Source organism: Populus nigra, chromosome 4, assembly GCF_951802175.1.
Source record: "Populus nigra chromosome 4, ddPopNigr1.1, whole genome shotgun sequence".
In the NCBI taxonomy this organism is placed as follows: Eukaryota; Viridiplantae; Streptophyta; class Magnoliopsida; order Malpighiales; family Salicaceae; genus Populus; species Populus nigra.
Window position 1 is genome coordinate 16,556,343 of NC_084855.1, and position 72,089 is coordinate 16,628,431.

The window sequence follows — 72,089 nt, forward strand, 5'->3', positions numbered from 1 at the left end:
CTTTCCTCCGTCGGTTACCGTTGCATAGCTCCCGATCTTCGTGGCTACGGAGATACCGACGCTCCCAGATCAGTGAGTGAGTACACCGGGTTACACCTCGTGGGCGACTTGATTGGACTTCTTGACTCGCTGGGGATTGATATGGTTTTTTTGGTGGGCCATGACTGGGGGGCCATGATTGCTTGGTATTTTTGCACTTTTAGACCTGATAGAGTGAAGGCTTTGATCAACACTAGCGTCCCGTTCTTGCCCAGGAATCCGCAAGGAAATCTTTTGCAGTGGTTTAGAGCTCTGTTTGGAGACGATTACTATTTCCTCAGGTTTCAGGTTCTTTTCTTCTCTTCTCTATTTTGTAATTGGAAAATATTGTGTTTCTAATATTAATGTTCATGAGACAGTCATTACAATAGTGTTCATTCTCTATTTCGTCCCGGTGCTTTTAGCAGCTTTCATCTAAGAAATATGATAGGAAAAGGAGAGGAGGGCGGTGGGAGTCATCTTATTTTGTTTCCATCCTGCATATTTTCCTTCGGCAGTCTAACCCCTTTTTTTATGATCTAGGAGTAGCGACCAGTTAGCAATATCTTTGAGGAAGAAAATTATATCTTGATTTTCTTTCTCATTTATAAACACTTAAATTTGTTTGCAGATTTATTGAGACATTAGGCTTTCAGAAACAGGGATCGAAACACATGAGTTAAAGGATAATTTGCAGATGCTATAATGGAATTAGTACTCATCCAGAAAGAATTCTTAAAAAAAGAATTTGGTTAGATTTTATTAAAAACTAAGTGAAAGAAAATCTCGTTTTAAAATTAGGTCTTCAACATCTTAAAACTCTTCCTAGTTCGATCCTTGAGTCTTTTAGTATTATAATCTAACCCTTTGAGCTTGGCATTCCCCGCATGGATTATGATATTAAAATGATGTCTTTCGAACTAAACCTTTAACTGTGTTAACTCTTTAAGACTATAACTAAATTAATGTAATATGAAGCTTTAAACATTGATTTATTAATGTTCAAACCGGAAAAGATACACCCATTTATCTAATTTGTTCTTTGAGAATTCACCAAATTTGAGCACTATGTTGTTGGTCTTGTGCTTCTTCTTTGTTTTCTCGAATATATACAAAATTTATCCACATTTTTGTTTTTATTTGAAGCGGCACCACATTTATATGTTTATACAGGTGAAGTTCATGCTTTACTATAATCTTAACCCAGTATTATAAGCTAGCCCTTTAATTCTTCAGTAATTTCTTGGGTTAGTTGTCTAACAACATGCACTAGTACTCAATTTTCTCATTCTATGTGATGGTTTTCGTTATAAAATGTTTATGTTTTTTTTTTTCCATACACTATTTGCTTACATGATATAGGAACCTGGCGAAGCTGAAGATGACTTTGCGCAAGTTGATACTAAAAGGCTGATGATTAAATTTTTTACGAATTTCGGTCCAAAGACACCTCTTTTGCCTAAAGGAGTAGGAATCAAGGCGTTCCCAGATCCTCCAAGTCTACCCTCTTGGCTGTCAGAAGAAGATATAAATTATTATGCTGAGAAATTTAACCTTACTGGTTTCACTGGAGGACTGAATTATTATCGAGCCACCGCCATGTATGCCTTATTCAACTTATTAATTAATTTTACCTGAAATTTGGCTAGTGTGAGGACTTTGAACACCATTACTTTTTTTAATTTGTTTCCTCTTGCAGTACCTGGGAGCTAATGGCGCCTTGGACAGGGTCACCAATCACAGTTCCAGTTAAGTTTATTGTTGGCGATCTGGACCTTCTCTACAATATTCCAGGTCTCAAGGACCATATACACAATGGTGGCTTCAAAAAAGATGTACCCCTTTTGGAAGAGGTGGTTGTAATGGAAGGAGTGGCTCATTTTCTCCAACAAGAAAAGCCAGAGGAGGTCAGCAAACACATTTATGACTTCGTTAAGAAGTTCTGATTCCGTATCTGTTTTGATGGAAATAAACAGTGTTGTCTGCTTCAGCTGACTTGCTTTTGTATCCTTTGAAAGCAATTGTGCTCTGCCGAATATGTTTCTTGTTCTAGTTTCCTTGTAATAAATGAATAAATAAAAAACAATGAGACAAATTGGTTGATTGATGAACCATTTATTGTCGATTATTTATGATCTTAAAAACAAGAGTTTTTTTTTAACATAGAAAAAAAAACTTTAATAAAATAACATAGTTAAAAAAAATATTTGATAAACTAGTACACTTAAATGATTAATAGATATGGGTTATCTGGGACTTATTTTGAATTAAAAACTAACATTTTTTTCTCTCTTCTTTCCTCCTCTCTCTTTCCTCCACTTCTCCCCTCTCACTACTAGTCAAGATCTTTCTCTTTACCACCAAAAACACTCCTAAGAGTCCTAAAACACTCTTCTCTCTCTAAAAGACTCATCTTTCTCTCTCTAGCAAAACTCGCAGTAACGAAGCTTTCTCTATCCATCAGCTATGAGTGTTGGATTTTTCGGCCAAACTAGCCACTACCGGTCACCCTCACGACTAGTATTTCACTCCTAGAGGTATATTAAATACTTTCCGTCATTTAATTTAATATAATTTATGTTCAATTAGTGTTAATTTGATTTTATTAAATGTTAGGGTTTGATTTAGAGATTAGGTTAATTAGATGTAATTGAAGTTGTAAATTAGATATTAAATATAAATTATGTGTTTGAAATGTTAGTGTTGATTTAGGTTAAATTATGGATTATATTAATTAGATATATTTTTAGTTGATAGTTTGATTATTTTGTTATTATTGATTGTGAATTAAAAAGATTATGTAATTAAATAGTTAGTGTTGATTTAGGTTAAATTATGAATTATATCAAATTTTGTATAAAATAATAATACTAGCTATGAAATACAAGAATTCATTTGATAATTTTGTTATGGTACTAGAATTTGATGAATATAGATGTTCGTCGATTAATTTGATGAATGTAAGTGTTCGCCGATCAATTTATGTTTTGTTGATAATTGATAGACTTTATTTAATCCCAAAATATTAATAAAATATAATTGTATTTGGTTGTGTTGTTTGACAAAATATCTAATAATTTATGAATATTATGCTTTCATGGTGGTATAATTGTCAATACCGACAATGATATCACTTATAATGGAGGAAGCCTACATGGATATTATAGAATCGACCTCTAGTCAGACGAGATTGAGAGATTGTTAGATATAATTACATATTATTATATATTATGATAATTGTGGATAGATGTGTAGTTAGTTTATTTTTTAATAAAATGTTATGTTGTTTTAAATGTCGATGTACACTTATTATTTGTGATTTAATATATTGTGTTGCTTATGTAAATTGTGTTTTAATGGTGGAAAATTGTTTATTTGTGATTGTGCGAATTGCTATTTTTTTCTTCTTTAGGGAGTTGATGGTAGAATAGACTGTCCTTGGACGTCTTTATTAGATAAGTCATAGAATCCATCAACAAAACGCGAGTCGCAAATGGTGTCTGCAACAATTAAGTAACATATTATACAATATACTAAAAGGGATCAGTGTCATTGTTACTGTTTACCTAGACACAAAGCACTGTGGATTGGAGTAGTGTGATGGTATACCAGCCCTTGCCACAGAGAGTTGTAAGGGCAACAAGGGAAGGGTGGGGTTGTCTTTTTATTGGAATGCATTTGGCATTGAAATGATGGTTGATGAGAAAATGGTCAGCTCAAGTTTTGGTGGGGCTGGGGGCCCTGGGATGCGAACACCTAAAGATAGGGCTACGGGTGGCTTGCCCTGGGCGTGAGCAAAACTCGCGCCTCACGTAGAGATACGTGGTGTTTGGGCTACCCTGCCTATGCGCAGGTCAGACCTGCGCGCACACGTGGCGCTGGGGCTGGCTTGCCTTAGACGCTAACCAGACCCGCGCACCATGTAATGTTGGGTCTGCCCAAGGCTCATGAATCCAGCGTCAGGACCCAATTCTCTTAGGTCCTACGTCTAAACCCAAGACTCTTCTCTTTGGGTCCGGATATGGACTAACTCCTTTGGATCCAGACGTGGACCCAACCTGCAATCCTCTTAGGTCCGGACACGAACCCATTCCCTCAATCCTCTTGGATCTAGACATAGACCTATCCCCATCCCCATCCACCTTGGGTCCGGACTCAAACCCACTCTCATTCCTCTTGGGTTGGGACACAGACCCAAACCCCAACCTGGTTGGGCCTGGACAGGGACCCAACCCATCCCCCAACCCCTTTAGGGTTAAACTTTACATCATGCAGTAAAAATGTTAAATTTTATTTTCAAATCAACAAAATCTATTACATATTTCAATCATAGAATAGTTGTTTTTTAAAATATGTTTTTAGCCGTTTGGTTAGGGGCTTTTATTTTTCGTCTTTTCAAAAAGAATCAACAAGGTGCTAAGACTTTGTTACTATTAAAAGAAAAAAACATTAATTTGATTTCAAACATAAAATTACAAACTATAAAAGCTTAGAAAAAAAATTTAAATCCACGCTTTTTAAACACAAATATTTTTTTAATATCATTTTAAAAAAATATTATTATTTATTTTTAAAATATTTATAACACAAATAATTTATATTTATATTAATACCTTCAATTATAATAAAAATAATAGTATTTATAGCATAAATACTAATAATAATTTTAATTGTATCCTTCAAATCAACTTTATGGTTTTTCTTTGGTAATAATAATATTTTATTTTAAATTTATTAATGATAATAATAATAAAAAAATTAATAATTTATATTTTTATCCTTCTAATGGGTCCTACGCAGGACCTAGGTTTAATGGGTCCTGCGCAAGACTCAAATACCCAGGTCTAATGAGTCTTGTGTCGGACCCAATGATAATGGGTCTTGTCTAAGAACCCAATTCGCGTGGATCCTCGTCAGGGCCCAAACAATTTATGTTATAAATATTTTTTGGTTTTTTAATATAATAATTTGTGTTAAAAATATTATTATTTCTCTTATAATTCAAAGTGTTTATATCAAAAATATTATTATTTATGTTATAAATATTATTATTTTTATTATAACTCAAAGTATTAATATAAAAATATTATTATTTATGTTATAAACGTTCTTTAAATTTTTAATATAATAATTTGTGTTATAAATATTATTATTTTTATTATAATAAATAATATTCTAATAAAAATATTATTATTTGTATTATTAATATTATTAGTTTTATTATAATTAATATTATTAATAACATAATTAATAAATTTTAAAAAAATATATTTTTTATATTATAAATTTTTGTAATATTATTTTATGAAAATAAAAAATAAACCCACCATGTAACACGGGAACCTAACTAGTGATATCTGTAACTTGTGTGTCATAATATCATTTGCAACTTTCTTGAATATGATAAATTCATAATTATTTTCCTGTTAATGTTACTTTACAAATTAATTTTTTTAAATGTACCTGAACACGGTAAAAAAAACAATGCATCGTGTAAAGTATGAAAAATTAGTTTTGAATTTTATGAAAATGGAAGTGATGGGTACATTAATTACATTGATTTGCAAGGTTGATTACATAATAATTTAAGAAATTTAATGGGTGTTGATGAAAAAGAATCAACATGACTCCCAAGCTTATGATACTCAAAAATCATCGCACCCAACGAAGATGGTGTAGTGGCAAGGCCAATGGATTGATTTTTTATTTATAACTTGTACATAATATATATTTATAATCCATTCTTCCGTTTTGATATTTATTGTACATTTTAAGTTTCTTTTTTGTTTAGTTTTAGTACTGAATGGCAGTGGGGCTGTCATCATACTAAGAGTATGTTTGGTATTGTGATAGCTGTTATGGTTGTGGTTTAAAAAAAGTTGTTTTATAAAATGTACTTTTAGTTGAAGTTGATTTGAAAAAATAGGTGTTTGGTTAAAAACTATAATTAAAATTGAGGTTAAAAAAAATGTAATTTAATATGTTAGGTTAAGAATGCTTTTGAAATTGAGGTTATAAAATAATTTAAAAATATATATATTAATATTGATGATTTTAAATTTAAATATTGTAGAATTAACTACTTTTATTACATCATGAAATAAATAATACTTTATATAAAATATTTTTTATTATTCCATTAAACTATTTATAATTCCATTAAATACAAAATTCAGCCGATAAGAACTACAGTTTTTATAATTTTGCGAACGAGTAAAAAAATTAGATAAAATATTATCATGTATAAAATTGATATTACAATGCAAGTGAATTTAATTCACTCTATACTAGTTTTTTTAAAAAAAAAAACTGTTAAAAAATTAACACACTTAAAAAAAAAACTAAACTGTTCACGTGAACAGTGCAATTCACTCGTGAACCATGGGTTAAAACTTGTAAAAAAACAGTATTTTATTGCTTCCAAAAAATCATGGTCTTGCAGCATATAAATGGTGGGACCTATGTGTTTTGATTGTTTAATAATCTGTAACCAAACGACTATTTCATGTGTTTTTAAAAAAACATGAACACTAACGCGTAGCCAAACAGGCTCTAAAAAAACATCTTGGAGCGACAACTTCTTTTGATAGGAACTAGGTCAAGATTCACATGGTAAAGTAGTAATGAACTCACAAGGTTAATTAAAAAAAACTAATAATAATAGTGATGATATTGGAGATGAAGTCCCGTAAAAGGGACTCTGCTGTCTGATTTATCCTAGAAATTCACCCAACATGACCAGACTAAAGTAAGAAGTTGTATCTTTTTCCCTAATTAAGGAGACCATTCTTCCGCCCATGGAAACAGTTAGATGAACCCATAGCTCCTTAAAGTCTTAATTCCAGGTTCAAGGACACGGGAAATGGGTGCCCATGAGACAATTCATGTTGGGGCATCTTTAAGGCTTTAAGGCTTAAAAACTTCAAAAAGCAAGATATGACAATCTTTCTAATATGGATGGGACTTGGAAGTTCGATCTGCACCAAGCACATAGCTTTGGTGTTGCCATAATTTCCAAAACCCCATTAATGGGATGAAAAAAGTCATGCGGGCCTAGCACATGCATGGAATTATTGTTATATGGAAAAAATATGGAGCCTGTTCAATATATCTTTCAAACCTCAGACAGAAAAGTTGGTTGGTTCCTATTAATTTCACGTGTCAATACTTGATCTACATTTTCTCTCTAGTCAACCATGAAATTCACGTACCCTAGCTTTTCTTCTACTCCACCATGTCAATGGCATTATCCTCTCCCACTAAGAAATCCATTCAACCATAGAGCAACCCTCTTTATAGGCTGTCAAAAATCCTTGAGAGCATGACACACTGTCGAAGGTCATGACTTTGGCTGTCAAAAAACCCATGAGTTGGTTTGATCATTTTAATTCACTCACATCTTGGACCCCATGGAGCCTTGCATGAGATTCAAATTTCTCGCCTGGTTCTGTCTACTCACATTAATTCAAATGCTTGAAATCATTATGATATATAAATCTCCATTGATAAGCCACTTTTGCATTATTCTGCCCCTTCTGTCGGGACATGCAATGATTTAGGGACAAAAAGATGGACCAACAAAACAGAATATCATTTTTCATGGAGGGTTTGATGGTACATACTTCGCATACCATGTGGGAACAGCTCATGGGTTTTTTTTATATATAGTTTGCTCTCCTACTTGTTACAGCAAATTTAAGAATTTATTTATGAAGAGGAAAACGTATTATCTCGATTGAGGAAGTGAAATCCACTGAATATGACAAGAAGCTTGCTATAAGGGCTTGCTGCATACATATTTGCCTTTCTTTCTTCAGTGTATGGAATGAGACTAGCTACGTAACTTGCGCTCTACCACGAGTTAAATATTTTTAGCTTTTATAAAAAAAAATATATATGCAGTTTTTTTCAAAGCATTTTTGTAGTTCAAAAAATATAATAAATCAAAAAATTTATGCATACATGTAATCAAATAAACTAAGAGTTATATACGCTAATAAATAAATAAATAATCATTAATGACACCTAAAAACAAAACTTGAAAAACCGAGGAACAAATGTAGATCAAGATATTAGGAAATTAAACTGATTAAATAAAATAAAAAGAAAAAAAATAACATGTAAAGCTACACATATTAAAAATATCATCTAAAAATAAATATTTTTTATTTTAAAAAACATAGTTTTTCTATATAAAAGATAAACTATGTTGGTATTAGAGCAAGGAATAACATGTCAGACCTAGGCACCTTGGGTCTGACAGTCATATCAGCAATAGACGAAGCGTTGCCTGCCGACACAGATGATGTGTCACCTGTTTTGCCTAGATTCTAACCACTATGGTTGCCGAAAAATCAGGGCCCGTACTCTTTTGACCCTAAAACCTATTTCGCAACCTGTTTTTCACCCAAAACACCCTAAAAACCATGACAAACCCATTCATGACCTAAAAAACAAAAACAAAAACACCCCAAAAATCAAACGCAATCCGAGCTCATATTTGTTTTTTCACAAAATTTTAAGGTACAAAAACACCTAATTTGAACTCTCCGCATCAAATGAAATAATTTGACACAAAAATCTTTCATTTTGGTGGCCTAAATTGGTGCCAACGGCAAGTTTCTTTCTCTATTGTCGGAATCCGACAACCCATCTCTCTGTTCTCTCTTAACGAGGGACCAAAAAATAACAAAAATAAACCTCTGTACCAAAATAGAATTGGAACAATTTTGAGGGAGTGCAATTGTATAATATGTGTGATTGTTTAAGTTGGAGGACCTAAGTGAATGTTTGCAAAATTTATGGTACGTCACCTATATTTGACGTGTTTTTCATTTCGGTCCCCCTTCTTCCAATTCCACCCTTTCATAAGAATTTGAAATCAATTGCTCCTTAAATAGGGACTTGTTTGTCTAAAAACAAAGTTTGAGGACCAAACTAAAAAAAAAATTGCACAGTGAAAAATGTTCAATGAAAATCCCACGCATTTTAGTATACAAGTAATAAATAAGGTACACGGAGAGAAGGATTCACCATATTTGTCGTGATTGTGAAAGTGCATTTTTTTTATACAATATGGACCTAGAGAGTTTTTACTATAAACAATTCTGAAACTTGAATTTGTGGGGTGGCTAATTGGCATAGAGAAATGGTGATTTTGGGTTTTTATAGACCTATCATACTAGTCTATAAATACATCTATTAGGTCATTCAAGAAATTTTTTTTGTGCAGATCCCCTTCTAGTTATAATAAACTCATAACTGCCTGTTTAGAATCATCCATTATCTTAGGCCCGATAACATCATGTATGCATAGATGACTAAGATATAGCTCTTGAGCTTTGCCTCATCAAAACCACTTTGAAACGCAAGTTTTATCCGCCTAAAAGTCTCTAGCCTTTTATTCATGCTATGCTTTTTATTCATGTCATGCATTTTATTCAGCATTGAAATAGCCAATTCATTTAATTCATCACTTATTTTATATTGTCAATGTTGCTTACTGTAACGTAAGCTCATATTTTGTGTTACGATAAACAAAAAGCATGCGCGACCAAGCTTTACCCATGTAAAGTGAAAGTAGAATTTGTTAAACACATCCTAATCTAACCATTACAACTCCTAGCACTTCAAACACTTTATCATTGGAAAAGACATCCTAATATCATCAAGTTTATCATTGGAAAAGACACTAGTGCATTAAGAAAGTATTTTGAAGAAATAAATATTGTTATTGCCTTGATGTTTATAGATGTTATATAACATCAAAACCACAAATAGAACCTTTGATGTATTGGTTGCTTTTTGAGTAGATCATCACGTGTTTATTGGGGAAGAATAGATGAAGACTATGATCAACTCTAGCTCCTATCAATCCAACAACTTCATGTGACAAGGAGAGGAAGCTTTAAAGTGAAATTTATGATAGAACCTAATTGATTTCAAAGTTAGTGGCGTTGCTTTCAAGCTTAATGATAGCCTGAAATAAAATCAAAGATGGAAGGCATCCATCCTATATTTAAAATGACCAAGTGAAAAAGAACACTTATTGTTGTAGAGTAGGCATTGCCAGCTGATGCAAGGTCCATCTCCTCTAATTCCTTTTTAGAAGATACAATCGAAAAGGTTGTCTCCTGAAGTGCTAGATTCCAACTCTTTATGTTTACGAGCACTTTTGATTATTGTCCCTTTTGTTTTAGCAATCACTTTAGAAGTCTTAGTTGCATCATCATCAATTTAGATAGCTCGTGGCGTCATTCAATTTCATCCTAGTAAAGTTGGTGCCTTGGAGTAGGTTTCCATTGTGTCACACTCTTATAAGATCTCTTTTGTCTTTTTAGGATCAGATCTCAATCTTGATTATGAGTTATGTGACCACGTGATCACGAGGTTTGCATTAGTTGGTATTAGAGCAAGGTTTCAAGAACATGTCATATCCTTCTGAATTTTTCACTTTCCTAGTGTTTGTTAAGTTTTTTTTTAGTGTTTTCCTCAATCATCTTCTTCTTCTTTGTGTCTGCAACATACTAGTAAATATATATATATATATATATATATATATATTGTTACTATCCATAAATATATTAGTAGCATGAAACACTGAATTCTCTTTCCAAATACAAGTTATAGGCCAATAATTTAACTCTTGACTTAGTTGACCAAGGAGCTGAATGAGGAAGTGGACTCAATTAAGCAACATAATAGTGGGGCTGATCCCTGAAGAAGTGATGTTCGAAGGGATAGGATGATAGAACTAATTTTGATGAATTTGTTGATGATAACACAGATGTGGGTGATGATGACTATGAGTTTGCATATATGGGCACAGAAAACAGGTTTGGGCTGAATAGAGCAAGAAGGAATCTAAGTTTTGGATATGGTGGAGTTTTTGGTTAGAGAGAGAATTCCCGAGATTTTGGGCATCGTGAGGATTTAGGTGTAAAGTTAGGTACCATTAAGTTGAAAATACTTGTTTTCTAAGGGAAGAATGATCCAAATGCATATCTAAAGTGTGAAAAGAAGGTTTATTGGATCTTTGACTATTATTGCTACACAAAACATAGAAAGGTAAGACTTGTTGCCATTAAGTTTACATATTGTGCACTAATATGGTGGGATCGGCTTGTTTTGAGTAGGAGGAATAATGATGAAAGGCCTATTAAGTCATAAGATGACATGAAGGCTATAATGAGAAAATGATTTGTTCCTAACTTTTATTATAGAGAGCTCTTTTAGAAATTGTAGAGTTTACATCAAGGTTCGAAAAGTGTGATAAATTACCACAAGGAGATGGAGATTGCAATTATCAAGGCTAATATGGTTGAAGATAGGGAATCTACTATGGTAGGTTTTTTAATGGGCTGAATAAAGAGATAGCTAATGTTGTTGAGTTACAACATTATATGAAAGTATAAGACATGGTTCATATGGCTATGAAAGTGGAGAAACGACTCAGAAGGAAAGGACATGTTCAACTAGCATTCCATTCGAGTTCTTCATCATCTTAGAAGTTGAATTTGAGGAAAAAAAAAGGCTACCTAACCAAAACCTTTTGTCCTTACCAAATCCGAACTACCTAAAGCTAAGGTTAAAGCCTTTACAGGTTTCAAAGGTAAATATGACACTCAACCTGAATGTACTCGTGATTTTAAACATTTTATGTGTTAGGGGCTTGGGCATTACATTTTAGAGTGTCCAAACAAGAAGATAATGGTGACGGGAGGCAATGGTGATGTGGAATTCGAGAGTGACATATTAAATTGTAAAGACATGCAACCATTGAAGGATTGTACTAAGGATGAATTGGCATTACATGTTGAGATGTCCTTGGTTATAAGGTGCACACTTTAGGTTCAAGTCAAGGAAGATGATAGTTATCAACAAAGAAAAAACATCTTTCATACACAATGTTATATACAAAACAAGGTGTATAGTTTAATTATAGATAGTGGAAGTTGTACTAATATGGCTAGTACTACCCTTATTAGTAAATTGAATTTATATATTATTAAGCATACTAGACCTTATAGATTGCAATGACTAAATGATAATGGTGAAATAAAAGTAACTAAACAAGTTGTGGTTTTATTTTTTAGTGGGAAATATATTGATGAAATTTTGTGTGATGTGGTAGGGCTAGGGGTATTTAATGACAGATTAGTTTCTAAGATCATTAGACAACATTGTTGGCTATAAATAAGTCTTATATCAAACTTGTATTGTTTTCTTTTCTTCTCACAACAGCATAGGAAATTAACTTATAAATTTTATTTTTATTATCTCAACTATAGCCAAAGGCTTGTTTAAGCTTAATTAATACTTTGTTTTCACCTAGAATCCAAGACTTGTTTAGATTAGGGTTTGGACTTACTAGCAAAGATTTTGGATCAGTTTTTGTAAGTGGATCAATATAGTCCACAAAGGTAAATCTATTATGGTTAATTTCTCAAAACTATTTAAACACGTGTAAGTTTAAATTCCAGGACCTTTGATGAATAATACTTTTGAATTTTTCAGTTTAATGTGTGAGAGAGATTCTTGCATTCTTTGGTTCTTGAACGAACTAAATCTGACTTATCAAAGATTAATTGGCTTCGTGGCATCATTCGACTTTATTCCAATAGTACTGGTTTCTTAGAGCAAGTTGTCATTGTGTCACACTCCTATCAGATCTCTTTTGATTTTTTTATATCAGATCTCAATCTTGATTGTGGATCGCGTGATCACGAGTTTACGCCCCTTAAAATTTTAAAATTAAATCCTCCTAATTTTTTATATAATAAGAGCTTTTTAACAAAGTGGTTTCCCATATATGTTTTTTTCCCGTTTAATATACATTGAAATATTTTATATGAGATAAAAAAAATAATTAAACCATTTATTTTTTCTTATCTAGATAATATGCACTAAAATATATACATATACATACATGTACTAATTGAAATCATTCTATAAATGATTCATTTACAATTTTAACTCAAATAATTTTTTTTATCAATAACTAGATCTAAAATAACAATTATTGCATTAAAAACTTGACATGTCTTCTTATTTATTAGAATTGATAACTCGATGAATTATATAAAATATATTATAATAATAAATTTAATTAGAGTTTATACAAGTAAACCCTTAACATGAATTAATTTAGTTTCAGGTACAAATATTTTTTTTTAACATTCATAAATGTGATCATCTAATAAAACATCCTAGCTTCCTAACTTCTGAACATAGGAAGCTTGTCTATGAATCATTGATCTTATAACTCAATTCAAATTATAGAAAACTTTATTATTGAACTATAGAAAATGACTTGGGTTAGGTGTGTTGGAAATTTATTTAAATAATATGGTTAATTAGAGTTCACTTTTAAAGTTAAAACTTTATTGAAATTTAATCTTCAACATATGTTCTTTAATATAAAATATTAACATGATTAAAATAAATTGTGAGTAAATGATAAATTAATTTTAAAGAACCTTTAGTTGACATGTTTTGGTGAAATCCAAAACTCTTTAAAGAACTCTATCCTATATTGGAAAGATACAAAACTTTCCTAATGTTTATAAAGTGGGTGGCTGAAAAGTTAAAATTATATCTAAAAAGCATTCAAACTTTTAAAAGGAAGAGATCATAGGTAAAGTAAGTTATGAGCTCAAACTCACACGTGCGCGTGCTTAGGCCTGAGCCTGGGTTTGGGTTTATTATAAAATAATATTTTGGACCACAAAATAATATTTTTTTGCCAACTAAAATTTGGACTTCGGCTAGCCCGTTGTTTGTTCAATCTAGCTCATAAATGTTAACAATCTCTTCCTTGCAAATCTAATCAATTTTTTCAGCTATAAAAATACAGATTTATAACCACTATGTTCAGATTAATTCTTAATTTATGGTAGTTAATCAAAATTTGATAATGTAGAAAATAATTATGATTATTACTAGAATTTATTATTTAACTTTTTAACTTCCAAAAAACATTATAAAAAAGGGGTCAGTGAAGGAAGAGTTTAATACAATATTTTTTCCAAATTTTTACATTCTTTCTCTCCTCATTTTTTATATTTTTTCTTATTATTTTTATGCTTTGATTTTCCTCTAAAAAACCTAAAGGTTAGGTTCACTTTGTTGAGAGATAATTGAGTCCATTTATTTCAGTTCAAAGACTTTAGTTTAAAAGTGAATTAAATCAAGATGATGTTGTTGGAATCTTGGGATGTATATTGCAAATATCCTAGTTACACAAGTGATGACCAATAAAACCTTAAAAATAAATTATTCATCTCTAACAACAACAAAAAATTTATTACTTTAAAGTGTTTTAAAATGTAAATATCATTCTTCGTTTTAATTTAAGCATAGTTAATTTTATTATTAGTATGCATGCTAGAATTTTGATTTTATATCAATTGCAAGTTTGAATATATGTTTAGTATGCATGTTAATATTCTTTTATTATATTTGTATTGAAACCATGTTTGTCTTGAGTTTTATTTTTACATGTTTACAAATTTAGAATTGTATGCACTTTAGGATTTCCTTGAATGATTATTATTTTTTTATATTTTGTATTCTCTTGTTATAATAAACTAAACATCTTTTCTCATTAGTCTAATATATTTACAAACTTTGTAAATTAAGGTGGCCTTTAAACTTTATGTCTAGACTCCACCATTGTATGGAATTAAAATTAATTATTAATTAGGGTGAATTATTGAGTTTTAATAAAATAATTTTTTATTTTAAAATCATATAAAGTATTAATATTTTAAGGAAAAATCATATTGACCCTCCTAATATTTAAATGCTATAACATTTTTTATACCGAGTCAAGTGTGTGCGAACTTAGTCCAAATCAAATTCCAAAGATATTATAAAAACATAATTATAATTAATTTAATGTTCAAAGTGTCTTATAAATAAAATATTACATAAAGACAACTTCTTTTGAAGCATTTTATTTGCAAATACATGAACAAAATATATTACAAGTCCTCACCTTTCTCTTGAATATTGTTCATATTCTTTTTAAACAAATTTGTAGCAAATCAATAGCATAAACACCTTCATCAAGATTTAATGTAAATGAGCCATTTATATCAAATTATAAAAAATATAAATTAATAAACCAAAAAATCCCGAAAAGTTAAGGTCTAGAAACTCAATTTGAGTTTCTGCCGAAATGATTAATATATAGAACATGAAATGAAGTAAACATAGGTATAATCATGATTCAAACTTGGATTACAAAAGTGGGTTGTGTTCAATGCTCTTAAATAAGGGAACTAACCACAAGTTGATGATTGTTTAAAAAATAACATAGTTGAAAAAAGAATTGGCAAAATAGCACAATTTGCACTCATCACGATTGGAAAACAAGATATTTATAGCATATCACTATTTAGAATAGCGATATCTAAAAAAATTATTAAATGGGGAAGGAGAGAGGAGAGAGAAAAAGAAAAAAAACTCGAAAACACATCGAAGCTCCAATTACAACACCATTAGTACCATCAAAAAAATCTCGAAAAGATAAATTCAATGACACCCAAAAAGATCATTAATGGTGACCAGAATAGGTCAGACTTGCTGCAAAAAATAAGTGAGCCACCTGCCACACTAAAATTTAATATTAAATGTTTTTATATTTATATCCAAAAAATATAACTAACCATACAAATTTTTTTTTTTTTGTAATTAGAGTTGGTGTTATCCACTTTTAACCTCATAAAAAATCATGAAAAGAAAAAAATACAAAAGAAATTTAAAAATATAAAAGGATATACATGAAAAAAAAACATAGAAGATTGCCCAAGTTGGTGGTGAAGGATCAAAATAAAAAGTGAAAAAGTTAGAGGACCCAAATATATAAGATCAAAAAAATTGGTAACCCAATTCTAATTGACAAAGGGTCTCATTGGTAAAAATATTTTTATTTGGGGTAAAGAAATACAATTTTGGATATGTAAGGACTCAATGAGAATTTTTGAATTCTTAATTAATCTTATTAAAGACTTGATTGTAAGGAAAATCAGTTTTTTAGTTCATTTGGGTGTTAATTGGAATAACTTAAAGTCTAAGGACTTAATTGGTTTTTTATGAGGTTTAATTGGATGAATAAAGGATTTAATTGTTAGAATGTTGAAGTTTTATGGGCAATTAAGGACTTGATTAAAAAATCCAAAACTAAGGACTAAATTGAAAAAGGAACGTGATTGTTGAGGCTGAAATTGACCAAATTAAGGGCAAAATTGAAGAAAGTTAAAAATTTGATGGTTAATTAAAGGTTCAAGTGCACAAATTGAAAACCAACGACCAAGATGAAAATGGCGCTGAACTTTGGGGATGATGATTAAGTTTGACATATGTGAAATTGCATGAAAGTAAGAGTTTGGGAAACAATTACGGGTGCAATTAAAAGCAATTGGAAAAACAAAAACTAAAGTGAAATTTGTGAAATCCCAAGTTAAAAACCCTACTTTCTAAAGTGTAGCCTATACAATGCATCATTCGGCCACTATTTAGCTTCTTCTTTGATAGTTTTGGTTGATCAAGTACGCATCTTTAGGCAAATGAATGTGGTGTCTCTAACCACCTCTAAAACTATAACCACCATCATTCAATTAAGAAATACCCCCTCTATAAATATCAGTTATTTCCATCAAACATTTACATCATATTTTCTTTAATGAACTCAACAACATCTTGTCATTGATCAACTATCAATGTATTTTCAAATTCTTAGCTAATCGAGTTGGCACCTTCAAATGAATGAATGTGAAGCTACAAACCTCCAAATTGAGCAAGAATAGATCCAATCAAAAGGTATGCTTATCTTATACCAAGTTCAAGTCGTCTTTGACGATGTTTACATTAGAGTTGCTCCAGCGATGCCTTGAAATTGGTTTACTCAGTCAGCCTTGATTGAGATATCCATTTGTGCAAAAGCATTCAACTTTCTCATGAATTCACACCTAAAAATTCCCAGAGGATTCTTATCAAGGGTCATAAATTTTTATCCAAAATCAAAAGGTGAGGGATGCATGCCTTTGTCTTTAAGAAAAAAAAACCACCTAGGTAAATTTGTTACAAAATCACCATCCCAAAACCATTAAAGGACAAAGGTTCCAGCTATTATCATTTGTCCAAAACCCTCTCATTTTGATCAAAGGGTTAAACTTTGATCAATTTATGTTTAAATCCATCAAGAACCCTGGCAAAACCCTATAAAAACCCCTTGAAAAATAAAGAAAAGGCAGATAGAGGAAAAATATGGAGAAACATATTATAAGAAGATCCTGGTGTGAAGATTCAAGAATCTAACATAAAAGATCTAACAAGCTTTAGAATCAAAAGATAGTGAAAGGAAAAGAAGAAAAGAAACAGTTATAGTCACTAAGCTCAGAGAAGGAAAGAAACAGTTATAGTCACTAAGCTCAGAGAAGGAAAGATCTTGATGTGAAAACAACAGTCCATAGTCACCAAGCTCAGAGAATGTACAACCATGTAAAAGTTAAAGGATGGAATCCATGTGGTCTACCTATTCATGTTTTCTTAATGTTTAAGCCTACTTTGATGTTGTTAAAACTTATCTTGTATTTTTTTTCGTTTGATTTTGGTGTTGGATTAATTTGATATTTTTCAATAGAGTTTGTTTTGTTTTTGTTCTTGTTTTAAGCATGTTTTAGATTGATCAAGCTTTTGTTATGATAGTTTGTTTTAATTTTGATCAATAATGTGTTAGAAAGACTTGCACTAAAGGCATGATTCTTGGTTTCGATGCTTGTCTAATTTTGTGGTTTTAACTTAATAACATGTTAACGATGTATTTGAGGTATTTTGATTGGTGTTTAAATCTGTTTTGTAATAAAATAGTAAGTTGTTTTTGTTTATGGGTTAATGCTTTTAAAAGCATGTTGATCAATTTGATGTATTTTAGTGCAAGTTCATAGTTTATACATGTATGTTTTAACATATAGATGTTAAAAATATCAAGTTTTGCACCCAAATAGTATGATATGTTTGCTATTTAGCTTTGATAGTTTTGAACTTTAGAATTTCATGCATGTTATTAATGATTTGACATTATTTGTTAGTTTTTTGGATTCAACTATGCTTAGTATTGGTAATATAGCTTGTGGGGGGACCAAAAACAACATATTTCAAAAGCCTAAAAGGCTAGTTCTGGGTTTAATATTAAGTTGTAAATTTTTTAGTTGATGGGTTCAGTTTCTTCATGTTCTTGGAAAGAACATTGTCTTAGTTATATGATTTGGACCAGCTTTGTTCCAATTCCTAAACCATTCAGTCAACTTGATTAGTAGATAATCTAGAGTTTATTTGCATCAATAATAAGTTTCTAAAGGTTTTAATCCTAGCGTTTCAATTTTGAACTGAAACCTATTTTGATAAAATCGTGTTGATTCTTTGATAACTGAAGTGAATGAATGCTAGATTATGAATCCTTGCATAACTTCAAATAAAACCCTACATTTGATTGCATAAAAACTTGTCTAGATTGAGATTTGTGTTTGTTGGGTTCTTGATGAATGTTCTTCATATTCTTCACGATTTGAGTGTTTGATTTGTTTTTTTGTAAAATATTTTTATGTTTTGTGTTAATTTTAAACTTTGATTTTATTTCAATTTAAACCTTTATTTTGGTTTAGTTTTTAGGTCAAACCTTGGTTTTTGGTTCGGTTCATGATTGAACTAGTGTCTTTGGGTCGACTTGTTTGGTTTTCTTTTGGGTTAAGTACTTAAGGCTTTGTTTGTTTGGATAATTTTTTGTAAAAATTTTTTTTGGTCTAAGAGGGTGTTTGGCAAATACACATTTAAGTCTATTTTGGCAATTTTCTAGGGAAATAAAATAAGATTTTGCTAAACATGGTCTTATAGAATAAATAATCAAAAAATAAAATCAAAAATCAAAAAATGATTTTTACTTGTTGCATGCGGTCTAATCCTTACAAAGAATTGAGTTTTATTTATAAAATGGAGAGAAAAATATTTTAGCATTATTTTAGAAAAAAAATTTGTTGCATTTTTTTTTGGAATTTAAAACAAGTGTGTAAAATTCTTTAAAGATTTGACAAATATTTCAATAACCCTAAAAAATTTAATTCCTGAAAATTAATTGTCATCATTCTGATATAAATGTTGGACCTACCAGTAGGTTAGTATTTAAATACCAAGAGTTGACTAAAACATTCTCAGTATTATTTTGGATATTCACCAGTTTTAATTGGAAATATTTTTCATTACAATATACGAATTGTGGAAAAACACTTTCGCCTTCCAGGATAGGTTCCTTGTCAGGGCACCTACATGAATTCTTCCTATAAGAATTTACCTAGGCATACGAGCCCATAATAAATTCAAAATGTTATATTTATTCATGAGTGTAAATCTTTGTTCTGAGTTATAGACGAACCACCAGTTAGGAATCCATCAACATCTTTAAACCTTATCCATACTACACAATATAGCTTACCATAGGTAAGATGTACTAGAGATGCTATTATATTCCTAAATCACAACCAGTCACTTACCCTGAAATTTCAGATAAGACTAGTCTACTCGGGTCTTCCAAATTTATTTATTTTAAAAAAATAGTCACATGATATTAGTCATTGATAAAATAATTATTTCAAAAAAAATTAAAAATATAATTAAAATTTTAAAAACTTCAGTTTTTATTCAATTTTTATTTCTTTTGAATTAATTTTAAATTTTAATAATTAGAAAACAATATCTTAATAACATTTTAATTAATTAAAATCCATAAGCCAATCTCAATAATTAGAAAACAATATCTTAATAACATTTTAATTAAGTAAAAAAATTCATAAGCTAATCTCAATCTACTTTCTTATGAGCATATCTAACTAAAGATGTTATTTAGAAAAGTCAAATTGATAATATTGCTTTTTGAATATTGTAAATATATATAAAAAATTATGTTTATGTGCACTTCAATGATAAAAAAAAACAATTTATAAGAGGTAATTGTATTTTAATATATTTGATATATAAGTATTTTAATAACCTAATATAACCTGGTTGATTTGACGAGTATAAAAACAACCTAACGATTCTCAATCAACCCGTATTAAATGATGAAATTGAAAAAAATCAATAAAAAAATAACCCGATTCAACTTAAATGAACTCGTTAAATCCATGATACTGATCATGAGACTATAATAATCTTATAAAAAATAAAAAAAAATAAAGAAAAAATAAAGAAAAAAAAAACTAGTGAAAAAATATTATTACAATAAATAATATTTTTATAAGACATGTAGGAATAATTTTTTTTTAAAAAAGTAAAATAATATTTTATTTAGCACTCCTTGTAACATGTAAAATAAACGTAGAAGAGCGAAAATAATATTTGTTTTTTTTTTTAGCTCTTAATTAAGCGTATGCATTGGATATGCTCTGATGCTCGCCTCTTTTTGTCCCCTCTCTCCCACCGTAGTCTTCAATTCCGAAAAATAAAATAAAATAAAAGCTAACACCATCACTGACCCAACACTACCACGAAAACAAAATCAAAAGCTAAAAGAGAGGATGGATAAGATAGAGCACCAAACTGTAGCGACAAATGGCATAAACATGCACATAGCATCAATTGGTACAGGCCCAGTAATCCTATTCCTCCATGGCTTCCCTGAGCTCTGGTACTCATGGAGACACCAGCTCCTTTCTCTCTCCTCCCTTGGATACCGTTGCATAGCCCCTGACCTTCGTGGTTACGGTGATACTGACGCGCCGAAGAATGCTAGAGAGTACACAATATTCCACATCGTGGGCGACCTTGTAGGGTTGATAGACTCTCTGGGCATTGATAAGGTATTTTTGGTGGGCCATGATTGGGGGGCAACGGTGGCTTGGTATTTTTGCTTGTTGAGGCCTGACAGAATTAAGGCCTTGGTCAACATGAGTGTTGTGTTTCAACCCAGGAATCCACACAAGAGTTCTGTTCAGATAAGCAGAGAATTATTTGGTGATGATTTTTATATCTGCAGGTTTCAGGTTTGTGAATATTTTTTTAAAATATATTTGATTTTTTTTCCCAGCTTGGAAGCTTCTTCTCTATGGTTTTATTATGTTATTTTGGCTGGTATTCAATTCTTTTTTCTTTTTATTTTTATTAATGGCTTTGGTGTTAAAGGTTAATCTGGTATTTATTCAATTATATTTTTATTCTTGTTTGGTGGTTTGTTGATAACAAATGTTACACATATGTTTCATGTAATTGGGTTAGAATAGAATCGCTTTATTGATTTGATAGTTTTTAAAGTGGGAGTTTTGAGCTGTAGTGTCATTAACTGGATTCATATTTGGAATATTATGGTTGTACCTAACTTTAGCAGTCGTTAGATTCTTATCATGCCCTTAATGCTATTGCTGTCCTTGGATTCTGGTCTTTAAAGTTGAGTTCTATGTAGTAAAGCAACTCAGTGACCCAGCACAGAGTGAAAAGTAGAGTGGAAAGCTAGTGTCATCTTGACCCTCATGTGAGAAAAAGAAATTTGGACTCTAAGCATATGGTTTCAGACCTCACATTTATAATCCTGCTGACCACCCATGCTAGGTTGCTAAACGGTTTTAATATCTAGACTAGAAGAGGTGTGGCAAAAACTGTCATTTTCTTAGTTCAGTAGTCATTTTCCGAGTTTGAAGTTTCTGACATGGTTAAAGGATCCAATGCATGTTATTGCATATAATTGTGAAAATATCTGTGTATCAGACTTCACTAGAATTGCATTTGCAAATTCAAACACGTTACACATTTCATACTCCGGAGTTGTCTGAAATAAGGATTTCTCTTACCCCATTTCTTGCTCTTTGAAAATTTAAGTGCTAAAAGTTTTATAAAGGCTTTACTGAGAATTATCTTGGACATATAGCCTTCTGGAGCACTACTCTTATCATGATATAGTATACATCACCTGATATTCAGTTGTCTTCTTTAGTTGCTGTTCATGGTTCTGTCTTCTGATTTAACCATCAGAAAAGTTGCAAAAATTGTGATGCAGGAACCTGGAGAGGTTGAAGAAGACTTCGCTCAAATGGATACTGCAAGTATAATTACAAGATTTCTGACCTCTCGTGATCCAAAGCCGCCTTGTATACCTAAAGAAGTAGGATTCAGAGGTATACCTGACAATCCAAATTTGCCTTCTTGGCTGTCGGAAAAAGACATCAACTATTATGCTGGGAAATTCAATCAGACAGGCTTCACTGGAGGATTGAACTACTATCGATGCTTGGACCTGTATGTCTACTTATTCTTTTTATTGACTTTTATACAAATATATGTGAAACAACTCTATGACATTAAGATTCTTGTGCATTCTCATTGTAATTAGACACTTCGCTTGATGCAGGATTAATCTTCCATGTCTTTGTTTGGTGCACAAATCGATTTCACCTCTAATTCAATAACTTTGTTAGTCTCAGCAGAGCAATCAATTTCTTTCACTGTTTCTACTTGCATGTTTTGAACAATTTTTTGTGTTGGCATAGACTTTTGCATTCTGGATTAAGTGACGAGGTTTAAACTGCTGAAGGCATCATAAGTTGCAACTTCATTTCTTGAAGGAATTGATTTCCTCGATTCAATTTTTGTTGCTTGTTGCAGAAACTGGGAGCTGATGGCAGCTTGGACTGGGTTACAAATTAAAGTACCCGTTAAGTTTATCGTGGGTGATGTGGACCTTACCTATCATATTCCTGGAGTTAAAGAATACATAAGCAAAGGTGGCTTGAAAAAATATGTTCCCTTCTTGCAAGAAGTAGTTGTAATGGAAGGAGTAGCTCACTTTCTCAACCAAGAAAAGCCAGAGGAAGTTAGCGAACATATATACGATTTCATCAAGAAGTTTTAATCAGCAGTGATATCTCATGCATGCTTCTTTCAAGTTCTTAATCTGCAAGGCTTGATTGTTTGCTTTGACTGGACGTCATGCTCAACTCGACGGGGTGGCCTTAAAGTTAGCACATAGGTTGTACAAAATAAATAAGCTGACAGTGAATTAAACCACCGGTTCCTGATGAGTTACTGTATCCCATAACAGGATTATTATACTCTTGGACTTTTCTGTCTCTTTTTCATCTCATCTAGAAATAATTTCACGCATTACACATTGGTAAGACGGCCGCAAGCATAGGGTCGTCGGGTGATTGAGGGTCATCATAACCAGAAAATTAATTTTTGCTGACACAAGTATTGTGCTCGTGCGAGATTTTCTGTGTTCTTCCGGTTTTAGCTTCTAGTCGTATTGCTAGCAGTAAATTAACATTAAGCATTTTACTATAGCAATGGTGAAATGTGAAGTTCTTTTTTATTTTGGTCCTCAAGTTTTAAGGAATTTTGTTTTAGATTTTTTTTAATTTTATCCTTCAATATTAAGTTTACCAGGTATTGGATTTTATAAAAAAAATTATTTGCTTTTTATGGAGTTGTTATGTTCTCATGATCTGAATCACAAGTTTTGCGAGTTAGTAAGGTTGATTTTTTTTTAATTGATTTTTTTTTAATTTCATCATTTAATATTAATTTGATTGAGAATTGAACTTTATATATATATTTTTTAATTTTCTATAAAGTTATTTCAATCTCTTAGTATTGGTTATGAGTTTCACGAGTTAGTCATGTTTACTCAAGTTATTGAATGTCATGCTCAACTCGACGGGGTGGCCTTAAAGTTAGCACATAGGTTGTACCAAATAAATAAGCTAACAATGAATTAAACCATCAATTCCCGAGTTAGTCATGTTTACACAATTTATTAAATGTCATGCTCAACTCGGCAGGGTGGCCTTAAAGTTAGCACATAGGCTGTACCAAATAAATAAGCTAACAATGAATTAAACCATCAATTCCTGATGAGTAACAATTCCTGATGAGTTACTGTATCCCATAATAGAATTATTATACTTTTAGAATGTTCTGTCTTTTTTTTATTATAATATAAATTAAAAGGCATCAGTTTTTTACTATACCAAAGAATATTATACACTTTCTCACAATTCACCATGGATTCAAGCAGTGTATTTTTTTTCACTTTAGTCCTTAAACTTTTATTTTACGTGATTTGGACTTTAAAAGTCTAAATTAGCCTATATTTTTTTAGGAGGGAAGATTGAATTGAAAGTTAAGGGATTGAAGTGAAAATCTTGAGTAATATGGGGGGCAAGTTGAAAGTTTCATTGAAATATTTATTTTAATCCCTTGATTTTTTTTAGGTATCAGGTGACTAGTCCCTTAAATTTCAAGACAATAAATTTTAGTACCAAACTTTATTTTCCTTTTTTTTTAGTCCTTTTATGTTGGGAGGAGAGAGAAAGTGATCGTTGAGAAGATTTTGGCTACCAAAACGGTTAATTTTTGTGTCAAAAGGTTTCATATGATAAGGGGGGTTACGTTTAGGTGTTTTTTTTTCCTTTGAAAACATCTAAAATAACATATCTAAGATCAGGAAGAATTTTTTTCGAGTGGATTTTGGGTTTTAGGGCAATTTATTAGCTTTTTGGTGGCTATGGATTGATTTAACAAGGTTTCTAGGGTGTTTTGTTGGTATTTTGGATCAAAAATTAGTTGAAAATGGGATTTTAGGTGAAAAAACAAAGGACCTTGTTTTTCCAACCATCATAGTGGCCAAATTCTGGGTTGGAGTAGGTAACGTGTTAGTTTTTGGGCTCGGTGTTGGGCTTGGCTAACCAGGCCCATAAGAGCCTAGCCTGATTCTTTTTTTATATTTTTTTCAGTTTAAAAAAAAATAATGTATTATTTGTGTATATTTTTTCAAACAAATTTTTGTTTATGTTTTAATTAGATTGTGATTATTTTTAAATGATATTGGGTGTATTTAGTTTTTAGAGAGGTAGGTATGATTCATCTATAGTTTTTTTTTAATTTTATATAGATTAATTTTTTTTTAATATTGATTTTTTTATAAGATTTTTTATATGTGCAGTCTTGCATTGTCTTTTTTTTTTTAATTATTGTTCAATAAATTTGATGTGTTTATGTACAACATTGCATTGTTTTTTATAATTATTGTTCAATAAATTTTATGTATATGTCAGTTTATATTATAAATTTTATGTGTTTTTCTATTATAAATTTATTTTGATAGAGGAATTTATTAAACATGACCAGGTAAATTAACCGTGTTGCAATGTTAGGTAAATTACCTTGCATTGTCTATTATAAGTTTTTTGATTTACATCTAAGAGATTTTTTGATGTGTGTGTGTGTGTGTGTGTATTATACAGAATCTAGTGGAGAAAACTATTTGGCCAATGCTTGCCCAAAAAAATTTAAAGGCTTTAGGTGCTTTTAGGTTGCTTTCTCTTGGGGGGGGGGGGACTTTACCTTCTAAGACGAGTGTTTGAGGTATGTATCATATTCCTTTTATACATTGAGTCCACGCATATATGGATATATAAAATGTTTTTGAAGACACTTAACTAAGTTATTCAAGTCCTTGCAATAACAAGAAGTTGACAAGTGTTTGTTACTTTTACTTGCTAATTTTACAAAAGGTATTGTAAATTCAAGACAGTTTAAGTAACATTCTCTTTTTTTTTTATCATGCCACCTTTTGTTTTGAATTTCTCAAACAATACCTATGTTAGATTGATGTCCCTTTACATTTTACAATTTAATTCTTATATAAAATTCAAGACAGTTTAAGTAAGTTTTTTTCATGTTACTTATCTGATGCTTAAAATTCAAATCATATACCTTTTAATGTTACTAGCTCTTAATAGTATACTTAAAAAACATTTTTTTTCTTTCAATTATCTCACAATTAACAGCAGCACGTGTTTCTAAAAATAACTCACGGCAACACGTGAGCAACCGATTTAGTCTCATCTAGAAATAGTTTCACGTATTATACATAGGTAAGACGGACAACAAGCATAGGGTCTTCGAGTGATTGAGGGCCATCATAACTAGAAAATTAATTTTGGCAGACATTAGAATTGTGCTTGTGCAAGACTTTCTAAGTTCTTCCGGTTTTAGCTTCTGTTCGTATTACTAACAGTAAATTAACATTAACCATTTTACTATAGCAATGGTGAAATGTGAAGTTCTTTTTTATTTTGGTCCTTAAATTTTAAGGATTTTATTATTTTTAATTTTTATTTAATTTTATCCTTTAACATTAAATTTTTTAGGTATTAGATTTATAATTTTTTTTGATTTACTTTCTATGGAGTTATCACAGTCTCATGACTCGGGTCGTGACTTTTAACGGCTAGTCATGTTGACTCGGGTTATTTTTTGTCCTTTTTTAATTAATTTTTTTCTCAACTCCTTCCTTCAACATTTAATTGATTGTGAATTAAGCTTTATAATTGTTTTTTATTTGCTTTTTATAGAGTTATCATGTTCTCATAATACGGGTCATGAGTTTTGTGAGATAACCAGGTTGACTTGTTTTTTTAATTGATTTTATTTTTTATTTCATCATTCAATATTGGTTTGATTGAGAATTGGACTTTATAATTTTATTTATTTATTTTCTATAGAGTTATTTCAGTTTCCTAACCTGGGTCGCGAATTTCACGGGTTATGTAAACCCTCGGTTATAATTTTTCTGGGTATTTAAAAGATGAGAAATTTAACCAATAGTAAAATGGCTTAAATTAAATTAAAGAAAACTAATCAAGATAAAAATAGTGAAATTAATGAAATGAAAAGTGAATATAGTACTAAATCATTGAAAAGAAAAACATTTGTGAGGACAAAATAAATACGTAAGATCAAGAGAGGTCAATATTCAAATAACAGAAGGTTGGGAGTTTACGTATAAATGATAAAAAAGGATGGGGATAAATGTGCAATTAACAAGATGTTAGAACTATAAATATCATTCTATTTTCTCTCTTGGAGGGACTGGCAAGAGTAAGAGAGAGTTTAGAGAGAGGCTGGAGAGAAGATATATTGATGGTAAATCAACCGACAGCTATAACTCCACCTCCACTGTTGGATCAGCACGATATTTGGGTATGTTGTTCTCATCCATGTCGTGTACATTTTCACCGTAGGGATTTTCTATATCAATCCCCGTTTGAGAGATATCGAGGGAGGAAAATATTTGGGAAAATACACTTATGGACAGTCTTCTTTGCTATCTGTTTTCTCCTTCTGCCACCGTTGGATTAGGCTATAACTTGGATATGTTGTTCTTCCTGACTTTTTCTAGATTTTGAACGGTGGAGATCTGAAACAAACATTTGGTATAGAAGTTGTGTATTTCGCACAGTAGGTCTGCAAGTTTGAGGTCAGTTCGGTTAAACCCATATTTCTGGAAATTTCACCATTTGATGAAGTTAATATTTGGATATGTTATACTCATAATAATGCATTATAACTTGATAGTATAGATTGTTTGGAATATTATTCATTTGTTATTTATGGTTTATAGGAACTGTGTCAAGGATTATGTTTAGAAGAATATTGTTCGGAAAGTTTGTAAAATCGGCAAGAATGTTTTATTTTGACGTTAAGAGGGAAGATTGAAATAAATAAGATAAATTGGCTCTTATAAAGATATTTTTTTTACAGTCATAAACGATATGTGATATGACCAGGGGATTAAGATTATAGAGAAAAAGTTAAATTGTGGATGTTGTGTGTAAATGGAAAGGTTGATAAATCTGGACAAATTCATCTCCTAACTTTTGGAGAGAATTCGAGTAGAAGAATGAGAGAATTAAGATCAAGTGGATGTTGTCTGTCAACCGAGATTGGGTCTTGACAGACCCTGTGGGGTAGTGTTTTTTTATGAGCAATTTTAACTACCTCAAAGGCAGAACTGGGTTATCCAATAGCTCTGATACCAACTTTAATAGCCCGGCTTTTACAGGTTAGCTGTGTATACTTAAGTTATTTTTTGTTGTGTTTTAAATATATTTTTTTTCAACTTTATCCTTCAACATTTAATTAATTGAAAATTGTATTATATGAGGTTATCCTGGTCTCATGCCCTGAGTCATGAGTTTGTTCGGTTGACTCGGGTGTTTTTTTTTAATTTCATCCTTCAACATTATCCTGGTCTCATGATCCAAGTTTGGTAGATTAACTCATGACTCAACTCATTCTTTTAGTTGAATTTTGTTTTCAATGTTATCATTCAACATTGAGTTGATTGAGAATTGAGTTTAATATTTTTTTTATTTGCCTTCAATAGGGTTAGTAGGGTCTCATGATCTGGGTAATAGATTTAACAGATTAACTTGAATTGATCAGAACTGATTTAATATATTGTCGTTTTAATATTTAAAAAAAGATATTGCTTTGATTTTTTTTAATCAAACTATATTTTTATTAGTCGTCTGGGTTGTCTTTGAACCTGCCAAGTCAACCAAGTCATATTAGGTTAATCTCATGTAGTTTAAATATTTTTCTACTATAAAACACTTTAACTACACCTGAATATTTTTTTTTACATTAAAATAATTGATCCAACCCATAGCATAGCGCGAAAAATAATCCAATCAATTGCTATTATAGAGAGCTCTACTTGTCAAAGATAGGAGTTTTTCTCTTTGTTACGCCTATGTCTTTATAATTTTAAGTGTCTTATTCAAGATTTAGGGATCAACATTACAAAATATACTAAAATGTATAGGTATTTAACTATAGCAATTTGTTCTCAAACTTTTTTTTTTCAATTACCAAGTTAATGATCATTTTTTTTATAATTTGTTAAAGAAGGAAAATTAAAAAAAAAAGGGTGAAAGTGTAAAACAAGGAGAAATCACATGAACAATCTCAAATTCACACAAAACAATACTTTTTAGTTCACCTACTTTTCTTTTTTCTCCATTTCAGTCCCTTTATTTTTTAGAATTTTACTTTGATTCAAAAGTCCATTTATTCATCTTTTAGGCCCTATATTTGAGAGATGAGAGAGAAACTTGTTGAAAAACAACAAAGGAGAAAGAAATTTATTAATTGGCCAAATTCCAACTACTAAAAATTATGATCTTGGCATCAATGAGTTTCTATTCTTAGAAAGAGTTCGAAAAAGATGGTTTTTTCTTTAAATATACCAGAAAAAGTAGATCGAAATCCATTTAATTGTGTTTTATTCATTTGATTTTCACTTTTATGGTGATTTTGGGGTGTTATAGGGTTGGTAAGTATTATTTTTTCAAGGTTTATATTGTGTTTTGAAGGTGTTTTCAAGTAAAAATGAGCTGAAAATTGAGTTTTTAATGTCCAAAAACTTGGATCCGGTTTTTCGATCACTAAAGGTGCCTATAAAATAGACTTGTTGGCCTACTTTAAAAAACAAGAAAAGAAAAAGGAGTGGATGACCTGAGATAAATACTCTAGCTGCGATCCTAAGTTTTTTGGTTAAGGCCAAGCACATGGGCTTGGCCCATCAGCGCGTTGCCTCTTCTTCCTTTTTTGTTTTAACCTTTTCCATTCCATTAATTGTTTCTTTTAAATTATATTTTTTTAAATAGTGATTAATTTTTAATATTTTTTTAGTTACATGATATTTCAAAAAAAATAGTATGATTGGGCTTGAATTGTTTTCCTCTTATATTTTATATGAATTAGCTATATTTGTTATTAACAACAACTAGCTACTAAGATAAAATGAATAAAAAAAAAATTAAATAAAAAAAGATAGTTGGTGAAAAACATTTGCAAGTGCATATATCTTTTATTTCAGCTATAAAGATTAGCTTCCCGCTTTAATATTTAATTAATATTAATAACTATTTTTATTTATCAGCTCATATATCTCTTTATTAATTCTATAAAGCATAAATAACATCTTTTTATTTTTTTAATTAAAAAATTATTATACATGAAAACATATTCATAAAGTAATTATTTTATCCTTTTTATGTTTTGATCTTGATGTCATCCACTTCCATTCAACAAAAGAAGTTTCATTAAGGCGTTTTCAGACCTTCATCTTACTGTAAAAGTAAATCGAGGTTGTGAGAGACTTTATTTCCGATTTGATTTTGTATTTTTGGACCAATTTAGGATGTTATGAATTGAGAAATTGATTTATTAACATTATAAGGATGTTTATTAAGTGTTGTTAGGTAAAAATAAATTGAAATATAGATTTTTGAGTCCAAAAAAATCAAGCTTGATTTTTCAACCATCGAAATAGTTGTAAAAAATTAGGAAAGTAGTCGATGATTATTACTCATATATTTTTTAATACACATATGACATGATAATGAAAACATTATTTTTTTAATTTTCTTTTACAATTATGATAATTCACAAATATTAATCAATTTATAATAAACTAATTTCCAAAAAAGGAATTGCATTAATAGGATAAAAGATGTTGTACATTAATAGGTAAATATGTTTTGATGAATTATAATATATTAAAACATGATCATAATGTAATTATTTTTTGTTCTTTTTACATCCAAATCTTTATGTTAACAAATTTCATATTATGAGAGGAGTTTTATTGAAGTGTTTTTAGAAATTCATTTTACCAAAGAAAATAAATTGAGGTTGAAAGATTTTTTTTTTCCTATTTGATTTTGTGTTTATGGATTAATTTAGAGGTGTTTTGAATTGAAAAATTAATTTATTGATATTATAAGGGTGTTTATTAGATTTTTTAGATAAAAATAAGTTGAAAGATGGATTTTTTGGTCCAAAAAACTCAAATTCGATTTTCAATCACTGTAACGGTGGGTGAAAAATAAGAAAACAGACAATGAGTATTATTCATATATTTTTTATAATACATATGCAACATAATAATAAAAGCATTATTTTTTTTAAATTTGCTTTTATAATTATGATTAGGGAAAATTACATCAAGTCTCCTATAGTTTAGTCATATTTTTCACTTTGCCTACATGATTTTTAAAATTATACTTTATATCTTATAGTTTATAGGTTGTATAGAACTTTACATTCGCACAAAAAAATGACCAAAAGTTGAAGTTATTTACAAAATTGCCATTTTGTTTTAACTAATAACTAAAAAAAACTGTGCTATGTTAAAATAAAGAAATTTCCACTCTTCTTTTCTTTGCCAAACATAAAACCTTAGCCGCTAACCTCTACTATACTTGTCGGAATCTGGCCACCCAAACCTAAAAATAAATTGGATTATAAAATCAATTTACATATCTAAATTTAAATCTCTTGAATTCTTAACACTTTTTTAATCCACAATTAAAAGACAATTAGGTCCTCTAAGATGTAGCTGACACTTCTTAAATTTCTTAAAGAAACAATATAGAGAGAGTGTAATTCAAAATTTGTAAAACTATTAGACTAGTGAGTAATGATGTTTTAGTTTATCATAATAATGCATGCCAAACATAAAAATATTTTCAAGAAAAGCCTAGAGTTCATATAAGTTTAAATCTATAAGCATGCAACTCATGACAAAAATGCATTCAACAAAACATAATAATAAAGAGCTAGTATGCAAATTAAGCATATATCCAAACTTACAATCGATATTAATTCAAAGCCTTAGCATGCATACTAATAATAAAAATATTTATACTTAAAAAAAAAAAGAGTACTACCTTATTGAAGCGCTTTAAAGTAATGAGACTTTTGTTGTTATCAATGATGAATCATTTATTCTTAAGGCTTTTCTTTAAATATTTTCAAGAAAAGCCTAGAGTTCATATAAGTTTAAATCTATAAGCATGCAACTCATGACAAACATGCATTCAACAAAACATAATAATAAAGAGTTAGTATGCAAATTAAGCATATATCCAAACTTACAATCGATATTAATTCAAAGCCTTAGCATGCATACTAATAATAACAATATTTATGCTTAAAAAAAAGAGTACTACCTTATTGAAGCACTTAAGAATAAATATTTTCATTGAATGATTCATAGGGTCTTTATAGCCCATAAGTCTTGTTCTTTTGTGGAGAAGAGGGACTAGAGTGTTATATTACCCTGATAACATTAATGAGAGAAAAATTATCATTGATACATGCATTAAAAATAGATAAATATCCCTTACACATCATTAATACAGGATAAGTGGCATGTCCTTTTAAAAACTTTTACACACCTAAAGGTGTATAGAGATGAATAGCATTGACATTAACATTTTATGTTAAGGGTGATGAGGGAAAGAAAAAAAAAATAGAGTCATACAGCTTAATAATAGGACTAAATAGATCATTAGTTGTACATCTATCTGGGCTTGGTGAGATGTTGGTCTAACAGTTCGTCAGACCTACATGTACTTGGGTTCAGCGCATAGCTGAGCCTAGGAATTGTTAGGTCCAACTGCTCATCAGACCTACATGTACGTGAGTTCAGCGCGTAGTCTGAGTTCAGGGATTGTTGGGTCTGACAACTCATCAGACCCACATATACGTGAGCTCGGCACGTGGCTGATCTATGAGATTGTTGGATCCAACAATTTACCAAAATCACATGTACATGGGTTTAGAACATAGTTGACCCTAGAGATTGTTAGGTCTGCCAATTCATCAGACCTATATATATATATAGGTTCAATACATAGATGAGCCCATAAAGATTGGGTCATTATCCTATATTTAAGCATGGATTTTAAGTAAAACAACATGTATAAAACATATTGATACCTCAACTAGTCTTGTAAATGAATTGGTGAGTTTTGTCTACCAATGTATTGTTTAACATTTTCTAGTTCCACTAGTTCCCTTAAATCATTTTCAAATCTTGCTAGAAGTAGACAAATAGGTGAATAGTTTCATTAATCTCACTCTAATGTAATCAATCATTTGAAATCAATTATGTACTTTCAATCTTTTCAATTCAGGGATGTTTCATTGAACAAATTACTTTAAAGTAAATATATTCTTTCATGGATTTTGAAAGTGAATATTACGTGTTATCATACGATTTTTGAAAATTAAAAAAAAAAAACTCTAAAATTGATTTTCATTAGTTATAGAATCCTAATTGAGAAGGGAAGGTAGAGAGAGAAAAGAAAAAGATTGGAAAAGAGATTGACTTCATATTTTTGTATTTGTTTTATATTATATATAAGAATAAATTTATCTTTTTATATAATTTTAATTTTTAAATTAACCAATTATGTAAATTGTAGTTTTCTAAACTATAGAGATAAAATGAAGAAATAATCAAACTACAAGAGGCTTGATGTAATTTTCTTTTATGATAATTCACCAATATTAATTAATTTAGGATAAACTAATTGCCATATAAAGGAATTGCATTAATATATATATATATCACTCAACTTTCCAATTTAATCATAACATTTATTTGCTAATATCTATTTGCATGTATAATTTTATTTGCATATATAATTTTTAATTTATTTTATTTTATTTTAAACACATGCATCAATTTTTCAACTCATAATAAAAAAATTTCCTGAAGCTAAAAATCAAGATGATGATTCTCATGTTTTTTTATTTTTTTTTTTGAAAAATAACTTTTAATCCAACTCCCAGCACAGTGCAAGCTGGCTTGTATCTTCTATTTCTTCTGAAGGTACATCTTTTCTTTTAACGAAGAGCAAATCTTCTATTTAAGTTTTCGTGGTCACTTTACAAATTCCCCCCAGTGAACTCAAATTGTAATACACTATTAGATCGTGTATGTACATGAAACTTGTGCTTGTGGTAGATTATCTTCAAGAACAATGCTCATCTAGTTTTAGCTTTTAGCAAAAACTTCGCAGTGTCCAAGTGCCATCCAAGATCATAGATCTGTAAGGCCTTGTTCGTTAAGAGCAAACTACAATTACGAAATCATAATTCTTGCATTTAACAGAACTCCATTTTTGTACCAATATCAACTCCTTAGGTTTGCATTCAATAAGCCATCCAAAATGAAAAGAATCATCTCAACAACCTACACCACATACAGACATCAGGCACGGTAACATTGCTGAAATTCAGAAGTAAACCATTAATTACCAGTTGACAAACAAAATCATTTGCTTAGATCAAAATATTGAAAAGAAACTGAAACCTTTTTAACTTTCTAAAGACAATGTAATTGTTCAACATGAGAAGACAAGGAAAAAAAGAGATAAAACAACCAATTGCATATTGCCTTATAGATGCACCACCTTGGATTTGGAAGGCTGATCTGTATTTTCTGCATGAGGTACAGCATTCAAACCCTAAATCCCTTGCTATTCCTTTTACCCCTAGCCTTCTCAAATTTCCTTCCCTTTGACCGTATGTAGGGCTTGGTGTGGCTGTGTGGCACACCAGGAGCTGGTCCAAAGTGTTTCACAGCCTCACGTGCATTCTTGGGACCTCTGAGAAGAACCTGTAAATTGGCCCATGATGCTTAATTCCTCAGAGTGACAAGGCTCCAAGCAAATCAAATTCTTGTTAAACCAAAAAGGAATGGACAAAATCATTTGCACATGCTAAATAGAAACATGGAGTTTAAATTGATCATTGGTATCTTAAATAATATACCTAGTTAAATAATGCATACCATGGAAGGCATTGAAAACTAGGAGTCTAGGAAAGTGGAAACTATATACATGTTTCAAAAGAAAGCTCAAGATTAATAAGCATATCTTATCATGTTCCTTCCACTGTTCTTGCATCATCTTATATCATCCTAAGAAAAAATAGAGGCAAGAGGAGTAAAAGTGCAACCAGAGCTTAATGCTCAAATAAAAGAGAACCATCTGCACTGTGAACACAGATAGAGGAAATGGCATCTCTAGGAATTGAACCATCCACAACTATATGGTTGGTAAATGAGGTGGAAGGCAATCTTGTAACCTACATGGTGGATCTAGGAAATCCACCAACAAAAGTACTTACATAACCTGCAAACAAACTTAATTCAAAACCCACCAGCAATGCCAGGCTCATAATCCAAACATCAAAGCATCACAGGACAATCCAAGTTCATCCCAAAATTTAGAAGGATTAATTTGGTGGTTAGTTGTAGGGAACTGACAACGTTTACTTCCATAAAGGTGATACATTACAAGAGAGGCGTATTTCAAACTTATAGAATATTGAATCTCTTGAAAGCAGCAAATGCTTCTTTACACATACATCTATCAAGGATGTATTTTATCTAGTAAATCACAATTCATGTTTGGGATAAACTCCCCACTTCTAACACTACTTGGCTATATCACCCCTTGTCAAATTACAATAAACAGTACAAGAAGCATCTTAGATAAGCCAAACCTTTAGCTTAGTCTTCAATCACAATACTGGTTTCAAATAACATGTCAATAATAATCAAGCTAGACAATGATGGCGCTAATGAATAAAACTAGGGGACCCTCAGGCTTTAAGGAAAACTCTGCATTGGAACTTCGTATGAGCAGTTTTTAACTCTACAACCTAATTTATGTTCACAATTAAATGCCAACAACATGTTCAAATTACCACTTTTTTAGCTACCATATTTGTGAATAAAGACAACCCAAACTGCAATTCTGAATGCAGCCCATTACATAATTGACAAAAGGGAAAAAAGCAGGCATACCGTGTTCTGACCAAGAGGAGCACGAAGAGCAAGTTGGTCAAAAGTCAAGCATTCTCCACCTGCCTTCTCAATCCTAGCACGAGCAGTTTCGGTGAACCTCAAGGCAGTAACCTTGAGAGCAGGGACCTCATAAACCCTAATATCATCAGTTATAGTCCCAACAACAACGGCAATCTTGTCTTTCTGATTGACAAAACCAATAGTATCATTATTGGTATATACAGAGAGATATATGTATATACAGAGAAAAAAAGATGCCCAAAAACCAGAAAGATGTATGTATATAAGAGAGATGGACCTTGCCCTTCATGAAAGTGATCAAACGAGAGAGAGAAAGAGGAGGCTTGTTGATCTTGCTCATGAAGAGTCTCTTCAGTATCACCGCATTGAACTTGCTGCCTGTCCTCCTCACCAAAAACCGGTACAACTGTTCACAGATACACCCACTTATTTATCATCATTATATATATAAGAGAAACAGAAAGAAAAACATTGAGGGAAAGAGAGATTAAAACCCTACCTTGACGAGGAGCTTGAGGTAGATATCATCGGACTTTGGAGCTGTTCTCTTAGTCTTCTTACTCTTTCCACCGGCCTTCAAATCAATACCCTGCAATTACGTACATACAATGGAGTGTGTAAGAGAAGATAAGGTTCTTAGCATTTTTTTTCCATCTTTGTTGCCGGTGAAGGAGATAGGCAGATAGATACCATTGTTGTTGTGCTGTTGCTGCTCGACTGCTGGGGTAGAGGCAAATCAAGCGTCCTTGAAAGGGAAGAGAAAGAGAGAGAGAGGGAGGCTAGGGTTTTAAGACCCTTCGGTAAAAACACACGTTTGGGCCGGGCTCTTTTGTTCATCAAATTCATTCCACGTGGTCAACGGCGTCGTTTCCCGAAGTTTATTGTTTGACAAAATGACCCTGGAAAGTGGAAACATAATGTCGTTTAACACGTGGCAGATTAAACGACAAAAATCCTTGTGAATTCAGACTTTTAGAGATGATAGGAGAGAAGATTCTTCTCATCTTTCTTTCCTTCCGCTTATACGGTCCGGAACTTGCTTCAGCAGAGAGCAGAGCAGAGCAGAAGAGTGAAGATGGAGAGCAGTAACAGAGCGAAGAGAAAAGCATTGATGGTAGTTGGAGCTGATGGAGCGGCCATTATGTCACGTACTGCAACTAAAGTATATGGCAGGAGACATATAGCAAGAGATGATACAGACTGAGGCATTTTGAAATTATGATTGTTGCTGGAATACAAAACACAATGCTTTGTAGGATTTCACCTAGACATTAAAAACACACCGTTTAACTCTTTTTAGTGTTGTTAAGGAAGACGTGTAATAGTGCTAGCTACTCTTGTAATTCTAGGGCAATCAAATACTTTATGAATATATTAGTTGTAATAGAATAAGTAAAGCAAAGAGAAAAAAAAAATATAATGAGGATACGAAGGGGGGGAGAGAGAGAGAGAGACATTCGGGTGAATTTTCTTCTTCTTTTTCTTTCTTTTTCTTGTTCTATTCTTGTTGCCTAATTTTATCAGCTATGTGTTGAAAAAAACAGTTTCTCATTATTTAATTGTTGGAAACATTTCTATTTCAATTATAACAAATGATATCAGTGCAGACCTTTTTTAAATTAGAAACATGGCACTAGACATAATAATAACTGAGATTAAAAGGCTAGAAGATTTCATTAACTCTGACTAAAAAGAAAGTCAACTAAAAATATGATCAACTAATAACACTCATGAAGAAACAAGGCTAAAAGTTGGATCATACCACTAATAATTATGGAGCTCAGATTGCAGACATAAAGAATATGATTAGTAGCCTTACACAACAAATAGAGTTTGTCATGCAAAGGTTCCCTCAAGTCTCAAGGGAATCCAGTCATGTGAGAGATAAACAAGCATCTCACTAGAATGAGTTGGCCTTCAAAACTAAATATACTAATGAAGGGAGACTAGCTGTTTATAATGTACATAAACCCAAACATCTTTTTCTAGTGTTTGAAGGGGAATATGTGTATAGATCGTTGTATATATGCAACCAGTATTTTGAGATCAAGGACATTGATGATTCAGAGAAACTAAAATTTGCCTCTTATTACTAAAACGATATAACCTTTTATTGACACCAGAATTTTATAAAAAGCCTAGGTAATCAGAAGGTGAGTTGAGAGGAGTATGTAGAAGCTCTTTGCTATAAATTTGAAGGGGGGGAACCCTATGGAGGAATTGATAGATTTGAAACAAGTGGGAGATTTAGAGAGTTATATTTATGACTTTGATATTTTATGGAATAAAGCTGGCATTGGGGAGAGACAAGCCTTAGTCATCTTCGTAGGGGATCTTGAAATGGAAATAAAAAACACCATGAAAATGTTTGAACCTAAAGATCTTAGACAAGCCTATAATCTTGCTAGATTGCAAGCAAATACCTTCTCACACCATTCAACCTAAAAGCATTTAACAATCAAACTCTACCAAAAATAACTTTACAATAGTAACCAACTTACCCAAAACAATCCCTTTCAATTGGCCCAATAACACTACTGAAAACTCATTCAACAAGAACCCCATTAAACTTACTAAATCTATTAAAAATCAGGAATTTAAAGAACATAGGCTAAAGGAATTATGCTTTTGGAGTAATGAGAAATTCATACCTGGTCATAAATGCAAGAATAAAAAGTTGTATTCTATGAGTATTCTAAAAGAGGAGGAAGAGGCTGTAGGAGAGGAGATTCAAGAAGAAGGGTGTCCTATTGAAGAAGTCATACCTCTTATTTCATTGAATGCTTTAGAAGGAATTGTGGGGTTCCACACTATGAAGGTCACTAGAAAGATAGAAAAACAAACCCTTCATAAAGTAGACTCTAGGAGTACTCACAACTTCCTCATCTCCTTTCTAGCTCTTAGGCTACAATGTGAGTTAACTGCCATAAATCCCATAACTATACAAGTCGTAAATGAGGGGAAAATGGTATGCAAGTTAGTCTGTAAGGGCCTCAAATGGAAAATACAGGGGGTGGGCTTCGAAGCAAATGTTTTCATAATAGATTTAAGTAATTATGACATAGTGCTAGGCATCTAGTGATTATCTATACTAGAGGATGTTTTATACAACTACAAGCATCTTTAGATGTCGTTTGATTGACAAGGCCAGAGAGTATTGCTTAGGGGGGAGAATCCAATCAAATTTTAAGCTATTAAACTTGAGCAACTAAAATATTTATTGGGAAAGCATAAGCATATGGCAGAATTCCATTTATACAGTTTAAGAATCCTGGAAGAGGATGACCATTCTCTTAGTTCTCTGACAATTAAACTACCTTCTTATCACAGTAGTGATACCACATTAACATCCTTGTTAGAGAATTACCGGGATATATTTAAAGAGCCTCAAGGACTTCCCTTTTAGGGGTCATGATCATGTTATTCCTTTAAAGAAAGGGAGCTAAACAGTAAATTTGCGACCCTACAGGTACTTAGGGTTGCAGAAGGATGTTTTAGAAAAACAAAATGGTAGAAAAAATGTTGGGAACAAGAATTATAAGGCTTAACAATAATCCTTTTGCCTCTCTAGTAGTGCTGGTTAAGAAAAAATATTATACTTGGAGGTTATGTGTGGATTATAAGGCCTTGAACAAACTCACCATCAAGGACAAATATCATATTCCTGTGGTAAAAGAGTTACTAGAGGAATTAGTTGGATTAACTATTTTTTCAAAAATTAATCTTATATCTAGATATCACCATATTAGAATGGTTTTTAAAGAGGAATTCAAAATAGCTTCAAAACACACAATGGCCACTATGAGTTCTTGATCATGTCATTTAGGCTAACCACTGCCCCAGTTACTTTTTAAAGTTTGATGAATGAGGTTTTTAGAGAACACTTCAAGAAATTCATCCTAGTGTTATTTGATGACATTTTGGTGCTCATCAAGACATTTACAAATCATTATGAACACTTAAATACAAATTTTAAATTGTTGAGAGCATATAAGTTGGTTGCTAAGGCAAGTAAATATAGATTTTGCAGCAAACAAGTAGAATACTTAGGTCACATTATATCTTAATATGGATTTGCTACCGACCCCAACAAAATCAAAGCTATACTCAATTGGCCACTACCTAGGAACCTGAGGCAAATTAGGGGATTTTGAGGGCTCACAAGCTACTATAAAAGATTTGTTAAAGGGTACGGTTCGATTTGTAAACTTTTGACACAACTATTGAAAAATGATGTTTTCGTGTGGGATCATGAAGCTACCAAAGCATTCAACTTGCTTAAAGAATTGATGACTAAGCTTTCAGTCTTATCTCTACTAGACTAGAATAAATTGTTCATTGTAAAGACAGATGTGTTCATGATGAGGGTGGGAGCAGTACTTATACAGGATGGATATTTTATTACCTATATCAGCAAATCTCTAGGCTCTAAATAGCAAGCAATGTCTATTTATATATATAAAAATGTTGGTTATCATGCATGCAGTCACCAAGTAGAAGCATTACTTGTAGGGAAAACATTTTAAAATTCACACAAATCACGTGAGTCTTAAATATCTTTTGGATCAAAAAATAATTACTCTTATGTAACATTAGTGGTTAGTTAAATTGATAAGGTATGATTATGAGATAGAATATAGGAGGGGAAAGGAAAATACAATAGCAAATGCCCTCTCAAGAACTTCTAGTTAGGAACTCTACACAATAGTTGTCTCCTCAGTCTCTTTTAATATCACGGATGAGATTAAAAGGTCTTAGGAAAAAGATTCATATATATAAACCATCATTCAAGACCTACAAGCTACTATAAGGTTATACCCTCAATACACATGGGTCAATAGACATCTGAATAGGAAGGGTAAGATTGTTATAAGACATGATTTAGAACTACAAGTCAGGTTAATTTCATCATATCATAGCTCAACTATGGGAGGACATTCAGGAATTATAGCTACTGCGAAGAGAGTGAGGGAGTTTGTTCTATTAAAAAGGGCGATAGAAGCACATTCCTCAGTTTGTTAAAGAATGCACTATTTGCCAGAAGAACAAACAAGAAAACATGGTCACTCTTGAGCTACTATAAGCCCTTCTCATTCCCTATACTCCCTTCATTGATATTAGCATGAATTTTGTAGAAGGGCTACTTAAATTTGAAAGGAAAGATGTTATTATGGTAGTAGTAGATCACTTCAAAAAATACACTCACTTCATAAGCCTAAACCACATGTATTTAGCCCCTATTATTGCTAAGTTATTCATGGACAATTTGTACAAACTATATGGCCTCCCAATATCAATAGTTAATGACAAGTATCCAGTGTTTTTTAGAAAATTTTAGAAGGAAATGTTCAATATTCAAGGGGTTAATTTGCTCTACTCATTTGCTTACCACTCTCAAACCAATGGTCAACCAAAGATAGTTAATAAATGCGTTGAAAACTATCTCAGATGTATGACTGAGGACAACCCAAACTAGTGAGAAAAATGGCTATCATTGGTAGAATGGTGGCATAATACAAACTTTCATTCTTCTACCCAGCTGACACCTTATAAAGTATTGTATGGGTTTCCTCTTCCTATACATATTCACTATTTTCCTAAAGACTCTATAATAGAATCAATTTATGATGTGCTGACAAGAAGGGAAGAGATTATTAAACAAATCAAGATCTATTTTTGAACTGCACAAAACAGGATGGCTCAACTTGTCAATAAAAAGAGAAGTGAAATGAGTTTTTCTATCAGGGACTCTGTATATATTAAGCTACAACAATATAAATAATAATTATTGGTTCATAGATCAGCACAAAAATTATTAGCTAAGTTTTTTAGACCTTACTTGTTGATAAACAAGATCGAAAATATGGAATACAAGCTGGAACTCCTACCCTTCTTTGCCATCTACCCAATATTCCATGTCTCCCAACTCAAGAGGCACATAGGGAACCGACTAATGCAAAGTTCTCTGCCAAATCTACCTTAGGCTTCTGACCTGCAACCACAAGCAATACTAGATAAAAAGATTGCAAAGAAAAAGAATCAAGTTATTACCCAAGTGTTAATTCATTAAAAGGGACTCTCACCTGCAGATACTACTTGAGAAATTACTGAGGAAATGGCATTGTGTTTATCTCAATTCAACTTTAAAGACAAGAAGGTTGTGATCGGGGAAGAATTGTCACGTATTACAACTATAAGTATGGTAGGAGACAAAGAACAAGAGATGATAAAGGCTGAGACATTTTAAAATTATGACCGTTGCTGGAATAAAAACACAATGTTTTGTTAGATTCCACTTAGGCATAAAAAAATACACCATTTAACTTTCATGTTTTTTAGTGTTGTTGAGGAACACATGTAATAATGTTAGCCACTCTTACAATTCTGGGGTAATCAATTACTGTATGCATATATTGGTTGTAATAGAATATGAAAAGCAGAGTGCAAAAATATAATGAGTACATGAAGAGAAAGAGATTCAGGTGAATCTCTCCATTTCTATCCACTTTTTTTTTCCTTTTTTATTCTTCTTTTTGTTCTATCCATGTTGCCTGATTTCATCAACTATTTGTTGAATAAAAAGTTTCTTATTGGATTCTTTAATTATTGGTCACATTTATATTTCAATCATAACACATTACAATCATCAACAACCCACTTCTCAATTTACTTTCTATTAATGGTATGTGTGGTATCCAATACATCCATTCACCAAATATATAATGTTTCAAAAAGAATTAACAAGTTTTTTATGTAGATTATTTTGTTTCGGTGCTGATAAGATGTTCATGATGTGTTTGTTATCTTTATTTAGTTTGGCAAGAAATGTTTATTATTATTAAAATTATCCAATCTATTGTTAAAGATAGATAGATTATGGGGTTCTTTCCTTTGCAAAATTGTCGTGAGAAAAATAGATTCTTTTCTTTTAAGTATTGAAGTAAGACATAACTTTTTTGCCAAAGTTATCTATTGTATTAACATTACTATATCTATAATGTCATAGTTCATTATACAAAGCCATTAGTGGTGAACTCGCAGCTGTTGGTAAATCTCTTAATTTCAACCTTTATCTATTCAAAAATTGGTATCCCTTACTAAATTGTACTCCTTACTTTTAAGTCATGAGTTTAACATTAGCAACATTTTTCATCACCTTTTTATTCGACAAGATAGTGATGTTGAGACCTTCTATCCAGCAACATACTTTACCTGATCCATTGCACCACAACAAAATCTAGGATAATCTCCCTCTTGCTATAGTGGTGAACGTCACCACTCTGGTAATATTTTCTTTGGTGGTTGTGGAGTTTAATCATCGTGGTAGAGGTCTAGCCACAATACTTATCATTATTTTGGATCATGATAACCTTGAAATTAGTCCAACTCGCAATCATGTTCATGGTTTCATTTATATGGTAATTGGGATCATCTGGCCACTTCTAACTCTCTTTAAATCAACAATAAAGGCAGATTACATGAACATTATACGTGTTGCAAAGGAAAAGACCGATGTTGATGCTAGAATGGTCCAAACAATATGAGATGTTGTACAGCTAATAATTAAAGACAATACCTCAGTAGAGAGAGAGGCAATTAGTGTGCTCACAAGTAGTTGATCATATTGTAACCACATGGTATAGGTTGGATTGACTTCTATGGTGTTATTAATGATGATGGTTTTGGTAGGTTAGCCTTACCATCTATAAATTTAAATAATCCTAGGCCAATTAAGAAAGGCTGAACAAGAGCTTTCCAAAAGATATAGTTCTTGTTTCTAACTTTCAAATAGAGATAATGGTGAGCATGTTAAAGGTTGAATCTGCCAACTCATTAGGGTTGATAGAGTTAAGACCGACATCATTAGGATTGATAAAGGATGGCGGTGATAAAAAGGACTTTCCATGGGTTGTAATATGGAGGGCATGTTTTCTAAAGTTTCCATGTGTGCAATTATGTAATAAGCTCAAAATAGTAGTTCTATAATAAATTGAAGAAAAGAAATAATAATAAAAAAGATTGTTGTTGTAAATCGATTATATTTTAATACAAAGATTAACAATTCAAAGGTTTTAGAAATCTGGCTCTGATACTATAATAGAAAAGGAAATAAAACTAATAAATAGTAATGTGGCTTTGATACCATTTCCATTACCATAATCTGGCTCTGATACCATAATAGAAGGAAAAAAAAGATTTTCTTATCATTCATTATGTACATATGTTATAATGGACCATGATATAATAGAAATAGTAATGTTAATACAATAGATAACTGGACCTAGAATCATATTGCTTCCATATGAATTGTGTTGTAGTTTAGACCTGATCTAACTTGGATTGGATTGGATGCTTTTGAAATTTGTTTTTCTTTTGATTCATGCTTTCTAGAAGGGATTGACTCATGTTATTTATTTTTTGATAATGGAAATGGATTCGTTCCTAAAGAAAAAAAAAACATGAAACTTCACTTCAAATAGTTGAAAGTTGGTTCATTACTAATCTTTTCTTGCTTTTTTGGGAAATTTAGCAAAATGTGTTATACATAATATGCAAGGAAACAAATTTCATAAACTTTGGTTTCATTAAGATTCTACTTTTCAGAATGCATAAATTACTTTTAGGTAAAGAGATTAGATAATTTTGACTTTGGTACCCTCTTGCTACTGTGAGCTATATGTTTATAGCATAGGCCAGTTAGCTAGTGGCATGAACTTTTCTTAATCTATTACATGTAGCTTTGGATGTTTAACACTTGTTAGTTTTGGTTATATCTTACTTTTTATTTCAGTTAAGGAGAACACCGAGGAAGCTTTGCAAAGATATGATGTAAAAGCAATAGTTATTACTGGTAGACTCAAATAAATCATGATGTGTGTTATTGTCATTGGATGACATTACTAATAAGTGTGACTATTATCTTGAGTTTTTAAGGAGGTTCAAATGGCAAGTTCTCATAAGGCTGTAATGTCACAACTTTTGGACGAAAAGGTTGGATTACACTTTTATATGTCTTATTTCAATAGCCTTGAAACCACCATAAGATGAATTACAATCAGTATATGTAAAAGTGCATATAGCTTCATAGTTTGTAGGTATAAATTTGTTTTCTCAAATATTAGCTTGAATATTGTTGTAGCGGAGCGAGAAAAGGTATGCTTTTTTTTTAATAGATATCATCACAAACACCTTTAAAGGTACTTCAACTTTTTTACTTCATTTGATTTTTTCTCTCACAAATATTATTTCCTTATATTTCATATGATAATTCTTAGGATGCTTTGTTATGATTTGGATGAAGCATAGCTGGAAGAAAACCATTAGTTGGTGTTATAAGTGGCCTTGCTTTAGGTGGTGGAATGGAGATAGCACTAGTATATCTACAAAACTTTACCTTATCTTATTATTTTTCAGGCTTGTCTGAACTTCGGTACGGAACTCTTCTTAGATTTGGAGGTAAATTTGTTTCTCTACACGAAATAACCAGTTATTGGGAATTCATGAATTATGATCAAGTGCTACAACCCAAAGTGTGAATAAAGATCATTAAATCGACTATTGATATGGAATTGAAGTCATTTAATGATTAAAATTCAATTACAAATCGTAAAAAAAAAAAGTTACATAAGAATGCAGATAAAATTTAGAATCTAAATATGAAAAACAGGAGAAACTTTGAAAAGAGACCAGTGAGACAGAAGTTACAATATTGTCAAGATAACTCCTTTAATTTGATTTTTCTTCCTATAAATTGCTAGAAAGGTGTACTGACAACTAATCCTCCAATGTTTTTTCATGCAAAAATAATTATCCTTTTAACAGATCCAAGTAACCCAACTAATTATACTCTCACTTTTTGTCACTTGTTGCTTGTTAAAATTGGGAATGAGTATAAGTAAACCTATCTTAATGCAAATGGTGCATGTTATGTACATGGGATACATTTAGATGCTATCATTTTTCTTTAATAAAAAATTCAAAATTTTCATATTTCTTTAACGGACTTCTTGTTTCAGGGACACAATGACTCCCTTACCTTGTGGGCATTCTCAAGGCTCTTGAGATAATACTGGTAGATTGTTCTCATTTTTTCTCTAAATGAAAAGGCAATGACCTTCATATAAATTAAATCTTCATTTTCTTTTTTAAACATTTCATATTATGCTACTTTGATTTATTCTTTACCCACGAAGTTTTCTAAATCTTCTCCTTTTCTCTCTAGATGTCAAAATTGGTGAATAAGGACAGTGCATAGATTTCAGGCCTAGTGGATGCCTTAGCTACTCTAGAAGAGATGGTTGATATTGCTCACAACTGGGCCTTAGATATATATAACTGTAAGAAACCTTGGGTTCCTTATCTATACAAAACTAATAAATTAGAGCCCCTGAGAGAAGCTAGGTTAATATTCAATTTTGCCAGACTTTGGGCCTAAAAAATGACTCCAAACCTCAGGCACCCTTAGGTTTACATTGATGTCATTGAAGAGGATGTGGTTTTTAGTCTCGAAGTAGGACTCTAGAAGGTTCTTTTTTCTTTCTTTCCTTTCATCTTTCTTTTATAACCCTGTTTTCTATCACAATTGATTCCCTCAAAACTATTTCTCCTTTCTCCTTTTTTTTCTGGTTTTCATTCAAATTGATTGCTTAAACATTGCACATTACATGATTGTGTTCTAATGGCAAGAGTTAGAGGCTCTACTAGAACTTCGATAATCATACACTTGCAAAAGTTTGATTTTTATTTTGTTTTGCTCAACGCAGAACTGTGAAGGTTTGAACAAAATAAAAAATAGCTATATTTTATTAATCAAATTGAAACAAAAGAATGTTTTATAATTAGCAAGCGGGTAAAATGTTTTTGGCATCTTGTAACTTAATTTACATGTGCAATTCAATGAAATGATGTTGAATACACATGTTTTTTCAATATTGTTTTTTTGTTTGACTATGTTTGGATAGGTGCTCTAAAGGAGTATAAACTCATGTTTGAGTAAATAAGGAGTCGACTCTTGAGTAATTGATGTTTCTCTTAAAGTATAGCGTTTAGGTCATATTCTAGTTATGATTAAAAATATGTCATAGTCCTAAATGAAGAAGAAGGATAAGCAACAGTGGCAATTTAAATTTAAACAAATGACCATTGCTAAATGCACCATTTGATAAAATGATTCACAGAGTTTTATCTATCTTTTCAGTCTTGTATGCACCATTTTATTTTGTTCAATCTCTTAGTCACTAAAGGATTTCCTTTGTTTGCTGAGGCACAATAACTAGAAGGAATGGTCTTGGCTATATAATGTAATAAATTTTGTCAAGATGTTATAAGAATTGAAAATAATGAACTGAATGCTTTCTTGAAATCCAAGAAATTCCAACGTCTTACCATGTTTTGTTAACCATTTTTATCTTTCATTGTTTCTCCTTGATAGTAATACTTTCATTTCCTTCCTATCCAAATTACTTTTTTAGTAACAATTTATTATACTTCCTATTAGATCAAATCCAGATTGGAACTCTTAATATTCAAATCGCTCAAAGTGGTATCAAAGTTAATCTTTGGAATCAAAGGATGGCACCTGATATGAGGTTCCAAGATCTTAAAAAGCTGGAGAACTCTCTAGAGTCAGTTAATAAGGAGCATTCTCTGAAATATGAACCAGTGATGAAATTATTGGAGGGGTATAACTGAAGTTAGAAAGCACCAGAACCAATAATAAAATAAAGATTGATGAGTTGAAGAGCATCATTAGTGGATCATCATTCCAATATAGCTCTTTTTTACAGAAGTTGCAACTACCTATTAGAGAATCAAGTGCACACATAAAGACTCATAGTGCTCAGAACCTTGTTGTAATTGTGGATATAATCACCAACCTTACAAGGTTTTTAAACCTAAGCGAGACTTCCCAAGTTTTGATGGTGATGATGTTTACAAGTGGCTTTATAAGTGTAATTAAAACTTTGAGATTGAAGAGATTCTAGAGGCTAATAAACTCAAACTGGCAACTTATTATTTAGATGGGATGGAATTATATTGGCACCAAAATTTTACGAGTATGAGAGACTAGGGTGTTATATGGAATGAGTATTTTGAGGTTTTATACTACAGATTTGGTGGTCAAAAGGATCCCCTAGAACAACTTAACGATTTGGAACAAGAGGGTAACTTAGAGGCATATATTTAGGATTTTGATATACTTTGGAATAGAGCTGGTATTACTGAGAAGCGGACTTTAATTTTTTTCTTGGGAGGGTTCAAAGTAAAGATAAAAAAAACTTGGTAAAAATGCTTAAACCCAAAGCTTTATATCAAGCTTACAACCTAGCTCGATTACAAGGTAATATTTTTTCTCATAGACACTCCCTATAGAGTCTTACCCAATACTCAACCTTAACCTTTAATCCAACCAACCAAACAAAAATTATCCCTCCCAAACATTCCATAGAAATCCATCTTCCTTTGTCACCATTACCCTAAACACACATCGCAACAAACTAGAGACCACTATAATCCAAACTTTCCTAAACAACACCAGCACAAAACCTACCAAATCCATACATAATAAAAAGTTAAATGAAAAGATGGCTAAGGGATTATGTTATTGGTGTGATGAGAAGTTTGTCTCAAGGCACAAGTGTAAAACTAAAAGGTTGTATTTCATATGTATAATATATAATAAAGATGACACTGAAGAGCATGATAATAAAAAGAAAAAGTTTAACCTTGAAGCCATGATACCTCATCTATCTCTTAATGTATTGGAGGGTACTGCAGGGTTTCATACTCTTAAGGTCACAAGAAGGGTGGACAAGCATTCCTATTCATTATGGTGGATTCTAGGAGCACATACAATTTCATTAATACATAAATAGAAAACAAATTATAGTGCAACCTCAAGTCTATCAAGTCTATAATAGTGAAAACTATTAATGGCGGTACTATGATTTACATTGTTATAAAGAATGCAAGGAGTAGTATTTATAGCAGATATGTTTATGGTAGATTTGAATAACTGTGATATGATACTTGGTACCCACTAGTTAGGCAATATAGTCTCTAACTATAAAGAGTTATAAATGTCTTTTAATTGACACAAGCAAGAAATGTTGCTTAAAGGTGATAGCCCTGTTCCATTTCAAACTATTAAACTTGAACAACTTTAAGGCTTGCTTGATAACAATACTTAAGTAGTTGTAATTAGTTTGTGTAGCCTCGAGATGCTAGAAGAATAGGATAAGAAGTTGAGTTCATCAACTACTCTCTCTCCATGGTAAAAGAAGAAGAATCCTGGCCTTAAAGCTTTGATAACCACTTATCAACAAATATTTAAAGAACCTCGAGGCTTACCCCCTAAAAGGCATGACCATTTTATCCCATTCAAGGTCGGTACTCAACTTGTGAACTTGAGAACTTACAAGTATTATGGCCTATAAAAGGATGTTATTAAATAGATGGTCAATAAGATGTTACAATCAGGTATAATCCAACAAAGTAGCAATCTATTTACTTCTCCAATGGTGTTAGTCAAGAAAAAAGATGGTTCGTGGAGATTGTGTTGACTATATGGCCCTAAACAAACTAATTGTTAAAGATAAATTCCTTATTACTATAGTGGAAAAGTTATTGAAAGAACTAGTTGGGGCTACTCTCTTTTCCAAATTGGATATAAAGGTAGGGTATCATTAGATTCGTATAGTTCTTGATGGTGTATACAAAATTGCTTTCATAACTCACAATGGACACTATGAGTTTATGGTAATGCCTTTCAATTTAACAAATGCACCTGCTACCTTCCAAAACTTAATGAATGACATATTCAGAAAGTATTTAATGAAGTTCATCTTTATATTCTTTTATGATATCCTTACTTACAATAAGTCATGGGAATATCATCTAAAACATTTACAGGTTGTCTTTCAATTACTCAAGGACCATAACTTGTTTGCAAGGATAAGAAAATTGTTTTTAGGAGCATTTAGATTGAATACTTGGGCCATGTGATCTCTGAAAATGAGTGATAACAAATCCCTAAAAACTACAGGCAATTTTGGATTGGCCAACACCTAAGACTATCAACAATTAAAGGGATTCTTAGGTCCTGCAGGGTATTATAAAAGGTTTGTAAAGAGTTTGGATCTATTTGCAGAACATTAACTCAATTATTAAAGGACTTTTTTATGTGGAATGAAGATGTTATAGAAGCTTTCAACCATCTCAAAAGAGTTATGACATATCCATCAGTCTAGCTTTACTCGATCACAATAAGCTTTTTTGTGATGGAAGCGGATGTTTTTAAGGATAATATGGGAGCATGCTGATGTAAAAGGAGCACCTTATAGCATGCATCAACAAGCCATTAGGACTTAAATAATAAACACTATTTATTTATGAAAGGGAGATGATGTCAATTCTACTAGCAATAACTAAATAGAGGCATTATTTTTTGGGAAGACATTTCAAAATTTGTATAAATCATAACAACCTCAAATACCTGCTAGACTAGAAGGTAACTTTTCCATCTCAACACTTATGGTTGTCTAAGCTACTAGGGTATGACTATGAGATTAAATATAGAAATGGGAAGGAAAACATAGCAATTGATACCTTATCTAGGGTATCCAATAGTGAATTAAATGTTATAATAGTATCGACTATATCTATTGACTTTGGAGGAGGATAGGGGTATGAAGTCCCTAATCCAATATTTAGTGACCAACCCTGCTTCTTACCCTTAGTATCAATGGAGGAACAATCTTCTTCGTACAAAAAAAAAGAGATTATAATTGGAAACAACCATGACCTACAAAGAGAATTCATAACCATGTATCATAGCTTAACAATTAGGGGACAATCAGGTTTTATAGTGATTATTAAGAGGGTTGAAGGGTTATTTTATGGAGAAAGCAATAAAAAAACATTAAGCAATTTGTTAGCGAATGCTCCATTTGTCAAAGGAACAAGAATGAAAATGTCTTGACACTAGGGTTGCTACAACCACTACCAATTCCATGTGCCCTATTTACTAACATTAGTATGGACTTTATTAAAGGTCTGCCTAAATCTAAGGGTGAAATGGTGGTTTTTGTGGTAATTGACAGGTTTAAAAAATAAGCTCATTTTATGATCCTAACTCATCCCTACACAATAAAAATATGTGGGTAAGGGTTTTATGGATGATGTGTTAAAACTACATTTGTTTCCAACTACAATTGTGAGTGACAGGGATCCAGTTTTTTTGAGTCAATTTTGGCAGAATCTCTTCAATTAGCAAAGGGTTGATTTGCATTATTCCATAGCTTACCACCCTTAATTTGATGGGCAGACTAAGGTAGTAAATAAATTTCTTGAGAACTATCTTAGGTGTATGACTGGTAAATATTGTACAAGGTGGTTTAATTGGTTTTTACTTGCAAAATGGTAGTACACCACCAATTTTCACTTGGCAACACAATCTACTCCCAATGAAATCCTGTTGGGGTTAGTCCCTTTATTCACATTCATTATGTTTCCAATGATTCACTAGTGGTAACAATAGATGAGTTCTTATCTAAAAAGGAAAACGTGCTTAATCAAATCAAGGGCAATCTATTAATTGCTTAACACAAAATGGTCCAGCAAGCTAATTATAAGCACAGTGAAAGATCGTTCAACACAGGAGATTTAGGTTACTTAAAACTACAACTTTATATATAGAAATCAGTGGCAACAAAGGAATCATAAAAGTTAGCTGCAAAGTATTACGGACCCTATTTAATACAAGAAAATATAGGCAAGGTCGCTTACATATTTAAATACCTCCATCAGAAAGAATTCACCATATGTTCCATGTGTAATAGCTGAAGAAACATATGGGCAACCATGTTGTTCAGGTTGATCTTCTTAGTATTCCTCTCCAGCAGGACCTTTAACCACAAGCTATTTTGGACAGGCATTGGGGAAGGCAAGGAAATCAAGTTGTGACACAAGTTTTTATCTATTGCAAGCGTAACTCTTATTCGGACGCTACTTTGGGAATTCACAGATGACTTCAAGCTCAGGTTTCAAGGTTTCAACCTTAAGGACAAGGTTAATATGCAATGGAGGTAATTATCCTAGTCCTAAACAAAGAATAATAATGAGCAACAATGGCAATTTGAATTTAAACAAGGGATCGATGCGTAAAAAAATCGTTACTAAATGCACCGTTTGATTAAAGGTATGCTTATTTTTGTGGTTGAGGTTGAGTTTTGTGCATGAAGCCCACCAAAAAAGCTAGAAAAAGAAAGAAAAAACTAGCTTTGTGGTTTAGTTTTGTGCATAATTAGGTGTACCCAATCTCAACCTTAATCTTAAACACAAAAACACACTCTAAATGATTCGTAGCGTTTGGGTATCGATCTCATTCACTATGTTTTGTTTAAGTGGATGGTTTGTTGGGGCTTGTACGTTGGGTTTTGTCTAGCTTTATTTTAGTCTTGTACATATTCTTTTATTTTGTTCAGTCTCTTAGTCACCCAAGGATTTCCTTTGTTTGTTAGGGCATATTATCTAGAATGAATGATCTTGGTTATATAGTGCAACAAATTTTATCAGGATGTTATGAGAATTAAAAATGATGAATTGAATGCATTCCTAAAATTTGGGAAATCCCAACATTTTAGCCCTATTCTGTTAACCATCTTTATTTTTCATTATTGCTTCTTGAGAGCAATGCTTTCATTTCCTTCCTATCCAAGTTACTTCTTTAGTAATAGTTTGTTATACTTCTTGCTGGATCAAATCCAGATTGGCACTTTTAATATTCAACTTAAAACATAGTCTTCACAATAAGATTGGGGTACATTTATGCTTTCAAATTTTAAGTCTCACATGGAAAAGATTATCTTATTATTCAAATTGTAAATTTGACACGGTACAAAGTATCATACTTAGATTATCCTATTTTTAGTAGATAAACATGGGTTCAATGTTTAACAGGATCCTGGGATTTCTGACATGGGATTGGTACCCAGAAAAGTGAATAAGGTTGTTGTTGTTGGAAGAGGATTGATAGGCTCTAAAATAGCAACAACACTTGTTCTAAGCAAGTACCTGGTTACTTTGAAAGAAGTAAACAATAAATTTATAACAGCTAGGATTGAAAGAATCAAAGGTGAAGCCACAAAGTGAAATATTGTTTTAGAAATTCTCTCTTAAAAATCATTTGTTTCTTTGAATTTCATATATTTACAATGTATTCTCATCTTTTTAACAAATTTGCAAAGTCGTGTCAGGAAAAGAAATATGATCCTAAAAGAGCTTGGTGAAACTCTCTCTTTTTAATGGAGTCCTTGATTATGAAAGCTTTGATGATGTGGATATGGTTATAGAGGTTTGCCTAGACTGTCACTACTTATGTTGTTTATTTTGAAGTGATTCTTCTCTTTCCCTAGTAATATGCCCTCTACCTCCAAACAGGGTGAGAATTTTAGTAAGAGGAGCAAAATTTTGTTTTTTTTCTCAACAATTAATTTTTTTTATAAGAAGCTACATGAATGTTTAATTGTAAAAGACTAAAAATAGTAAATTATAAATATTTATCTGAATCTTAGTCTAAATAAACTTATTTGTGAAATGATAAATTCTCATGATCATATCACAGGTGCCTATTTTTTTAGGTAATGTATAATTGCATGCCTCATGCTTGCTATTATTATAATTATAGATCCAACATTAACATGAGATCATGATGCAGTCCAACTCATCTGATGCAGCTTTTAGAAATAGTGCGTATAGAAAGGACATCTTCCTAATTTATTAATGACTTGCTAAATGTTGGGAAGAAGATAAAGAAAACTCCAATTGTAGTTGGCAATTGCATAGGCTTTGCTGTCAATTGCATGTTCTATGCATACACACAAGCAACACTAATGCTTGTTGAACATGGTGTCGATATCTATCAAATTGATCAGGCAGTTACAAAGTTTAAAATGTCAATAGGGCTATTTAGGCACTTCCTTGTCGTTATTTTAAACTCCTTACCATTCAAAAATCTTGTGAGAACAAATAGAATTACTTTTATGCTGGAATACAGAAACAAACAAGTTTTTCAAACGTAGAATTAGTTTGTGTTTTTGTGATATGTTTTGAGCCCTAAACACAGCTTCTAGGATAAAACTTGTGTTACCCCACTCAATTTAGTATATATACAGGATATAATTTCATAACTAAACCTATGGTTACCCAGTAATTGCATGTCAGAGATGCAATGCAGCTCAAGATGCATTTGGAGAGAAGATCTAAGATGTCTAGATTCATGTTTTAATGCCCACAAAGAATAATCTTAGTGCATTTTGGGTTCCAATATAAAAGACTTGGAGTAGTTGGTTTTCATACGAGTTTCTTCTTGATTCTAGAGTTCATCTCTAGTTTGCTGCTGCAAATTATTTTAATTTTTTCAAATTTGCACAATTTTTTCTTTTTTCAAAGCAATATGATGGATTTTGTTAGTTTTGAGGTTGCAATTACTAGTGGAATCTAGTTTATTGAGAACTTTCTAGAGAGATAATGGTGGTTAAGCTGGATGGCAATCCAACAAGTCATGTGTTTTTAATGTTTTGGAAATAATTGAATGATTGATATTTAAAATCCCAGTAGGCTAAAAACCAAACTATTAATTATAGAGGTGAAACTACTAGTAAGGGTTTCTATATATATGACAACAAGGGTAAGGCTTTCCCTGACCTTGAGGTTGTGAATTATATTGACAAAGTAAGGAGCATAATTGGTGTTACCATTGAATTTAAGGTCCTTTTCTTCCCCCATGTGTCTTCCTCTTTTAAGATGCACTATAAAAATATCAAATTATTTTGGTCATTGCCACTGCTACCTTACTAGATTATCTCAATTTCTTAATCATTAATATCTTAGTTGTGATCTTTCTTGTTGTTGTGGCATTGAACATGGACATGGATAATGAAGTTGTCTGATCAAGACAAAGTCGAAATGATGCTTTTTCCTGTTGTGAATAAAGCTTATCGCCTCATTGAAAAATGAATTATTGGCAGGGCACTTGACCTTAATGTTGTTGCTGTTATGGGGATAGGGTTCCCAGCATACAAGTTAGTATGTGTTTCCTATAATAAAATACTTTATTCCAATCATTATGATTCAATTTACACAAGTAACTTTGATTTGGGGAGGGGTTTTTTTTTAGACTGACTCTCTTGGTTCAAAATATGTATGTTCAAAATTGGAGGAATGGTCAAAGGTGTATAGAGCATTCTTCAAACCTTGTGTGTGTTTAACATAAAAAGCTTTTAAGGGGTTGTCTTTAGTGAGAAATTTATATGCTTACATGTTGGATTAAGATCTTTTTCATATTTATAGTTTATGGCAGGAAGTTTTAAAAACAACACCATGAAAAACATGGTATCCTTGTACACATAAGCTGATGAGTTAACTTTCAGAAATAAAAATCTTCTTAGATAAAACAGGTTTTACAAACATGTTAGACCTAAAGTTTTGAGTTTAAAAGTTAACTAAGCTCAAAGTAATGTAAGCCTAGCGAGCATGCTAGACCCAAAAAACTTGAACTTGGCAGTCACCCAAGTCCAAGGTAACTTGGATCTGACAAATATATCAGACTCAAGGAATTTGGACTTGACACGTAGCCAAGTCCAAGGAAACAAAGGTCTGACAAACATGTCAGACTTAAAGTTTTTGAGCAACATCTCCTAAACCTTGAAGAAGTTTTTGTTGTCTTGAGTTAATACTAGATGAAACTCAACCCTTCCAAATATATTTTTGCCATCAAGGGAGGAACATTTCTCGGTTTTCTGGTAAGCTCCAAAGGAATTGAGCCCAATCTAGAAAAAATTCAAGTCATATGAGACATGATGCCCCCACAAAATGTGAATAAAGTACAGCGCTTTATAGGAAAATTGACTACTCTCAACAAATTCTTTGCTCATTTTGAGAAACATGCCATATTAGTAAAGAGCATGACTTTTGAGCAACATCTCTTAGATCTTGAAGAAGTTTTTATTGTTTTGAGTCAATATCGGATGAAACTCAACCTTTCCAAATATGTTTTTGCCATCAAAAGAGGAAAATTTCTTGGTTTTCTGGTAAGCTCCAAAGAAATTGAGCCCAATCTAGAAAAAAAATTTAAACCATACTAGACATGATGCCCCCACGAAATGTGAAGGAAGTACAATGTTTTATAGGGTGATTAACTACTTTCAACTGATTCATTTCATTTTGAGAAACGTGCCATATTAGTAAAGAGCATGACTTTTAAGCAACATCTCCTAGACCTTGAAGAAGTTTTTGTTATCTTGAGTCAAATACCGAATGAAACCCAACCTTTCCAAATGTGTTTTCGCTATCAAGGGAGAAAATTTCTTGGGCTTTTGTAAGCTCTAAACAAATCGAGCCCAATCTAAAAGAAATTCAAACCATACTAAACATGATGCCCCCACAGAATATGAAGGAAGTACAATGTTTTATAAAGAGATTGACTGCTCTTAACAAATTCATTGCTCGTTTAGGGGAGTGCACTCTGTTGTTCTTCAAAACACTAAGAAAATAGCCACCTTTGAATGGACTGAGGATTTTCGAAAGGCTTTTAAAGAGTTTAAGATTTATTTGTCATCCCCTAAGATTTATCTCAACCATAGGAGAAAGAAGATTTATTTCTCTACCTAGGGGTGACAGATTCAGTAATGAGTTTAATTCTCATAAGAGAAGATGAAGGCATATAATGATCTATGTATTATTCCAGTCGAACTCTCCATGAAGCATAAACAAGATACTTATAGGTGAAGAAAGTAACACTAGTACTGGTAAACGCCTGTAAAAAGTTAAAGCCATACTTTCAAGCTCATCAAATAATTGTATTAACAAACCAACCACTGAGGCAGATTCTTCACAAGCCAGAATTATTTGGGCGCCTAGTTAAATGGGCTATAAAGCTAAGAGAATTTTGACTTCAATACAAACCTCATCCAATGATAAAAGGCCAGGCCTTGACAGATTTCATCGTTGAATGTTGTTTTACAGAACACGTGGATACCTCCTGATCATCCACCTTCAACGACAGAAATTCCAGTTGGATAAGAAACATTAATAGGATCACATATGTTACTTCCCTCCTAAAAATTATATGTAGATGATCCTTCCAACATAAGTGGAAGTGAAGCTGGGATAGTACTTATCAGTCCTAAAGAACATGTATTAGAATATAGTGTTCATTTTGAGTTCTCTACTACCAAAAATGTAGTAGATTATAAAGCTTTTCTTGTTGGACTATGTCTTGCAAAAGCTTTGAATACTTATCTCCTCCAATCTCATAGTGATTCCTAGTTAGTGGTTAGTTAATGCCAAAGAACAAATGATGCGAGAGAACCCCACCATATAGTTGTATCTTCAAAAAGTCACCTAATCTCAATGTTGAACAAAAAAAAATGTTTCAATCACTTATATTTCTAGAGAAGACAATCAACGAGAAGACCTCTTGTCTAAATTAGAAAGTTCTAATTCAGTGGAATTTCTTGTCGATATTTGGGTAGAAGTCTTGGAATAACCTAGTGTTGGTAAAGATGATCGTGTAGTTGTTCCCATCAATATAACAAATGATTGAAGGATCCCTATTACAAACTATTTGTAAACAGGAGAGTAATCCTCAAACAGAAATGACGTTATTCGCTGATAGGACAAACATATAGATATTGCATAATTGATAATGTCTTATACAAAAGATCTACCTTAGCCTCATTACTAAAATGCTTGTCCTTATAAGAGAGCTCTTATATTTTATAAGAAATACATGAAGGCATATGTGGTCTTTATATAGGCTTCAGAGCTCTTGTAGCTCAAGTAACACAAGCAAAATTTTATTGGTCAACTATACTTCAAGATTCCATAAGCTTAGTAAAGAGGTGTGACAAGTGTTAAAGATTTGTTTTAGTTCCTTAACAACCATATGTGAAAATGACAATTATAACTTCCCCTTGGCTGTTTTCATAATAAGGAATGGACATTTTAGGTCAATTCCTTAAGGCCACAGACAAGAGACAGTTTGTCCTAGTGGTCGTGGACTATTTTTCCTTAATGTTTTCTTTCTTTTGGAAGAATATCATGTCTCAATGGATGAACTTGGTCTCCTTAAGAGCAATAGCCCTTACAAACTAGGGGATGGTATGTGTTTTCCTTACGGACATTCTTTAAAGGATGAACGTGGTCTTTCTAGTTCTATATGCACCACTCTCCAAGGGATAGACTTGGTCTCCCTAAGGGTAATAACCCCTATAAAGTTCCTAGGGATGGTATGTGTTCTCCCCATGGGCACTCTTCAAAGGATAAACGTGGTCTCCCTAATGCTATATACACCACTCTCTAAATGATGAACATGGTCTCCCTAAAAGCAATAGCCCCTATAAAGTCCTAGGGACTAGTATGAGTTCTCCCCAAGAGCAATCTCTAAGGATTGTTCAATGGTCTCCCAACAGATAAAAATCTTAACTACCTCCCTAAGGATAACACTTTTGACTATAATGAACACCTTATTATCTAACATCTTAGGTCTCAACAACATGTAGCTTACCACCTAGCATGGAGAACCCATCTCCACCCCAGTCTGAGGAGCAACTTGTTGAATGTAAATTATTTCAAAATTTGAGTATAGGTTGTTGCGATATAGCCCTTGTTGAATGTTGATTATTTCAAAATGTTAAACTTTCATTGTCGGTGTTATCATTTGCATAAGAATTTTTCTAAGTATTAGAGATCTATGTTTTTAATAGTAGGTGTTAGACTTGTTTAGATACATAACACAACCTGTTAGCATACTCAAATACAATAATAATGTAAGTAATGCACAAGCCTTATGACCAAATTCAAGGCTTGAAAAACCCTAATATTCAATACATTGTAATAAAAAACAAACAACCCTAAAGGAACCTACATCTTCAGGCCAGGTTCCTAGGCTAGATAAACTCCACCCATGGTTAAGGCAACTCTAACTAGGAAAAATATCAACGAAGTCTAGGACTTGGCCATCTAGAAAACTCTAGCTAAAGTCAACTTGTACCGCTCTAGTCAGGTTAAAGAAATACAATTTTGACATGGCCAAGAAGAGCTTATCCTTTATTGTCTCCATTAGAGACATGGACTCTTTATATTCAAACTAAAATGCTTGGGAGGAATTCTTTAGGTATTCCATTCTTGAACGAGAGTTTTGAACCTTCTCTCTCACTATCTTTGACTCTTCTTTTAGGGTGTCCCTTACCCTCTTAAGCTCAACTACCTCTTTCTCTAAGTCAGTCATCCCTCTCTCTAGGAGGTCAATACGATTGTAAACCTCCACTAGCCATTATTCAGTTGACTCTAAGACATAGGTCTAAATTGTCATCTGCCTCTACAATCTGGAATACTCGGTCCCAAGAGACATTTCAATATCTGAAGCAACATTTTCTTCTCTAAGTCTGCATATTATATATTTATCTGCATGATGCTCCTTCATGACCTTCTTAATAACCCATATCTATTAAGCCCACATACTCTTGGAGTAGGCACACATTATGAAGGTTTAAGTAATAAAAGAGATATTATAAGTTATCTTTAAAAATAACATAAAAATTAAATTACTTTGTTATCTTACCTGAAAAGCCATCTGTCCAATAATGGCCAAATGGCACTAGAAGATTGGGTTGGTCATTCCTTCCATATCAGAAGGAAAGGTGAGGAGTTTTTAGAGTTTTCCCAATGTTTCCATCACAACTAACCCACTAGGTCTTAATATGGAACTTCCCTAAAAAATAGTCTCCATTATCCCCTTTTCTTCCTTACTTAGAGTCGGGATACGGATGTAAGCATGGTCCAACTTAAGATTAGAGAAGATGTCATCCGCCTTAAAGGGTGGAGAAGCTTAACCAGAAAACCTAGGAAACAGGTAAACTATACTTGAAAGAACAAAACCACTATGTGGAGAGGGAATAATCTCTATATCAAAATCTAAAGGAATAGGGAATCTTCTTCTCTTCCAATGAGAAGCAGCCTCCAGAATGATCAAGGTTAGTGTTAGCACCCCGAGATCCCCTGATAGAGGAGAGTGAGAACCCCTTATAGCCTCTTAACAAACCTCATCAGTATAAAGATCAGTTACAGGTATGTCTTCAAGAACATCCTCAGCTTAAACTTAGATTATAAGAATCTCGTTAATGTTCATTTGAATGGAAGACCTAAACCCTTTGTCTTGCTCTAATGGTTGACTTTCTTCAGAAGAGGAATAGTCACTAGGAAAGGACGTAGACACGTGACTAGGCATAGATTGGGTAGACCTATTGAATTCGAATATAATAGTTCTAGGTAAAGACCCTACATAAAGAAATGATCAGGGAATGAAAGGTATTGAAATAAAAAAAAACATATAAAAGCAAAATTAGCTAAAACACTATATAGCCTTTTGGCCATACAATTGATGTTATATTTAGTATAAAGATTATCCAACCTAGTGCAAACCCTCTCCTCCTTTGAGCCCAATAATGGTTTTTCATTTACACCCGCTGGGGGTGTCCTCCAATAATAGGAACAGTCCCAGATTGGTTTATACCCATCTTGAGGTCTGGCTAAGCCAAAATACCTCATTATTACCCGTTGCGCCCTCTATTTTTTTTAACGAGAGGACTTTCCCCTCATGGTATTTTTCATTAGTCCATTTTGCTTATTGATGAAAGGAATGGAGGCCCCCTTTCAGTGCTAGGTATAACAATGTATAAATACCCTAACCCAAGGCTCCTTGTTCAAAATCCTCAATAATTTTTCAAATAAGGATCAAATATTCCATCCATTGGGATGAATTTGAGCAAAACTAAGGTTGTAGTACCTTAAAACATCCCTTACAAATCTTTGTAAAGAAAACAAGTATCCAAAGTCACATAGACATACAAGAGCTGTAATAATAATATTACCCCCACCATATTTACTGGTGACCTGAAAGATATGATCATCAACTTCAGGGACAATCATAGTATAATCTCCTAGCTGACTAGCATTGGCTGGGGATACTTCGTCCCAAATCACTAAACTTTGTGTGTCGTCCACAAGAGTCCTGAGTAGTCTTAGTTGTCCTATCAGGTTTGAAACCTCCTGAGGAACATTCTCATCCTTTCTTCTAGTAAAAGAAGGTTGGGCACCATCCTTCTCAAATTTAGGGCCAATTTTTATGGCTGAAGATCTTCAACGAATGGCTTCAGTTTGAGGTTTGAAACTAAAATCACATTCAGGAGATATATTTTCTTTTTTTTGTTTTCTAAAGGTCATGATGGTAAAAGGAAGAGAAGATTGAAGAAGATTTTACGAAAGCACAAGGAAAGAAGATCTGATTTACCTTGTCAATGAATTCCTTTCTACTAACAAATTGCTATTTTCTTGTAAAATATTGGAAATACCTAAGTTAGGAAATCCTAGAAAAAAGGTTTAGAAAAGTACAAAAAGAGGGTAAGATGGGAATGCAAGATAAATAACACCTCATTTATAACCCTAGGAAGGCTAAAAGCATGCAATATTTATTGTGCGTCGTAAGGTGGTCTTCCCAAAAAAATTTTCTTCTCTTTAGAAATCCTTTTGAATCTACAAAGCCCTATCGCCTTTTCCTAAAGAAAGACAAGACTTCTACTAACCGATTGTCTCCCTCAACATCTCTTAAGCCTTTAATGCAAGATTACACATTAAATGCTTGAGGGGGCAACTATGAGTTAACTTTTGGTTAAAAATTTTATTTATAAAAATCTTTTTAAATAAAATGGGTCTGGCAAATATGTCAAATCCAAAGTATTTGGATGTGGGTCTAGAGAACATACAAGACCTAAAAAAACTTGGATTTGGTAATCACCCAAGCCTCAGATAACATGGGTCTGACGAGCATGTCAAACCCGAAGAACTTAGACTTAACCGTCAGCCAAGTCCAAGGTAATGTGGGTTTGAAAAACATGTCAAACCCATAGAACATGGACTTGGCAATCAGTCCAGTTTAAGGTAACATATGTTTAACAAATATGTCAAACTTAAAGAACTTGGACTTGACAATCATCCAAGTCCAAGGAAACATGAGTCTAATGAACATACCAAACTTAAGAAACTTGGACTTAGTAGTGAGCCAAGTCCAAGGAAATATAGGTCTAACAAACATGTCAAACCCAAAAAACTTGGACATTACCCAATTCTAAGGTTATATGTTTGACCCTGAACAATCATCTACAATACAAGTATTAAAGACATAATAAACTACCATGTCTTTCCATCTAAAATAATCATTCATATTAAGGTAATAATTTTCCTATACTTATAGGTGTATACAAGGTTTCTTAAGAGACCTATTATACTTATTATCTCATTAATAATATGTAAAAGATATTTATCTCTCATTAATGTCACCAAAAGCAGAGGACTTTCCAGTCTTTTTCTTTTTTGAAAACAATAAGGTTCAGGAGTATAAATACCCCGTGAACCATCTAGGTAAAGGGTTCATAATTTTTTCATCTCTTAAGATAAAAATACATATATTTTAGAGCATTAATCAACTCAAAACTAAAAAACAAACATCTGTGTTCATTAAATTTAAGGCTCTTTTAAATCATTTATTGCCTTGAGTCATTTTATATATTTCTCATAAATATACTAACTTTATCATTAGATGGTCTTTAAGTCCTTCTATTAGAACTGTTTTTGCAGGTATTCAAACTCCTACTATAAGCCTGGAGTTAGTTAAATTAAAAAAAAAAAATCCAATCCCAAAAACTAAATAACTTTTTAGTTACATATTTTAGATTTTTGAACATGATGATAAGCTTTTTGGTCATTTTACAAGAAAAAATAGCACATGCTATCCTTTCCACGACGACGATCATCTTGCATGTCTGTCATTCCCTCACCAGATACTATCCAGCGAACTCATCTTTTGAATGAAGCCAGAATAGTTTTTTTCTTGTTGCTTGAGTTACTGCAGTGAAGCAATCATGGCTATTTTGCTTGTCTATAATGATTGTGGTATACTTCTAAATACTGGCAACCTAGACTTGCTTCATCAAACACGCATTTTTATCGCTGTTCATCCTCCGCTTAGAACATCATTTCACATGTGTTTGTATCATTCTTTCAGTTTCCTGATTTTGATAATTAAATCATGTGATTGCCCACTGTACTAGATGATTTCAAGGCTTTTTCGTGCTTATTTCCTTCTGAATGTTGTATTCCACGGTGATAAATTCCAAGTTTACTGACATATGGTAACTATAACTGATGCAGGAGGGCGTGGTGCATGCCAAGTCCCAGCTGTGAAATTATGCTGGCTGTGCTCGAGTTCCATGGCAGCCTCATTGTTTTCTAATCATTCTTCCATTTTTCTGATGTGCCCAATTCTAGAATTGATCAGATGAAGAAGATAATTGTGGCTGATGAACCACAGTTGACAATAATACGCCAACTTCATTATTTCGTGTGAGTGTGACTAAAGTTGTATGCTTAAAAAATTTCATTAAATATAGTTGATTTACGGCATTGTGAGCAAGTAAACTACTAACATTGACAGCATAATTTGTACCTTTTCTTTGTTTATTGCTAGATAGCATCAGTCCATGCCTGGTTTATTTGTGGCCCAGTTCTTTCGTGTCTTTTAGTTTGCCTAATTGCTTGCCAAACTGGTCTTCTCCTTTTCTTTCCCTTTTTTTTTTTTTTTTTAATAAAAAATAGTATATGCACCCACCGTACATCTGATCAAGAATCTCTTTCTTTCAGCATATCCTTGAGGATTTCACAAATGAAACTAAGATATGAATATTACTTGTTACACGAGTGTGTTAGGTACTAGCACTATCAAATTTATATTAAAAAGTTGACAATCAGTGTTTTGTATTTTTTTATTTGGTTTTTTTTTAAGTTTTCTCTTTAAATATTAAACTGGTTTAAGAATTATATTTTGTATTTTTTGTATTTTTTTTATTGTGTTATATACTAGATTTATAGATTTAGTTTTACAATCTTCAATACTAAATTTGTTGGAAGTGGTTTTATAATTTTTTTTATTTGTTTTTTATGAATTAATCTTAATTTCTTGATCCAGGTCATAAGTTTTATAGGTTAACCCGAATTAACTCAGGTTGTTTTATTTTAGGTCATGTTTTTTAAATTTTATTCTTTAATATTGAGTTGTTAGAAATTGAGTTTCATGATATTTTGTTATTGGCAAATGAGACTATCTCGATCTCATGATCTGTGTCATGAGTTTGTCAGGTTAACCTAGGTTGACTATTTTTTTTTGTCTTTTTTTAATTGAGTATTTTTTTTTAATTGGGCTTCGTAATTCTTTATTTTATTTTATTTCTATGAAGTTATATTGATCTCATGACATAGGTCATGAGTTTGATGGGTTGACTCTGTTAATTTTTTCAGTCATTTTTTAATTGAATAATTTTTTTTTTATTTCACCCTTCAACTCAATTTGTTTTTTTATTCAATTCTATCTTTCAATATTATGTTGTTTGAGAATTAGGTTTCATAATTTTTTTTAAAATTTATTTTCAGTGAATTTATCTCGGTCTCATGGATTTATTTTTTCTCATGATTTCAACTTTTAAAATTGAATTTGTTGAAAATTGAGCTTTATAATTTTATAACCCAAGTCGTTTAACAGGTGAGTCAAGGTTGACTTAAGCTAGTATTTTGTTGTTTTTTAATGGATTTTTTTTTTATTTTATCATTCAATATTGGGTTGGTTTGAAATTAGGTTTCATATTTTTTTATGATTTACTTTTTATAAGGTTATCCTGACTCATTACTTAAGTTGCAAGTTTGACAGGTTAACCTGGGTTGACTCGAGTAGTTTTTTTATGTATTTTGTTAATTTATTTTTTTTAATTTTATTTTTCAATACTAGGTTTATTAGAAACTTGATTTTAAAATTTATTTTAATTTACTTTCTATAAGATTATCACAATCTCATAATTTGAGTCACAAACTTAATAGGTTAATTTAGATTAATGTAATATGTCATAGTCTTAATATTTTAAAAAAATATATCGCCATATCAATATTTTGAAATGATGTTGTTCAATATATATTATATTTTGAATTTATGATTAATTTTTTTTTAATTAGAAAACACAATACTTGTCAATAATCCAGGTAGAACTAAATCTACTAAAAAGTTGATAACATGACATGAATGTATTGAATGAGTCTATTGCTTACAAGGTGAGCGTGAATTGAGACCAAATTATATTTGAAGTTTGCATTATTGAAATTTCCGGTTATCGGACCAAATTCGTAATAGTGCAACCAATAGCAAAAAGCGTGGGGGATGATTTAAAAAATAATAACAACTTTGCATCGGTCAGCATTCCCTTTTAATTTTGAACATGGTTCTGCACGGATATTGGTACTTTTTGGCCAATGCTATACTTCCCCCATTTTTTATGACTTCGTAATATACACTTAGTATCCTTTGGCTACTAAATAAGATTACAGAATACATATGGTGTATCATTGACAAAAACTAAAGCATGTAGGTTAAATACTATAGATTTTTTTACTGTTTATCATCTTATAATTCATTGTAGTTTTATTTTTTTAATTTGATCTCTAAATTTTTTTCTTGCATGATTGGGTTATTTTAAGACTAAATTAGCACTCAATTGCATGTTTTTTTGAAATGAAGATTTGAATTGAAAAAAGAAGAACTTAAGAGAAAAAAAAAAGAGTAAAATAAGTGGTGATTTTAAATTTTGTGTTAAAAGTTTATTTTAGCTCCCTATCGTTTTTAGCTTTTAAGTAATTAGTTCCTTTAATTTTTAAAAATTCAATTTTGATACTAAATTTTATTTTCCTCATTTTTCACTTCTTTTTCTGGTTGGAGAAGAAAAAGAAAACCATCGGATTTTGACATAAAGAGAAAGTTATCATTGACGATAATCCCTACCATCAAAATGGTTAATTTTGATGTCAATGAGTTACATTTAATGATAGGAGTTTAACCTAGTTTTTTTTCCCTTCTTCTTATCTAGAGAATGATGGGTAGATTTTTTTTTTTTTTGCTTTTGATGCCCACAGACAAGTTTATCAAGGTATTTAATTAGGGTGTTTTCTTGGTGTTTTATTTTAAAAATAGGTTGCAAATTTGGTTTCAAATTGAAAAACTAAAGGGTCAATTTATGGCAACTAAGGGTCTCTAGATTCTACAAAAAGCAAACAATGTGTTGTTTATTATCTTTTATGAAAAAAATAGGATAGATTACATGTCATTCGCATTTTTGAGGGAAAAAAAAAAGATGGGTCGAGCCTATATATGCAAGCTAGGTTGTTTTCTTTAATGTTTTGTTTTTTTCTATTTTATATTTGGCTTAAAAATCTTTGATAAAATAAATCATTGAACTCAATTGAGTCTATTAGTCGAGTTGTATGTATAACAAGTTAATTTATGATGTTCGGGTTGTTATTTGTTTTTTTTTCTTTTATGCTTTTTTTACCCCTCAATTTAAAAAAATATAATTTTACCATTTGATATTGATGATTTTTTTTTTATTTAACTCGAACCTAAAATAATGTATTTTCACCCTTTTTATTTAAGTTAAACTTATCATGATTTTTTTTAGTTTTTTTTATTACAACCTGTAAATAGTGCAGACTAACAAATTAGTGTTCACTAATTATAAAAGTTAAAAGGTAATAGTGAATTGGTGAAAAATTGAATAGGCAGACAAGGTTTGTTTTGAAATATTTCTGTAAATTATAATTTATTTTTTGGCTTAAAAAATATAAGTATGTTTAGCATAAATAAATTTTGATTTAAATCAAAATATTAATAAAAACATTTAGTCACAATTTTGTTTTAATCAAAAGTTTTTATTAACTATAACTTATACTATTTTATTTCTTTAAAAAAGTTATTTTGAATTTACACTAATGAACTACCAAAATTGAATAACATAAAATGAGATAAAAATAAAATCAAAATGCCTCACCCCAACATTCACCCATACATCAAACTATATGGATATCATATTCATGAAATATGAGGAAAACAAATTCTAAACACTTTTCTACTTTAATTTATATTTATTTATTATGATTTATTACTATAAAATAAGAACTTTCAAATCATGATTCAAAATAAAAAAATCTCTTTTCATAAAATACCTATCAAACTCTAATTTAAATGTCTTTCTTGTTAACTCATTTTTTTATTTAGTCCCTCAACATTTTTATTTAGTTAATTTTAATTTTATTATTATTGATATTTCATATATTGTTTCTGAAAAAAAAACTAAATTTAATATTTATTTTTGCCCACCTTAAATAAGAATAAGTTTAATCGATAAAATAATCACAGTAATAAAACTAGAAATAACTAAACATAAAATGAGAGAAGAAAGTAGAAGAATAGGCTGGAACAATAATTAAAGCAAGAGAGAGAAAATAAAAAAAAGAAAAGAATAAGACACTAAAACACCCTGTAGCTTAGATAACGATATACTTATAAATATTAGAAAATTCATGGACACCAAAAGAACACTGTCTCTGAGCTTCCAGGGAGTTCCATTTTTTTTATTATTTCATGTGCATGTGTTACCGTGGCAGAAAAAAAATTAAAATAACAGCAGGTCATGTATCTGTGACCATGTGAACGAGGGTGTGATTGGGTGGAAGGTATCGAAGTTTTTTTATATATATAAATATATAATTTTTTAAAAATGTAAATTAAACTATTTAAAAATAAAAAAATACATTTCTTTTATTAAAAGAAACCACCATATCTCCCACCGAACACAGAGTGTATGCCGTGTTAGTTTAGAAATCCCATTGTGCTAGATTAGAAAAAAACAAGAACACTCGCAAGATAACACTAAAATATTGCGGTAGAGGAGATGTTTCAAGATAATGCTCGTATTTCATACCGCCTCAACCGGACCGCCGCCGTCAAATCTCCAAAATCAGAAAGGTCAAAGAAAAACAAGTCTTCCAGTCAATGAAATGACTAGATTATCCCTTCTCCTTTCATTTTTACCTGTTGTCAAACTAGTCAAACCAAAAATACGCCCATCATTTATAATCTGTCCAAATAACCGTTTCTAATCAAATCCTCTCTCATTTCCTTCTCCGATTATTAGTTGCTATGCTCTCCGCAAAGGTTCGCCGTAAAATAGCTCCGGCGAACGGAGACACTGACAACTCCGCAGACAAACAAGACCAGCTCCTCCTCTCCGCCGCCATCTACAACGGCGAAGACCTCGGTCCTTCCGTCCGCAAGGCCTTCGCTTCTGGTAAGCCGGAGACACTCCTCCACAATCTTCGCCACTTCGCTCGTTCTAAAGAATCTGAAATCGAAGAAGTCTGCAAAGCTCACTACCAAGACTTCATCTTAGCCGTTGATGACCTCCGATCTCTCCTTTCCGATGTCGATTCACTCAAATCCGCACTCTCCGATTCCAACTCCAAGCTGCAGTCCGTCGCTGGGCCCCTCTTAACCTCCCTCGACTCCTACCTCGAAGCTCAAACGGTATCGCATAATGTAAACTTAGCTCTCAGTTTGATTTTCTCTTGTATCAAGCTATTAGAGCTTTGTTCCAGAAGTAATTACCATTTATCTCGCGGTAATTTTTACATGGCGTTGAAGTGTGTGGATTCGATTGAGACTGATTTTTTAGATAAAACGCCGTCGTCTACGTTGAAGAGAATGTTAGAGAAGAAGATCCCGGATATTAGATCGCATATAGAGAGGAAAGTTAGTAAGGAGTTTGGTGATTGGTTAGTGGAGATTCGTGTGGTGAGTCGGAACTTGGGGCAATTGGCTATTGGTCAAGCCTCTGCGGCGAGGCAGAGAGAGGAGGACTTGAGAATTAAGCAGAGGCAAGCTGAAGAACAGAGTAGGCTTAGTTTGAGAGATTGTGTTTATGCTTTGCAAGAGGAGGAGGAGGAAGATGGGCTTAGTGGTGTGATGGGTGATGATGGTAAAGATGGGTATGGTAATGGTGGTGGTAATGGATTGTTGGGGTTTGATTTGACACCCCTTTATAGGGCTTATCATATACATCAGACCTTAGGACTTGAAGATCGGTTTAAGCAGTACTATTTTGAGAATAGGAAGCTTCAATTGACTTCAGATTTTCAGGTGTCCTCGATGACCCCATTTCTTGAATCGCATCAGACTTTCTTTGCGCAAATTGCGGGGTTTTTTATTGTGGAAGATCAAATCTTGAGGACTGGAGGGGATTTGATTTCGAGAATGAAAGTTGAGAATTTGTGGGAAACTGCTGTTAGTAAGATGTGTTCTGTGTTGGAGGATCAGTTTTCTAGAATGCAAACTGCAAATCATCTCTTGTTGATTAAGGATTATGTGAGTTTGCTTGGAGTAACTTTGCGGAGATATGGGTATCCTGTTGATGCCTTGTTAGATGTGTTGAGCAAGCACAGGGATAAGTATCATGAGCTATTGTTGTCTGATTGTCGCAAGCAGATTGCAGAAGCACTTGCTGCTGATACGTTTGAGCAGATGTTGATGAAGAAAGAGTATGAATATTCTATGAATGTGCTTTCGTTTCAATTACAGACGTCGGACATTGTACCTGCATTTCCATATGTTGCACCTTTTTCATCCACTGTGCCTGATTGTTGCCGAATCGTAAGGTCTTTTATTGAAGATTCTGTGAGTTTTATGTCATATGGTGGGCAGCTGGAATTCTTTGATGTTGTAAAGAAATATTTGGACCGGTTTCTGAGTGAGGTTTTGGATGAAGCTTTATTGAAGCTTATTAGTACATCAGTTCATGGGGTATCCCAGGCTATGCAGGTTGCAGCAAACATGGCTGTGCTAGAACGTGCTTGTGATTTCTTCTTTCGTCATGCCGCACAACTTTCAGGAATTCCCTTGAGAATGGCAGAGAGGGGTAGGCGACAGTTTCCACTAAACAATGCTCGTGATGCAGCAGAAGAAATGCTATCTGGGCTGCTTAAACAGAAGGTTGACGGTTTTATGACCTTGATTGAGAATGTGAACTGGATGGCTGATGAGCCCACGCAAAGTGGCAATGAATATGTGAATGAAGTCATGATATATTTGGAAACTTTGGTTTCTACTGCTCAACAGATTTTGCCAGCTCCTGTTCTGAAAAGAGTTCTGCAAGATGTTCTTTCTCACATTTCAGAGATGATTGTTGGGGCTTTACTTGGGGACTCAGTTAAGAGGTTTAGTGTCAATGCTATCATGGGGATTGATGTAGATATCCGATTATTGGAATCTTTTGCTGATAATCAAGCTGCTTTGTTCTCTGAAGGGGATGCCAATCAGTTGAAAACAGCACTTGCTGAGGCAAGGCAACTGATTAATTTGCTTTTGAGCAATCATCCTGAGAATTTTCTGAATCCTGTGATCAGGGGGAGGAGTTATAATACATTGGACTATAGGAAAGTAATGACAATATCAGAGAAGTTGAGGGATCCTTCAGATCGGCTATTTGGAACATTTGGGAGCAGGGCAGCCAGGCAGAATCCAAAGAAGAAATCTCTGGATACATTGATTAAAAGACTCAAGGATGTCAGTTGATTTCATACAGAACTGTATGTATGGTCCTTTCTTTTTACTGTCCTTTTACCATTGCTGCATTTACTTGCTTCCAATATTTTTCTTCTCATTGTATTATTTGTTTCAAAAATTATATTTCTGTATTTATCATTCTCATAGATATGCACCAGATTGTTTGATTGAATTCTTTTGAGTTGAATTATGAAAATGAGGGTTGGTACTCATCGTGCCATGTACCCTTGGATAGATATAAAGGCGAAATTTCTCCTTACCCTCTTCTCCTGCCCTCTTGTTCAGGAAGAGGAGATAAAAAAATCTACCCTCCACCCCACCCCACTTAAATCAGGGAAGAAGGGGAGAACAAACAAACAAGAAAAAGCACACACTTGCAACTATTTTTTAGTGCATCAAGATGGATGGCATCTTACAGGAGTTGGAGCCACTGTTCGCTGTTGGGATGCTTCTTTAACTCTCACCTTTACTTTGGCCACGATAGACCGTTTCTGTTAGATAACCTTGATTTTAGTTGGCTTAATATATACCATTCATAATCAAGCTCCTGACTTTTTGCATCTTTTGCATATCTTGTCAACGCTATTCCAATCCTGTCTCTACTTCTAAAGCACGACATTGCTGCGCAAGGATTGACAGCAGTGTCGTGCCTTAGAAGTAGAGACAGGATTGACAGCAATGTCGTGCCTTGGAAGTAGAGACAGGCTTGGACATTAACTATTCTAATGACCAATTTTCCAAACTAAGATTGTGGATGAACAACATAAAGTATGGAATTTTGAAGCCCGAGTAGAACGAGATGGGGAAGCTTTAATTGTCCATCTCTTGTCTGAACTGACTGTTAGTTTAATGTCTTGAAGCTAATTGGATGGTTACATGTGACATTATTATATTTATCTAATTATATATTTATTATCAATAAAAATTTAATTTATATTTAATATTCATATGATATTAAATTAATGAATCTAATATTTGATTTATAAATCTAGAATAAAGATAAAGTTCATAAGCCAAAATGCTTTTAAAAAAAAATTATAAAATTGTTATCATTATGAGATTTCTATTCCATTAAAGCATTGTTCCTAAAATGTTCATGGTTGATGTTCTTTTAAAATATTGGATATTTATTAGAGCCGTAGAGACTAATACATATTATGTTTTTTTTTTAATGAAAGAAACTCATTGTTCTCATAAGCTGAGATATAAGGGATGTCTAGAACTAATATGTAAGTATTTGTCATAAGACATGTACATTGAACTGACTCATGAGAATTTTATATGGAGATATCGCATGTGTTTATGGAAAGACTCATATGACGGTTGTGTAAGTAATTTTTAGAATTGAGATTATTAAGTTATTTTATATAGGGAGTGTTATGTTTTGATCATGTTACTAGTTATCTTGGTAAAGCTAACAAATGGGCAAGCATTGGATATAACATAAACTATATAAAGGTATTTGAGTGATTAAGAGATAATTCATCATCCTAGGTGAATTAGAAAAAAAAATATTTTACATGTTCTCAAATAATATTGATTGTTAAATCCTTACGCAAGGTGAAATTAAATTTGAAGAGAATTTCAAATCTTATTTAAAGAATCAATTACTATAATGTTGCAAACAAATATGATTTGACATGCTAGACACACTCCATACTAAAATGTCTAAATCAGGCACTTCATACTAAAATGTCTAAATCAGAATATTATTGATGAAGGATAATAATTACATTGAGAAACTAGTAATTGAAATGTTAAGTCAAATCAGTTAAGACTTTCCTAATATTTAGGAGATCATGACATGGTGCTAAATAATATACTTGATCTTTAAATATAAATTAATCAATTATTGAATTGATAATAAATTAAATTGTTTGATTTATTTAATTCTATTTATTTATAATTATAATTTATATTTCGGTTAACATATTAGGAACTAATGAGTCATATATATTAAGAACCATTAGTCAGAAATTAAATTGAGATAATTAATTTAGT

The 72,089-nt window shown here is 31.9% G+C and overlaps 4 protein-coding genes and 1 pseudogene across 4 annotated transcripts in view; 4 read left to right on the forward strand and 1 right to left on the reverse strand.

Moving 5' to 3' along the window:
- LOC133691490 (uncharacterized) overlaps positions 1-2,129 on the forward strand; it is a 2,325-nt gene extending 196 nt beyond the window's left edge. Inside the window, exons 1-3 of the mRNA XM_062112016.1 lie at positions 1-327; positions 1,381-1,619; positions 1,718-2,129. The exon at positions 1-327 is cut by the window's left edge and continues 196 nt beyond it. Of these exons, the coding sequence (XP_061968000.1) occupies positions 1-327; positions 1,381-1,619; positions 1,718-1,964 (813 nt within the window). The 3' untranslated portion in view covers positions 1,965-2,129. The remainder of the gene's footprint in view (positions 328-1,380; positions 1,620-1,717) is intronic.
- Positions 2,130-20,455: 18,326 nt separating this feature from the next.
- Positions 20,456-23,169, forward strand: LOC133690519 (uncharacterized). The gene is made up of 3 exons (XM_062110744.1): positions 20,456-21,056; positions 22,064-22,302; positions 22,669-23,169. The coding sequence occupies exons 1-3, from the start codon at positions 20,592-20,594 to the stop codon at positions 22,913-22,915; spliced, it is 951 nt and encodes a 316-aa protein (XP_061966728.1). The 5' UTR covers positions 20,456-20,591; the 3' UTR covers positions 22,916-23,169.
- A 10,765-nt stretch (positions 23,170-33,934) lies between these two features.
- On the reverse strand, positions 33,935-36,403 carry LOC133690786 (large ribosomal subunit protein eL18y-like). Its single transcript, XM_062111049.1, has 5 exons — positions 36,233-36,403; positions 36,042-36,131; positions 35,820-35,948; positions 35,522-35,704; positions 33,935-34,327 (listed from the first exon to the last, which is right to left on the reverse strand). Exons 1-5 carry the CDS (start codon positions 36,386-36,388, stop codon positions 34,169-34,171), a joined length of 717 nt encoding a protein of 238 aa, XP_061967033.1. The 5' UTR covers positions 36,389-36,403; the 3' UTR covers positions 33,935-34,168.
- Positions 36,404-46,260: 9,857 nt separating this feature from the next.
- LOC133691731 (glyoxysomal fatty acid beta-oxidation multifunctional protein MFP-a-like) lies at positions 46,261-53,806 on the forward strand (annotated as a pseudogene).
- A 13,523-nt stretch (positions 53,807-67,329) lies between these two features.
- On the forward strand, positions 67,330-70,631 carry LOC133692025 (exocyst complex component SEC15B-like). The gene is made up of 2 exons (XM_062112681.1): positions 67,330-70,111; positions 70,374-70,631. Exon 1 carries the CDS (start codon positions 67,671-67,673, stop codon positions 70,095-70,097), a length of 2,427 nt encoding a protein of 808 aa, XP_061968665.1. The 5' UTR covers positions 67,330-67,670; the 3' UTR covers positions 70,098-70,111; positions 70,374-70,631.
- Positions 70,632-72,089: the final 1,458 nt, after the last annotated feature.

Bases quoted from the DNA above. Each gene is read 5' to 3' on its own strand.
- LOC133692025 (XM_062112681.1), top strand. From the start codon at position 67,671: ATGCTCTCCGCAAAGGTTCGCCGTAAAATAGCTCCGGCGAACGGAGAC.
- LOC133690786 (XM_062111049.1), bottom strand. From the start codon at position 36,388: ATGAATTTGATGAACAAAAGAGCCCGGCCCAAACGTGTGTTTTTACCG. The intron at 36,132-36,232 runs GTATCTATCTGC...ACGTAATTGCAG, and splicing joins GCAACAGCACAACAACAATG to GGTATTGATTTGAAGGCCGG. The intron at 35,705-35,819 runs GTCCATCTCTCT...TTTGTCAATCAG, and splicing joins TCACTTTCATGAAGGGCAAG to AAAGACAAGATTGCCGTTGT.
- LOC133690519 (XM_062110744.1), top strand. From the start codon at position 20,592: ATGGATAAGATAGAGCACCAAACTGTAGCGACAAATGGCATAAACATG. The intron at 21,057-22,063 runs GTTTGTGAATAT...ATTGTGATGCAG, and splicing joins TTTATATCTGCAGGTTTCAG to GAACCTGGAGAGGTTGAAGA. The intron at 22,303-22,668 runs GTATGTCTACTT...TGCTTGTTGCAG, and splicing joins TACTATCGATGCTTGGACCT to AAACTGGGAGCTGATGGCAG.